The sequence below is a fragment of the Diadema antillarum genome, unplaced genomic scaffold (assembly GCF_040938485.1).
Source record: "Diadema antillarum isolate AM-2024a unplaced genomic scaffold, OU_Dant_1.0 seq00001186_RagTag, whole genome shotgun sequence".
In the NCBI taxonomy this organism is placed as follows: domain Eukaryota; kingdom Metazoa; phylum Echinodermata; class Echinoidea; order Diadematoida; family Diadematidae; genus Diadema; species Diadema antillarum.
Genome location: NW_027271985.1, coordinates 295,774 through 367,862, shown reverse-complemented (window position 1 = coordinate 367,862; position 72,089 = coordinate 295,774). Strand labels below are relative to the sequence as shown.

At 38.1% G+C, this 72,089-nt stretch overlaps 2 protein-coding genes across 2 annotated transcripts; one reads left to right on the top strand and one right to left on the bottom strand.

The window, feature by feature from the left end:
• The first annotated feature begins 21,310 nt into the window (after positions 1–21,310).
• LOC139744525 (uncharacterized) lies at positions 21,311–68,836 on the top strand. Its single transcript, XM_071654957.1, has 17 exons — positions 21,311–25,883; positions 47,315–47,398; positions 48,296–48,577; positions 52,004–52,165; positions 53,486–53,624; positions 54,708–54,813; positions 55,870–56,026; positions 57,244–57,318; positions 57,831–57,971; positions 58,501–58,713; positions 59,524–59,703; positions 62,168–62,434; positions 62,982–63,180; positions 64,721–64,872; positions 65,559–65,791; positions 67,049–67,258; positions 68,771–68,836. The coding sequence occupies exons 1-17, from the start codon at positions 21,311–21,313 to the stop codon at positions 68,834–68,836; spliced, it is 7,239 nt and encodes a 2,412-aa protein (XP_071511058.1).
• A 1,791-nt stretch (positions 68,837–70,627) lies between these two features.
• On the bottom strand, positions 70,628–71,782 carry LOC139744523 (craniofacial development protein 2-like). The gene has a single exon (XM_071654956.1). It carries the CDS (start codon positions 71,780–71,782, stop codon positions 70,628–70,630), a length of 1,155 nt encoding a protein of 384 aa, XP_071511057.1.
• Positions 71,783–72,089: the final 307 nt, after the last annotated feature.

Genomic DNA, 72,089 nt, shown 5'->3' with positions numbered 1-72,089 from the left:
GGGTATACGCACAGCACATCGATCCATATACTTTATCCATACACACAGCACATCCATACTTTATCCATGTCAAGCCAGAACTCCTTGGTCAACCAATCGCTGCTTTAATATTTTAGTGACAGGCCAAGTGGGCGGAGCTTGTTTGTGCGTGCCCGGCTGGCTGTATAAGTTTTGTTCAGTGGAGGTGGGATGGGCCTGGGAGAGTGTTTGTCTCAGGGTAGGTTGACAGAGATGGCTACCTACATTGTATGTTGCACCATAGACATAGCATATGCACATTGCCACATTAGCGCAGACATTCTCAGAACTACGTTTAACTACTAGTATTGATACAAATTCCATGTTCAATTTAGAACAAAATAAGAACATTATCTTCAAGAACAGACGAATTTGAATGCAAACACACACACGCACGCACACACACACACACACACACACACGTGCATGCAAATGTACTATAATACATGTACATAACTGTGAGTCGAAAAAAAAATCGACTCTCGCGAGAGTCGAATTTCACTTAAGTCGACGCATTTTTGCCAGTCCCGAGAGCTTCGACTCATGCGAGGTTTACTGTATATGCATTAATACAGGATATTACAGATCTACACAGTATGGCTTGAATTCACGAAGGTGGTACAATCTTGTCCATAGTTCAAACCATGGACAAAGATTGTACCACCTTCTTGAATTCGGGCCAAACGGTTTAACCATAACCATACAGTTGTTGTTTCAGATATTTGTGTTTGAAGATGTGTGTTATATGCATAATAAATTAACAGATTTTATTTACACGTGTATATGCTGTAAGGTCGCTATCTTTTCCCCTGTTCTCATTGGCGTAATTACCGCCTATCAACATATCTATGCGGCATATGTGTGTATGTGTGTGTGTGTGTGTGTGTGTGTGTGTGTGTGTGTGTGTGTTAAATGCGTTGGCATATATCTATTGTATGCTGACATTACCTAAAGATGGATTTTGTCCTTGATTTTTAAACAATTTCCTTTAAGTTAGATTGATCGGACATTGCAAGCAAATATACTGCTGTGATGTGCAATTAAATCAAGCTTAAATGACGTGAACGCGGTGAATAAAGTATGTGTATGAATGTCATAGATAGTCGATCATTGTTGTTTTGCTAGCCAGTATTTAGTTCAGATATCAGGCCAACCACAAACAGCAAGTTCTCAAAATCCAAGAGCGAACACCACAGCCATCTGAACTTTCGTTTTTCCCATTTATGTGCTCATTTGTCAAAAACTGAACTTTCACCTAGTTCTCTTTTATTATTCGCAGAGTGTCGTGCTATATCGTAACACAACGTGAGAGTGTCGTGCTATGTCGTAACAGCACGTGATGTCATACCCTTCCCATCTACTCATGACAGCACATTAATTCAATCAAGCTTTTATATCTCATGTATATCACAGATTCTAAACGACTGGTCCAAATTTCATGAAACTATCCCTGGTATTGTTTGGTTATTACTTTCTTCTTTACATCCATGGCACTAAAATCATGCATAATACAATGTGCGTGTGCGTTAAATCCCCTTTGATATGTTAGAAACGTTTTCAAGAAACGAAAGAAAATGAAATCAAAACGTCGAAATGTTCATTCTGTCGTTATTTTGTCACACCAATTAAGGCACATTTGTACATCAAGTCTTCTGATAAGAGAGCTGCTTGAGCGCTTGGGCGCTGTAGCGCAACATGCGTCCTTTCCTGTACCAATAGACTTTCCACATGAATTCCAAAATGTAAAACAAAGCGATATTTGGCTTCCCGTGGTTGTTTGCATAGTTACGCAATTGATTCTATACACTATATTTCAATGACTGTTCGTCATGGAAAGTCTTTTAGCTCTCAAAGTTTACTTTGCTCTGGCGAATTTCAAATTAATTAACGAATGAGACGCCAGTGAGTGGGGCGAAAATGCAATCATATTGCGCACAGTGTCTTTTGGTAACAAGTCACACATGTCTGAAAACAAACATCGCAGTGTACAGAACCATTACCAGATTACATGTACGGATTTTAAATCATTAACACAGTTTCTCTAAATAGACAGGAATCGAAAAGATGGGAGGATAATGGGATAGAAATGAGAGAGAGAGAGAGAGAGAGGGAAAGGGGGAAATAAGAAAGATAAACATATTAAGTGCTGAAATATAAATCACATTGAAAATATTACTATGAAATTTTAACATGAGATCTAGACGCATGTCTTAAGGTTTAAAGAGGATATAGGTGCATGTGTTTTATTAGTATGAATCGAAAAATTTCAGGTGTAATTATGCAGCCGGTCTATAAGGATGTGATCCCTTTATGCAGTATCTTTGATGGTTACAGTGTGATTGATGATTGCGTTATCAAGCTTCTTTTTATTTTCAAATTGACGAGAGTAGATAACGTAAAATCAAACCAAAATATAATGCTTAGTCGTTTTATCAAAATCGGGACTTAAAATTAATGTTATAAAGTCCATTGTTTACATTTTATTACAGAATAGTACATAATAGGTCCCATTCACGGAGGCATTATGAAAGGAGGCGATAACACATTAGTATGCATATGATATTATGGTAGCTGATTCAGCAACGATGAAAAAGCACTCCCCCCCCCCCCCCCCCAAAAAAAAAAAAAGGAATGTTTCAGTTTATTGTCCCAAACTTGCAAGAGCGAAAAATAAAGGATGTAAATTTTGAAAAACGAATGATATTTTAAGAGTATGAGTCAGATAAAGTTGCTGAGATTATACAGTATAGCAAGATCATAAAGCCATTAGTTGTTGCCGCTCTATTTCTTCTGTGCAGCTGATTTGATATGAGCGGACGGTCAGAATACATCACCTCGGAAATCTTTTACACGCATTTCGCATGGGGCATGTTTAAAGGAAAATATCAATAACTGGAAGGATATTGTTAATATTTGAAGGAAACTGTTGTCAATAACTGGAACAAGTATCGATCTGAGAGATCAGATTGCTCACATCTTTTTATACAAAATGTAGTATTTGAAATGTTACTCCCGACAATTTGCGGAAATGCCTCTTCTTCAATACATTTTCTGTTCGTGTCTTGTCGGGGATGTCTTTCAGTTTGTCTATTGGAGCCTCGTATTCAAACACTCATTTCTAAGTATTCCAGAGGTCTTCACTCTTCACTTTGTCATAAGACAAAAGGGTATACCATCAATACCTTGCTTACATTTCCCACGATCACGAGTACTACGTCCCTATTACTGGGATACATAATGGAATGAGTACTTTCTTTCTGTCACAGCTATATAAATGTTGACATAGCTTACGGGAAATGTGGACAAAAAAAGGGTCTAATTTCTTGGAATTTTTTTTTTAATAAAAGGTTTATCTTTTCATTATTTGTTCATTTTTATGCCTCTGCCACGAAGTGTCACCGGAGGGATTGTGTTTTCGAGGTGTCGGTCTGTCATCGATTTTGTGGACGGCATAACTTAAGATCTGATGCAGTATCCCAGTGGAACTTGGGCAATGCACGAAGCTGCACCTATCCTCGTGGCGCCCACGCTAAAGGCCAAAGGTCGTAAGGTCAAAGCCAGTGTATAAAGCTTTACTCTTTCCCCATATTTCTGCAGTGCCTGATGGTATTTTCATTAATAAAAAGTAGTGTATACATATACTACCTGATACATATTGTCAACGGGAAGGTTTAGGTCAAACGTCAAGTGAAAATACCGAAAGTTTACCTTTTTTCCCCCATAATATAATGTTGGAAATAGCTGAATATATCTTCATGAATCTAGAATACACATTATCTTTTTGACCTGACTATGATTCTCTTTGTAAGTGTTGGTCATGGAGTTAAAGGTCATGTTTGAATGCTAAAAATACACTTTTCTCCATACCTAAAATGACTGAATGTAGGCCTACCCTTAATCAAATTTGGCATATACATTGTAGATGCATGACGAAACAATGAGGGTATAGGGAACTATTTTGGCTATAGAATCAAAAGTCAGATGAAAAGGTTTAAGTTTCACTACTTTTTTAATATTTTGAGAATGGCTCGAAGTATTGTCATGGAAATTGGTGCATTATTACCAGATAATGATTTCCCCCAATCGTTTGAACCTGTTGGCTCACACCGACAAAATGTAATGTGGACTTATTGGGACAAACATGAAATATCAGCGGAATAATAAAATCGCCGTCGCGATATCACACGTTTGTTTAATTTATTTGAAAAATAATATTCAGAGGAACTCAGGGGTATTTCATCATAGGGGAAAGCTACGTAATATCAGACAGTAAGTCAATATTGATACAGCGTAATTGTACTGACAGTGAAAGACATTAATCGGGATGCATTTCACAACGCTTGAGCAAACATTGTAGATAGCAGCAATCTAGTTTTAACAAAATGTCAATTACATCGGCTTTCGCCCCAATTCACTGCTGTCTTCTGTAGTTAATGTCCTGTCCTTGAAAGAAATTGATCTCTACAAATGCCTGCACTGGCCCCTTGGATGCTTATTACGTGCGCTGTGCAAAAACAGGGGAAGTGAGACGAAACCTCCCTAATGACAGACATTACCCAATCACTCTCATTAATTCGCACAAAACTATTATGCTACTACACCGACACTACTGAGGTGACAGTTTGTACGATGTAACTAACCATGTATTACTCCCATTTCACACACACACACACACACACACACACACACACACACACACACACACACGTGCACACATTCGTGTGTATATATATCTATATATCTATATAATATACATACTCACATGTGTGCACGTGTGTGTATAAATGAATATATATTGTATAAACTCCTCAAAAAAAAGTTTGGAAATCTAAGTTTGATCAATCATTTCTCATTTTTCCTCAGAAATTATTTATCTGTGCTTAGTACCACACAAAGATTGTTTAATTCTCTTTAAAGTGATACCATACTTGTTATGATTATCGTATAAATGGAGGTGCAGTGCTTACAAGTATGAGATAAAGTCAGAATTTAAAAGCTGCAAATGGCCCAATTTTGACGTCCCCAATGGAGTTTCCTCATTATGAGTGAGTTCCCCATTGTTTCTTTGGTGTTCATTTTCTGTAACATCAGCGATTTTATGGAGTGAAACATATACGCGTTCAACCACACAAAGATTGTTTAATTCTCTGTAAAGTGATACCATACTTGTTATGATTATTGCATAAATGGAGGTGCAGTGCTTACAAGTATGAGGTAAAGTAAGAATTTAAAAGCTGCAAATGGCCCAATTTTTGACGTCCCCAATGGAGTTTCCTCATTATGAGTGAGTTCCCCATTGTTTCTTTGGTGTTCATTTTCTGTAACATTAGCATTTTTATGGAGTGAAACATATACGCGTTCAACCAAACGGATAAACAAACACACACTCACACGCATACACGAACGATCGTGACTCAAACCATTTTTTCTCACAGAACCTCGCCACATTAACCACAACAAAGACATATAAGAAGTGAACTGGCATGGTCTTAATTTTATTGGAGTTTCATCTTTATTTTGTCTTCATTGTGTCGTTATTTTGTCATTACTAGTCTTGCAAGATTATCTCGACAAACTTATTATTTTTTTTGTAATATTCTTTTATTTGAGTTTCATTCAATGTGAAATCCATATTAACAATAAAATTAATACGTCCATCAACAAAAAAAGAAAGCAGCTGTATTCTTCTTTCTTGTGCTGCTAAATCATTTTTCAAACAAACAGTACAATATATTTGATTCTTTTTACCAAATCATACCCTGTTTTTATAAAAGAAATGACATAAAAATCTGCATAATTCTCAGAAAAAGCTATTTTGATCAGCCTAATCAAGCCAATCCGAATGTGCCTTATCACTCACACACCGACTAAGAGATGTGTGCTACTCAATCACTTTTTCACTTAACTTCCATCTTTTTTTCTTTTTTTTTTTTGCAGAGCACACACTATATACATAAATATATCAGATAAAGTATAACTCTTAAAAGGGAAAAAAAATCTTGATCAACATGATCAGATTGCTCAATATCCACTTCATTACATAAATTCTCTTACACTCTCTTGAGAATACAGCAGTTCCTAAAACATATTTTAAAAAAAGCATTCTTTACTTAACCGAACAAAACTCATCATTTTTTTCTATCTAACCTATCAACCACCCCTCCCCCCCCCGTACAGCACAAAATAACCATATGTGTATATCATCAAAACAAATCATATTCCTGCCTGACCCCTTAACCATTATTCTACCATTGCCTAACTACATCTACCTAACCTTAACCATCCCCACTGCACCTATTTCCCCGCTAACCATTACTCTACTCTAACCTAACTACATCTACCTATGACCCTAACCATCCCCACCTATTTCCCCACTAACATACCCCCACCCCCGTAGCCTTCCCTCAACACACACACACACACCCATATATGCACTAGACACCAACCAAAACAACAACAACATACCCACCAGTGCGCACTCACAAACACCAACATTTGCACGCCAAGTCACACTGCATATTTGTGGTATCTTGGTTACCTGTTTCTTTGACAGTTAAACACACACCAAATTAAAACCGAAGCTAACTAAACATTTTACATGGGGAAAAAAAAAGTGACCACCATAATGCTGATTCATATACCGATTCCTAAACATTAAAACGGCTAAAACCTAAACTGACCATACATCTGACTCTATGAAAGTTTCAACTGCTCCCATTTTTGCAAATGAAAACCGAGCTTACCTGCTTTAACCGCAACGTTCTTTTCCTCCTCTATAAAATCCAAAACAAATTTCTTTATCTTTTCCCTCTTGGGTAACTTATTTTGTTCTCTTGACCGAAATATTACAATTTTCATCAAAATTATCAAGGTATTCACGCATTTGATTCTATTTGAACTACCTCGTAAACCTAAAAAGATATCTCTCCATTCTAATTCTTCTAACTCAACTAAATCATAAAACTCAATAAGAAACTGCCATATCGGCTTTACTTTCACACAATCAAAAAATATATGTGAATAAGTTTCCCTTTCCAATTGACAAAAAGAACAAAGATTATCATTCACAAAACCAAACTTAAACAAATGTTCCCTTGTATATATCACCCCGTGTAACAACTTAAACTGAAATTCCCTATGTTTACTAAGTAAAGTCGTGCTTCTAGGTCTAAGAAATAAATTTCTAATTTCCTTATCACTGCAATCATACTTCACTTCACCATATCTTATTTCCAGAGTATACAATTCTTGTAAAGCTGTAACAAAATACTCATACACTATTTTTGACTTAATATTTTGAAATTCTAATATCTTACCAAAAATCTTCACCTGTATATCATAATTTAATACATCAATTTGCTGAAACCTTACACTCCCTGTGGACTCTTTCCACTTTTCTGGAAAAACATTATAAATATCATTTATCTTAAATATACCATTTCCCATAATACCTAAATTTCGAAAATACCCAACGGGTTTAATAAAACCTCCTTGTAAAATATGATGTACATTATAAACACCCTTTTCATATAAATCACAATCAAAAATACTCTTCCCTTTTATACATACTTTTCTATTATTAAATATAACTGGATTCATCACTTCATCTTCAAAATTCCTACATTTATCCATTTCCTGCCATACCTTAACCATTTCTAAATATATACAAACACACACACGCGCACACACACATGCACATGATTATACTCACAGTTTACAGTATATACACATTATAGTGTTTCTTTTGTAATGTTTTAAAGCTGCACTTAAAGGGGAAATCCAGTCCAAGTATTAAGTTAATCTAATAAGAAAGAGTAGAATATTACAAGCTCAATGGTATAAATTTGATCGAAATCGGATGAAAAATAAGGAAGTAATGATATTTTGAAGTTACACTATTTATTTATTTATTTATTTTTTTTTTGGGGGGGAAACAGTTCTTGAAAAGTCAATGTGAATATGCAAATGGCAAAGTGAGCATGTCATTCCCTCACAACTTACCATGTTATACAGGTGTAGTTTAAACATAACACTTTGACATTTCCAGTTTTTCATTCAAACGCAAATTATACCAAAGGCTCAAATCCTTGTATATCTAACAGATCACTATTCTGAAGTTATCCATTCAGCAATAACATCATGATTCAGACTTCAATGACAGAAACATTGATTTTTGGTCAATTTCTTTTTCACAAGATCCATGGAAAATTGTGAGGGTATGACATGGTTAACTCAAACATTTGCATATTCATATCCACTCTATGAGACCTGTTTTGCAGAAATCAGCAAAACTTCAAAATATCATAACTTCCTTATTTTTCATCCGATTTCAGTCAAATTTTTACTTTTGAACTCGCAAGATTTATTTCTTTTTATTAGACTTACTTATCATTGGACTGGATTTCCTCCTTAAAGGACAAGTTCACCTTCATAGACATGTGGGTTGAGTGAATGCAGCAATTGTAGTTGAAAACATCAGTGAGAGTTTGAGCAAAATCGGACAATCCGTTAAAAAGTTATGAATTTTTGAAGTTTTTGTTCAGTCACGGCTGGATGAAAAGACTACTATAGCTTGTGATGTCACATGAGTACAACGATGTAAAGAAAGAATAAAGAAAATTCAACATATTTCCATTTTTCTCGCATAACAAATGAACACTCGACTTCTCTCTTTCAGAAGGCAGGGGGAATAATATTACCCTTAACATACATCAGTAGCAAGTCGAAGAACTGTGCACTTTATTCAAAAAGTAAAGTTTTGTGAAATTCTCTTTTTATTTTCCTTATATACAAAATTGTAGTTGCACGCATGTGACATCATACACTGTAGTAGTCTTCTCTTCCAGCAGTGACTGCGCAGATACTTAAAATATTCACAACTTTTGAACGGATTGTCCAATTTTCCTCAAACTTTTACTGATGTGTTCTACTAATATTGCTGCATTCTCTCAATCCTTATGTATATGAAGGTGGACTTGTCCTTTAAGTCAGATTGAGAGAGAAAGAGAGAAGAAAAAGAAAACAATAATCATCTACGAAACATACCATTCCAAGTTCCACCGTTATTGTGCGTTGACCTTATAGCATCACTACAAACATGATTATTTGATATAAAGACGTTAAATTTGAATATGGCCGTAAGCTGAAAATTATTCGAATCCTGCGTGATCTCCGGTTCATTCAAGAATTCACCAGCGTCGTATGAAGTACGTCCTCACTGTACATTTCGAGTGTTTATGACAATTTACTCAGTAACCCTTTCCATGCCGATGAGCTAAATGTGCACTTACTTCACACACTATACCTATGGACATGAAATAAACCTGGCACAAAGAGAAAAGAGAGTTAAACATTGGAACCAAATGAAAATAGCATTTACACATCATTTCTCAGATTGAAATGTACTTGTTCCCACGGGGTCACAGTAAAGAGAGCAACTGATAAAATACTTGAATCCAGGTACACATTCACATTCTATGCGTCCTTCAGTGGGGCAAAATCCTTTGTTCGGGAAGTCACGCTTGTACTAGACTTTTTGTGAATCTTCCATCGAAAACAATATATATATATACGGTATATATATATATATATATATATATATATATATATATATATATCTTTTGTTTGTGAAGTCACGCTTCTCCTCATTTTTTTTTCAATTAACGATTGTGTATTGATATCTTGTGTCAAAATGTCTGTGACAGGCAGCGATTAGCCTTGGCATCACAAAATGTGATTCTCACAAACTAGCGTATAGACTCGTCCAGTGAGTCATTTGGTTTATTCAAATATTCCTCCATCCAGTACCTACATTGAATAAGTCTTGATTATGCGCGACACTAACATTACTTGTTAGCTTTTTTTTTAATATTCAATTAGTTCGTGAAAAAAAAAAGTGTTTTGGAAGACCACTGCATGGCATCTATAATGAATCTTCTGCCAACCCAGTGACGCCTATCAGCTATAATAAGGGTCAATTACGTTAGATATGGGCCCCTGTGACACGATAAAAGGCCTCATAATTCGCAAAGCACGAACTTAGAATGTATGGAACAGACTGCATCCCGCATGGCAGTCAAACATTTCAAGATCTTTATGCAAAACTCTTGCTTCTTGAGAGCCCGTGTCGAAGGCATACTTTTGTGTGGATCCCAGACATGACTCATGTGAAAAAGGGCTCTGCAGGACGAGCTTGATGGGACATACACCCGGCTTCAAGAGTGCAGAATATCAATTGAAGAGAGTTCAAAACGACATAGTTCTTTGAACTAATTTCAATTATTTCTTCTGCTGTATCTTGTAGAATACATTTTGCTGATAACTGCTTCTGTGCCAAGGAAGAATTCATATGCATATCGGATGTAATACAAAAGGGATAAAACCTCTGATCTGTCTCGTTTTCATTGCATCTTTTAATTGGGCATGAAATAGCCGATTTGCAAACATTGATGATTGACAGAATTGTTTAGCAAGACACTGTGTGCTCCATCTTGGAGATACGTCCGTGAAGTAGATTGGTAATATTTGCTGCACAATCTCATTCCCTTTTCTCCCAATCGTGCAACAAGTGAAATTGGGATCAAGTACATTGTCAATAAAGTTTATTGGTATCTACTTACCTGTTCGTCTTGTGAAGTCTTCTGTCCAAAAACTAGAACATCTTTATGATAATGATTGAATACTCATAAAAGTAACATATGTATGTATTATATATATAATATATATATATATATGTGTGTGTGTGTGTGTGTGTGTGTGTGTGTGTGTGTGTGTGTGTGTGTGTGTAAACGTTCAAAAGAGACCAGATTAAAAAGACGATGTTGCCGAAATCGTTGCCCTTGAGATGTCTTTTGCGCATGTTCAGTTGTGTGTAGTAAAGCGCATTTCGGACGTTCGTAGCTTATTTCATACCTCCTGGAAAGGGATAGATTCATAAAGTCTGTGATATCACTCGAGGCATGAATAATTGTGGGTGAGGAGATTAGTGAAGCAAGGAGGTTTCATGCAGCTTGCTGTTGGCTGGCGACCAAGCAAAGTCATGCGACCAATAATTGTCGACACGCTCTCTCGACTCGAGTTAAGTCTGAACGCAGGAGCACAAAAGCGCCACCACGGCAACGCGTCTGTTGCCACTCGTTTCCATAGCACCAGGCATTCAACAAATTTTCACAGATTTCTCACGAGCTAAAGGGGGGGGGGGGAGCAGAGAAGAGGGAATCTGTATGTGTGTATGTGCGTTTGTGAGTGTGATTGTGTGTGAGAGAGGGAGAGAGGGACAGTTTATGAGAATTATTTGCATTTTATATAACCCGTGACTGTCAATGTGTGTGCCTATGATGGCTTCAAATATAAGCGCTTAAACACTTAGTCACCCAGTTCGCTTACAGTGTAAGATTTCACTAGTCGCTGTTGTAAGCCTGTATAACTTGCAGAATGGTTGAAAATTATCTAAACTAGCCGAACAAGAATGTGAGCAAAATGACAGTAAAAGTGAGATATTTAAAGATTACACTGCTGCTTCTCATTATATCAGTGTAAGAGTGTTGATATCACTGCATGTGTGTATACTCCAATTATCTTAAAGACAACTACAAGTATTTCGGTTTCTGTTTAGTATGGAAAGAAGAATTGTATACATTTCTACATGATGTCCTGATCACAGCAGAAACATAAGAGAATATTAAATGGGTTTGTCAAATACCGGTTAGTGATTGGCTAAACACAGTTACGTGATGGAGGCACATTTGTTATGTTCGCCCATAGGCAGAACATTTTTGTAATGTTCTCCCATGGGAGAAAACATTTTCACGTAACAGATGACAAACGATACCAAACGGTTGAACGATCATATTTTTCACCCAATCGATAGGATAAATTTGCCTATTCCAAGCAATGTGAAAAAGCAGATTTGACTAACATATATAATATAACAGATGAGGACTTTTGTTGTCCGGGAACATGTGCCAAACGTTCCACCCTCAGGGTTTGAAATGCTATTTCGGGAGGCTATAAGTCCCTCGACTAACCTCCCTCAATAGCATTTCAAACCCTTAGGATGGAACATTCGGTATGTTCCCTCCCCCGCCAGTCATCATCTATATATATTGTACTTTCGATAGGTCATGCCTTTCTCTTTATTGACACCTGGTATTTGTTATACAGTTTATGTCATTGTTATTGCATGTAGTCATGTATTATTCCATTTCTTTTTTTTCTCATAACTTAATCCTTTTCAATGGATATGAATGACTTAAATGACGTGACAAGAATAAGTATGGATCTGTTGTGTACGGTATGGTTAATTGAGTGATCTGCAGTGAAATATTGAATGAGATGATGAATAAATTTATGCTAGAATAAGATGAAGCAATACTTGTTCTCTGCTCTGAGCTGACCTATTTTTCTTTCACCTTTCCCTCTCTCCTTCTCTTTCTCTCTCTCCCTCTATCTCTCCATATCTTTGTTTGTCTCTCTGTCCGTCTGTCTCTCTCTCTCCCATTCTTTCTCTGTGCTGTTTTCAATATCATATCATAACACAATACATCCAGAGCGGTGAAAAATGCGAAGAGACAATTCTGATTTTAGGTGTTTTGTGTGGTTGTTTGGTTTGCAGGTCGGTCAGTTGGGTTTTTTGTCGGTATACTTACCCCCTAGACAGTTGCCCTGTTTTATTCTTCCGCGGGGTAAATTTCCGAAGCTCTCGACCCGGGAAAATTGATTGTGGGGGTCGTTTTGATTAGGTCGAGGGAAGGTATTGTCCAGCATGAAGCAAAAATACGCATATCATGGGGCTCCGAAAGGGGGTTCGGATTGTAGATATATGCTATTCACTGCCATTCATCAACGCAATTGTATATGTTAATGACAACCTTAGGAATTTACTCCCGTTGCTACAATTGAAATTATGCACTAGATGAAAAAGTTTCAGTGCATAGATAAGTCCTTCACGTATTTAAACGACGCACACTTCAACAGATTTTCTCCAAATCTGAATTACTCTAAAGATGTACACACAAGCACACGATGGCCTTGACATGAGATGGTGCTGATGTTTTTTTTTTCTCCCCGACATTACTGTTTTTCTATAAAATATGACCACTTATTAGTGAGTACATAATAATAGAATAACCAGAATGTAGCGAAATAACTTGCGCAACTCGGTACAAGTGGGCCCGTGTGAGCAGCAGCCACATTTTACTGGCAAAGGTTAAGAAAATCTCCTTCCCTCGACTTTTTTTTTTATTCGTCGTTCAAAGATGGAGAACTTTCTAAAATTAGTGCCTGCCTGACTACCATGAAATCTTCAAACAAGCATGGAAGATTTTCAAGATCTGGTATATTTCATGGAAGCAAAGCAACATTTGATAAGTTGCAATTGTAGCACAAAACACTCAATGGGGCCAGTATCAGTGCAGCTACGGTGCATATTGAACCAGTAGTAGTGATGCCTTGTTCCTTAAATAAAATAATTCATATTAACAAGGGATAACATTCCGCTGACAGAACTATAAGGAGGGGTTCTAAACGTGCGGTGTGCAACAATTAAACAGCAACACAACTTCACCATTATGGCGCAGCCTGTGTTTGTAGGTTTTTTGAGAATACAGTTTTCTAAACTTTCATGGACACAGTTCGTTCCACCGAAACGACACTGGGTTATTTCCCTACAGTAGACGTTCATTATGTTTCTTCCTGACCATCAGGACTTTGTGTCCATAGCAACAGATGAGTGTGCCATTGCAACCTCTCAGTAATAACCCCTCAATATCCACTCCGGATTAACATGCATGTGGAAGGTACTGACTAGTTCATGGAGCCAAATCATCGAAGAGGTGACATTGGATAGCATTTTCTCTTTGTTTAAACACTTTTCTTAAGAAATGTCAAATCCGATTATAGTAAGCATAATTCTCTCCTTTTTTTTAACTATACAAAACACCGCAATTTCATCGTGGTCTCCACGGAATGAAAAATGCGTTGTAAATGGAAAACAAATTTGATCAAGTTAAAGATTCACATTGATATCCTTGCCTAAATAGCGACTTACAGAGATTAAAAGAAAACAAAATTAAAATGCATGTGCAACAACATTGTGAAGCGATACTATAGCTGCTTAGTTATGTTGTTATGGAACGTAAGTCAGCTCGAAGATTCTAATTTTAGAGTATCCAGGATATATCCTTGAGATACTCAAGGAACCACCGATCTTGTTCAGATAGCCAGGACAAGAGTAGAGCTGGAATCAGAATGATGTTGTAATATTTGATGTGGATGTGAGGATGTGTTTGATGAGCATTAACATGACATCTTTTCTCTTCTCTTCTATTCCCCTGGGACGCACCTGCCGCAGGGAGGACAAACCGGTGCTCATTTCCGATGATCTCCATGGAGACGTAAATGGCGTATTAATTTTGTAGCGGCGCTCATTCTGTCCTCTCTCTCTCTCTCTCTCTCTCTCTCTATCGCTCTCTCCCTTCCTCGCTCCCTCCCTCCCTTACTTCTCGTGATTTACGGCTCTCACGTCAAAGACTATGAGCTTTTTGACATAAAAGTAGTGTATGCTTTTTCTCACCGTCAAATTTTTATGACATAGCATGATTTGTTGCAGCATTTTCGGCTAATAGCCGTGTTCCATTAATGATCTCATCTGGATATTTCTTTATGAACTTTACCGCCATCATGAATATTTTACCTGTGTGAAACACCGATGAAAGTTCGAGTCTGTGGAGTAAAAAGAATTAATTCTCCGGGTTTTTTTTTTTCTAAGGTGAAGGAAATGATCCCATGTCCAGTCAGGGGTTTTCGACATTACAGATTAAACAGAAAAGTTACCGTTTCCTCGACAATGAAAAATATCAGTGAGGCTAGTATGCTAGTCTGCTAGTATTTTTTTTTTTTTATTTGTCTACATTATTTGTTAGTGTGGGGTTTTTTTTCTAGGAAGGGGCATTTCGAGTCAAGAAAAATAATCCTATCTCAACTAGTCAAATATCAAATTCTAACCAAATCATCCTATACAATAAGGTATACCGCTCTGCATTCAATGCCTAACATGTAAGATTTGTTTTTTTTTTTTCTCTCTCTCTCTCTCTCTCTTTGCTCTTTGTTATACTTACTGAAAATGGTATGATGTTCCGGTTGATAAACTGTTTCGGTTGCCATCATTATCATTAACAGATTTCCCAACACAGTGGAACTGCCTTTTCTCTTAGATTTTATGAATATACCCTATTTCCGGCCGGTATGAGTTTGAAAAGAGAGACATAAACGTATTAGCCTTCAGCACTTCTAATGACTGGTATTTTCGGATATTACCGACTTCAGCAAAATTTTCACCTGCCTTATCATATGCCCATGGCGAGGTATTCATCATGAAACCTCACTGCTTCTATATATTGTTTCCAGCAGATGCTTACGCAGGCGCAGAAAATGTCAATCGATCAATGCCGAATAGGCGAGTCGAGGATCCCTGAACACTGGGTGACGTGAGGATCGTGCTTTGTTGCTTCGATTGCTTCCATCCGCGGCTCCGACGTAGAATCCTTCCGCGCTCATCTCGCTTGGAATTGTCAGCGGGAGCAGCCGCTTCCCATAGTTCGGCCTCAAGGAATATATACGTGAACGCATATATAATATGTATATGATATATTTTTTCTTTCTGGATTAGCGATTTTGAATCGGGACTTCACCTGGCTCCGGCCAAACGCGGGTAAGTTTATCACAATAATCAGTTTCCTCTGTGAATTTCTAAATCTACCTCGTGGCTGATTTGCTTTTTTGGTAAATGGGGAGAGAAGGTTCACTAGGTAAAAGAAGGCTCGTTTTCGTTTGGAAGACAATGTGATGCCTGAACATCAAGACGATTGGATTGGTGCTTAAATGTCTCGGGGTTTAATGTATTTGTTTTGTTTTGTTTTTCTTTTCTTTTCTTTTCTTTACTGCAGTGTCTGTCGTTACATACAATTGTAAATCCAAATTGGACCATTTTCTGAGCAGCTTCAGAATGAGTAACTCGCATCCTCACCAAGTTGTATTTTTTTAGCTTGCTACGAGTGAAGCGAAGTAGAGGATTATGAGTTTTTGATATCAATACAAAAATGTCTTTATGATATATCTTTATATCAAAAGCAATATCGATTCTGACATTCACACAAAGAAAAATAGTCGCATCCACACAAACACTATAAACTGGACAAGTAAATTCAGTTATACAAGATTGCGTCATCTTTGACATGTTTGACTTTAGCTTATGCTCAAAGATTTAAAAAATATCGTGTGTTTGGTCTGACATCTAGGAACCATGTCATCTGAATATCGAAATACACACACACATACACACACACACACACACACACATACACACTACCCCGTCTCTCTCTCTCTCTCTGTCTCTCCCTCTCCGTCTCTCTCTCTCTCTCTCTCTCTCTCTCTCTCTCTCTCTCACACACACACACACACACACACTCTCTCTCTCACACCCCCCACCTCTCTCTCTCTCTCTCTCTCATGGGCTAGAACCCAAAATATACAATATAAGTCCTGTTTTCGGTCTATGTTAAAGCAACCGAGTTCGCCTTTTCATCAAGTACATGTACCAGGTTATTATCACTCGGCTATACTCAAGTCTACAACACAACTAAAGATCTGATGCTGCTGACTTACCTTTTTATTTCTCTTTTTTCATGTAACGTTACAAACACCCAAATATCTGGTGAAAATTTATGTGCAAGTCAAAACAAATATTGCTTAGTAGGCAGTGAGATCTGCAAAGCATCACCTAATTTGCATATGGATGAGGTCATGACTTAGCTGTGTACCGATGACATTTTTGGGGATGGTAACTAGTAGTCTGAGGTCAATTTTTATTCAACGTTACCATTGAGATCCGTATGTGTGTTTTCAAACACACACATGCACACAGGCGGAGGATGAACGCAATTTCTGTTTGTAGACACAACGGAGAAAATATCCCATGTAACACTCCAAGAGGAAGTGGTTTGTTTGTTTGTTTGTTTGTTTGTTTGTTTGTTTTTTCGGGAGGAATACTGTCTTGTTAATCGTTGCTTCACAGAAGCCATGAAATGTACACTTGAAAATACCCATGTGAAGGGTTTGGACAGCTTTTTTTTTTCACCAGTTAGCAGTTAAAACCTGGTAGATTCTTCGTAAACACTTCTGTGCGTGTGTGTGTGTATGTGTGTGTGTGCGTGTGTTGGGGGCATTATACGCACCCGTCGGCATTCACTACGAGATGGGTCACATATTTTACGCATGAATATAATCGTAATAAAAATATAATCGCCTCTCTGCCCCCCCCCCCTCCCCCCCCCCCCCACACACACACACATTTCGTCAGGATCCCTTTTAGAAGTGAAACCATTATTTACGCAGCTTGCCTGTTGAGCTTGAGTGCTTTGAGGATGTCGGCAAGGTTTCTTTCAGTTCTACAGTTCGGTCGATACCAATTTTAAGTTTTTGTATAGTTGTGAAAGCTTTGGAACCCAAAGATGACGTGCGATTGATGTGAATCTCAAAGAAAGAAACAATCAGCATTGAACAGTATCGAATCCCATTCTACAAACGCACACATATACACACCCACGCGCTTATATGCTCAGATACACAGATAACCTTCACAAATAACTTGTCCACTCCATTTAAAAAGAAAAAAACCCTGATCAAATAGCTCACAATCGTCACAGAATGTGCAGAACTTGTGAATTTGATCAACTGTGCGTTCGAGTATGATTACCTTGACAACCAGAAAGCTTTATTCAAAGAAAAGGGTACTAAAGGCATACGTCCTATATGCTTTGGCACCATGGAATCGACTTCCACCAAATTACATCAAATAGAGGCTACTAAATAAATGGTAACGCAACAGCATTACACATATTACACTTTGATGAAATCAAAGCTGTCATTTAGGCGGTAATATAGAACAGCTCAAGACCTAATAGGCTACATCGCTATGTAAATCATTCCTCATCTATTTGACAGGTCTATTACAGATGCCTCAAAATACGCGCATAAAAATTGTTTTGGTAATTGTAGTAAGAGAGAGAGAGAGAGAGAGAGAGCGCCAAGAGAAGCAGATATGTCTCTTCTATTATAAGAAAAAAAAAAAAGTAATTTTGCCAGTAGAAGCGCAAGTATTTCTCAGTGGGGTACCATAGTCATTCGAACATATATTTTCTTCATAATTTCTTGTTGGCAACAGAGATTCAGGCATCTAGACTCTGCCTTTAATGCTGAATTTGCACAATGATTGCGCCATGCAGTCTCGCTCTGGAATCTAGAATCCAATGATTTACGTAATTCATTTTCGAAGTATAGTGACTAATAACTGCGCCCGAGAAGGCATACATCTTTAACAGTCTTTAAGCGCATAGTGTTAACAATGGAGAGGGGGGGGGGGGGGAGTTAAGGGGCAGGAAAGGGTAGCATATGCATATTTAACCCTATTAAGCCCAAGATATTTCGACCCCTCGCAGGCCCAAGGGGGGCACAATGTGCCCCCCCCCCCCCCTATATAGCTTTTTTATTATTTGATGTATCATCGTCATATTTGGCACGTGGGTAGAGTAACTCATACTCTACATGACCGTACATTTGAATTTTCACAAGGTCACCCATGGAGGGCGCTATTTACAAAAATATAAAGATATACGTGGAAAATATGCTAAAAACATGATTTTTTCGGTATAATTTCTTTATCCCCATTATATGTGTCTTATTATAGACCAATCATTTTCATATTTGCCACAAATGATAAGCAAAAGGAATTTTATTATTTGTTATGTTTGAAACTTCTCAAGGTCACCACATGGGGGCGCTATTCATATCAACATAGTGATACATTATGAGATCTGAGATGAAATGTTTGGGATGGGTACATGTATAGTTATGACATTTCATATTTGCATAATAGTGGAATTTTGAGATTGCAAATCGATGATATGATAAACTAGTGATATTAAAGACATACCTTGGGTGAAGGAATCAAAATAACTCAAAATATAAGGGCAAGCTGTAGAAAATATTATTATTTTCAATTATCTCTATTATATCTATTGTTTTATGCCTTTGTCACACAAAAACAAAGGAAATAATAAGAAAAACTTTCCAGAACCATAATAACTTCAAATTTTGCTTGAACTTCAACAAATTTCAGCCAAGAAACATCCATTTCATACACTGTAATGCTGTTAAATGAAATGGGAACAGAAAAAAAAATGCAAAATCTGATTGACATGGTTGTCAGTTTATGGTTGCCATGGCAACCAGCAACATTAAATATAGCTAAATTATATATCAAAATGTTTGCAATAAGATTTTAGGAAAAGTCACCAAATTTGGTTGAAATCGGATTAAGGATGAAGGAGTGGCAAACGAAAATCTGGTAGGGGGGCACAATGTATATAGAAATGTTTGTAAGTTTTGATGAACTTTCTTCACAAAATATACATGATGGACACACATGCAGTGCATGGGTCTGCAAAGGTAGCCTAGTAATGTACTGGAATTTACGGTGAGCCCCGAAAAAAAAAATCAATTCAAAATCAAACGGTCAATAAAAATGTACTAAATGTTACCTTCCACTTTCAATACTTTATGGGAGTTTCTAAAATGATGCTCTCTTCAACGTACCACTGTATCTATATACAACTCTTCATTTAAGGCATGCAAATGGGATTTCCTACCTTTAAGGTATCTTTCCAGATTCATACCTAATTAATCGATACATATTTTATAACGAAGGAAGGAAGTACTACTCTTCTCTCCATGTGTCCTGAATGCTACATAGATAAAATCAAAGGGACAAAACAATAATGACAAAATGATCGTCACGATAGGCATGGGAGAGTTTACCACGTCGGAATGCTGACAAAGCCTACTTTTGTTTTGCCGTTATTTTTATAATGACAACCACAATTAGATTAGCATTTACATACAGCGTCGGACCAATGCAACATCGGTCAATTCGTGGTGAAATTGCGTTGTAGTTGCTTCATATTGCTGTGTCTGCCGATGGGGGGGGGGGGGGGGGTGGGTGTCAATTCTTTGCTGTTTTCATGTCTGCCATGAACAGCATCGTTGGTCTGGATGAAGAGCAGGAGTGATGTCTAATTCGTATATCATTTCGACAAAATAGGAATTGAAACGAAATCATATTAATTATATGTACTGATCGCAGGGATGACACTCTTGTCAGAGACTATGAATACCAAATACGAGATGCGTAGCCATAAAGTTATTACGATATTTACTGTTAATCCATTCGTATTATTAGTTTTTGTTTTGAACTGAGAGGTGACGAAATATCAGTATAATAACGAATCAGTATCAAATTCATGTTCATGGTCAGATTATCTTACACTTTCAATAGTGATTTGTCGTGTATATGATATGTACTAAAAATGTTGATAGTCATCCGTTCATCTTTTGACGAAAATTATCATTTTGGCTTTTTAATATGTGACTATTTCATGACGAGTGCATTTCATTACAAAGTTTATTTTGTGTTGGAGTGTATTCTTGAATAGAATGATATCATTATCGATTTGCTATGTACTCGCCGGGGATTAGTGAAAAGCGTTTACCTAGTATTATTCATCGTGATGACAGTAGGTCAGTATTATGCGCTATATTAAACGATATCCAAAATGGCTTGATTTAACTTTGACAAACTCGGTAAAAAGTCTTCTGCTAAAGGCGAACGTCTTGGGTATAAGTGATTAAAACGTCGAAAATAGAACCCTGATACGATGCAGCGATAATATGGGTTGTAGTAAGTCTGAATTACCCAAGAAGTGTAATCCATAAAACAATCATGAATTGTCACATGCAAATGAAAAGGATATTTGATCCAACAATAATAATGAGAATGACTGTATCTAATTCCATTTTTGTTTTCGTCTTTCTACCGTATCAGAAGAATATTATACAATTTGAGTTACACTCAAAGACATATTTTTTTTGATAACATCTAGGCTGCGTATAATCATGGATGATTTTCTCCTTCGCGTTCGAAACTTTTTCTTCTTCCCTGCTGTCGAAATCGGCTGTGTCTCTTGCAAGTTGTTGTAATAGTTATTGTTGTTCATGCTGTTTTGTTTTTATCAATACACTGCTGGTTTATTGCCTGACATGGGTCATTATATTTCATTGCCTTACAGGGACATATTCGTCGCTATCTTCCATTCCTCTCTTCAACCCATGGGTCAACACTTAACATAAACCCAACGTGTCCATGTGAATTCAGACTTCCGATAAATCACTTCTCGCCGCAATGAAGTCATTTCTGGTTCAGCTGATTGTGACAGCTTTGCTCTGCGGAGTCGCCGTCGGAATCGACGAGTCTTACTGGAATGTTAAATGGACAACCGAGAAGCGGTTCGACCTAGAGTCAGCAGAAGACTTGTTATTTGCTTCTCCGGGAGTTATCGTACCGAACATCAGTGTCAGCGACATCCTCTCCGTGATCGGGTCGGCATGGAGGGCAAACGATATCGTCCAGGCCTTGGGGTATCTGTGTGTCGAAATGGGACCAAAAGTTAACTGGATGTCGGAAGGGCTTGTGCAGGAAATTTGCGACCCGATCCTTGAGGCGCTGCGCGATGGTTCCTACGAGCAAGTGCAAGATATATGCCTCGACACATGGTCCCTGCTTTCGACACTGATTGGAGAGGAAACGGAGTACGAGTACGTGCCGCTCTTCCACCACACTAGTAATTACTGGGTTATGAAGTCTCTGGTTCTTGGCTCAATGGGTTTGGAATACGTCAACAAATATGATATGTGTAGAGGCTTTGATGAGCTACTGTCAACTGGAACCGATGATTACAGCAGTGTGTTTGATCGTCTGCTCACCGTATTCGTCTACGATGTGCTGCAATCAAACAGGTATGAATGTTTCAACGACTGGAACGATGAGAGCTTTCAGGATGAACTGCTCGGGACAACTTTCACTTATCTAGGTAACTTTTGGAGCAACGACGAGTTCTGCAGCTATGCCCAAGAAGCATTCCGCAAAGCAGAGAATGAGAATGACCGAGTTGACCTCGAGGACATGGTGCAAGACCTGAAAAACGCAGTCTACGCCGTCATAGCCAACAAGAGCGAATGTCTGGCTTTAATGTCTCACATCGGCCAAGAATTGGATATCAGTGCCGTCAACATTTCAACATACGACACCAACCAAGAACTTTGTGGTGTTATCACCGACAGTTTTAATCTTCAACCCGATCTATCGCAGGCCATCAGCATGGTTTCTAATTACACCATTTACCTCTCTGACAGGGAATGGTTTGATGCTCGTGTCATGCTTGCGGGTGCACTCTTTGTCGAAGATGACGTCGTTGAGTCAGTGCGGCTCCTTTGCTATGCCATAGATTTATACGACCTGGACAAGAGCTACTGCGCAGTATTGCAAAATAGCTCGGACTTTTTCAGTCAGTGTAATGAAGATGATCAGTCTCTGATCACGTCTTCATATTACTCCGCAGTATTGGAAATTATAAACAATATTGCACATCCCAACGGACAGAGCCGTTGGTATACATGCTATGGGCTTGCGGGGTTACTCTTCGGTACAGAGTTTGACATGATATTCGACAGTGTTCTTTACATCTATCTGGCTGATTGGTTACAATCGTATGGCGACTACTGCGGAGGCGATGATGAAGGCAGCGGAGATTGGGGAGACACGCTTTTCTGGGGAACCTCAGATGACATTCTTAAAGCCGCTCTTGCTGTACTCGGAGATTTTAGAGATGTCAACGAACTCTGTGACAATGCGATGGATGCATCATCTCAGCTGAATTTCAGGGGCAGACATTACAAACTAGACAAAATCATAGATCAAATAATGCACGGCATCGAAGTCACTACAAATGATTACACAGAATGTGTGAATACTCTTTATCGTCTCGAGAACATCACTGGACTTTCGGCGCGTAATTATTCTGAAGCAGCCTCTAACGCAGCTTTGTGTAAAACTATCATTGGCCTATTTGGCAGCAGTTCCGAGATTTCAAAGTCCGATGTCCTTTCAATGTATGAAGAAAATATCTACGGAGATTTCCTCAACGATGAAGAATGGTTGACCAGGTTACTTGACACGGCGGGTGTACTATATAATCTTGAGAACCACGAAGCTATACAATTTCTGTGCGAGATATCAGAATCGACTGACGATGCTTTCTGCCGGTCTATCACGGACTCCAATGACTACGAAGACGAATGGACATTTCAATCCATGTGTGATGCTGGTTATTCCCCTGGACATGATATTGACTGGGAGGAGATATTTGCAATGGTCGGGGACACTTTTGATTTCAACTTTGATGATTCCAGGCAGACATGCTCACATCTCACTGACATGATATTTGACCCGACTGTCGCTCAGACGTACACGATACCCGAACTTATGAGCAGAGCTCTTGAATTGTTTGCCAGAATATCTGGCAAGTATTTGTGTAACCTCAGTCAATTCGACAACTCAACCCAGCTTGTTCCTCCATGCGAAACACCAGGTATCGAAGCCTGCTTCAATTGGACTTTGCGAGGTGATGGTTATTACTCAGAGTTAGGACATTCGGATGACCCAGTTGGATTCATCATTGGTACAATATTCTCCTTCCTCGGTGGCTACGAAAACGGCGATCATATTTGCCATCACATCAGCGTTGGGCTTGGCAACCAAACGCACATGGATGACTTGGTTGGCCGAATTCAAGAAAGCATTTATAACATCCTTGAAGAAGAGGCTTTTTGCTTGAGCTTGTTCGGAGTGATTGACGGTATGGTGGGAAGCGAGGTCAGCCAATACATCGGGTTCAACGACAGTTCCGATTTTTGTTCCACACTGGCCGATATCTATGAGCAAAACAGCGATTACTCTATAAGTCTCGATCAATTATTTGCTGTGATTGGACTTGAGGACACTTATAGTGATGGCAACGATGAGTTTGTAACAGAAGGATACGAGTACATGGTCACTGGAATCGCAGGATACACAGAAAATTATGATGAAGAGATTAACCCTGAGGCTATTAGAAATGCAACAATAGAAATGCTGAAATTTGCGGCGATGCTGATTAAGTCAGATCACGTTGGTGACGCCATAAACAAGACCTGCGGTATTTGGGAAGATTCGGATATCGATTTTGAGGAATTAGGAGTCATTGATGACATATGCCATGTTGTTAAAACGGGAGACGAATTGGCTGCATACATTGCCTGTACAGACGAGCTGGTTCCACTCCTTCAATATTTCGGTATCGTTGGCTACAACGGTTGGTCTTATGGTTTTGACTGGGAATGGCTCCTTGGCATGGTGGAAAATGTTTTACATGTCAACTTAAGCAGCTCCGGTGATACATGTTCTCACCTTACTGGCATCTTCTTTGACGAAGAAGTCGGTAAGGTCTACACTCTCAAATATTTTCTGGAACAAGGTGTGGATATTATGGCCAGAGTAGCAGGAAGGTATCTGTGCGATTTCAATCGCTTTGACAGCTCCACGCCGCTGGTGGCGCCTTGCGAAACACCAGGGGTGGCAGAATGCTTCAACTGGACCAACCGAGGACAAGAGTACTACTATTCAGGGTTACATGAAACAGCAGATCCGTCAGGTTTCATAATAGGAACAGTTTTCGCTTTCTTTGGTGGCTACGAGGATGGCGATCACATCTGTCATCACCTCTCCTTTGCACTGGATAACACCACGTACATGGATGATATGGTTCACCGGATATCCTCCAGCGTGTGGAACCTCGCGGAAGAGCAGAGATTCTGCGAAGGGTTTATGACTGTACTTGATAATATGATTGGCATCAATGTCAGCCGTGAAATAGGTTTTAATAGCAGCGCCCACTATTGTAAAGTTATCACATCGATTTATGATCTGGAAGGGAATTATACAGTCAATCTGGATCTAATCCTTTCCTTATATGAGAGTGAGGGAGAGAGCATGAGTTCCGAAGACATCATGGACGGCGTTGTAGAAATCATCAAAATCCAGACCAAATTACTCCACTCGGACAACATCGCGGATGCTGCGTACAAGATGTGCGAGATATGGGACGGCGCTGACATCGACTTCCCGATCGTTGATGAGATGTGTGAGACTCTGCTGTCTGGAGATGTTTCCAGAGCATATTCAGCCTGCGTCAATAATTTTTTCCCACTGATATCATCATCAGAAAGGGAGGACGAAGATCTCGCAATTGATTTGTCTGACGTACGAATTTGTCTCGGAAATGGGCGTGTCAGTTTAGAGAACTTCGCAAATGTTAACATTGAACCATATCTCTTTGACTCCATAGAAAAGCTTTATAATCTTACCAGCTTCGAGGAAGAGGACATCTGCAGAGCTATCACTGGTGTTGCCAATTCTGGGAAGAATATCCCCACTCTTATATCCGACTTTGCTGTCGAATTAATGCCCCATTTCTTGCCCTTGGGTGCCGAAATTTGCTCCTGCTGGGACGACATATTTAAAACACTCTTCAGCTACGTGGGTGAAGAATCTCCCTTTGGCATCAACGAGTTGGATGAGGTCGTCCTGATCGCGATGGACGCCATCGGGTACGACAACCTCGACGAGTTCTGCGATGAACTGCAGACCCTTGGTCAGGACGAGTTCTCGGAGTATGCAGCAGAATTCGCTCAGAAAATATTTCACTTCACGGAAGATCTGGACAAGTGCGCATGCCTGGCACGGGACGCGCTGGAATTCATTTCCCCTCTGGTGAATATCAGCATCAGTGAGATGAACTCCTATCTCCATGACTACCTTGGCTTTGAATCAACGGACGAATTGTGTGCCCAGGTTGTGATGTCATTCTCCGGGAAAGAAGGTAAATAAAACTTTACATATCCTTTTGCTAGTTTGTTGCTTGATATATTTATTCATTATAGAACTCAATAATTACATGGGTTGCAATGTGTTACTGCAATGGCTTTAATGTGGTTACATAGGCCTACATATAACCGATTTTTATATCTGCATTCGTTGTAGCATTTTAACAAAGGGTGAATAAAGTTACGTATGGCGAAAGTCTTTGTCTGTATACAAATATGGATACATTAACAAAAAGAAATCCATGTGTATTGTATCGAGAACATATAACTCCATGCGACAAACTCGAGATGTCTGATACATTTAGCACACACACACGCACGCATCCCCCCCCCCCCCACACGCAGTGAAATTACACTTGGTTGTTAGTGGTTTTTTTTAAAAGTACACCTGTATTTCAGTCAATATTCAGTACATGTCAGTAGCTTATGCGGCGTTCCCACTATCACGATTGGCTGAAATCAAGGTCCTAATCGTGAAATAATCTATCCGATAGTATCAGACCGTATCAAATTATTCGGCCAATCATGGCAATCGCGTTGGATCTTGGATACATGTAGTAACAAACAGCAGTGGACCTCATCTATACTCGTACGACATAATCGTGTTGATTGGGATCATTTTTTTAAAACTTCCATTCCGTTGTTTGTTTGTTTTTTCACAATCGCCCTGATTTTATTGAAGTGGTAGTCTTCATGTTTAGATTGTCGTTGCCGATTGATTAATTGTTTTATTTGTGAGGTATTTATCATCGTTTTTTCAATCATTCCGTGAGATTAATGTTGTACATTTCACATTTAACGCTGAAGACAGTAGTCTTCTCATCCAGCAGTGTGTTCGCAGAAACCTCAAAAAATCATATCTTTCGAACGGATTGTCCTATTTCCCTCAACTTTTACTAATGTGTTGTACAATAGGGTTTCCCGCCAAAATTTCATCAGATTTGCATTCGAATTCATGAAAAGGCGTTGAAATTCAAACGATTTGGGTTACTGCTCTACTCTCTCAGTTCATTCTAATTCTTTAAGTATCTTCAATTTCATTTCATGTCATGCCTTTTAATTTTTTTCGTTCAATTTAGAGAAATTCATTCAATTTAACAACCCATAGTGCATGTTGACATTCAACTTCGCGCCAGTTGGATAGACGTTGAAATTCATGCCAAATACCAGTTTCAATTTTATTTTTGAAGGAACACAACTTCGCACTTTAAACGTTCGAATTCAATCAACAAACTCAGCTTCTAAGGGCTTTTTTCACTGTCATACGATTGGATAATACAATTTCATTTTCATTTTAAAGTCTCACTTATCTTTATTGCACTGGACGTATTTCTTTCCTGTCCATCTTTCTGTTACTTTCAATATATCCCGAACAGTAAGGATGTTACATTTAGAAAATAACCATATCCCAGAATATCTTAGGGATCTCATACGTCCAGATCAATACTGACCCATTTTGATTCCATTCCTTATAGTTCCCCGTGTCCATTTCTAAGTTGCCGGAATGCATCAGCTGTAAATAGACCTATTTTACTAAATGGTTACATCGCCAGTTTTGCCGGTTGTCAAGGTCATGCTGCATCAACTACCGGCTGACCGGTATTCCTGCCCGTATTCAAGATGTTCACGCATCCTCTGTAATGAACATTATAGCAGCGGCTAAAATCGTGTATGAATAAAATGTAAATGTATGTGTTTGAAAGTTGGATTATGAGTTCACAGAAATCACATTTCAAGGTATTTTAAGTTTGCATATTCAAACAGATGAGTAACTGCAAGGAATAAAAGCAACATCGAAAAACACTGCCCATACTTTGTAGTTGTTTGCCTTATCGTAAATTTGATTTCCTTAACGTGCAACGGTGCTGATGCGAATTTAAATGCGTTCCACTTTCATTTTTAATTTGAATGGCCTTTTAACACTCTTTCGTGAGAAACTTAGGAAATCGCATGTTGATGAAATTTAATTAATGAACCTGTCACCTTTTTGAATGTCAATCTCGTTGATCATTCAAATTCACTCGAACTTTAATGACCGCTTCGTTAAATCGAATGGCAATCTGATCAAATCGGGCGGGAAAACCTATAATACTGCATTCACTTATTCCACGTAGATTTGAAGGTTACCTAGTCTTTTGATGAAGGGAGATACTTTTCTGTTGTGTATATCAATTATGTTGAACAGTTTTAAAACAATAAATCGAGCAAGACCAAACAAAGTTTGGAATACCATTCTCCGTACGTGATAGAGACATTTTGAAATAAAAAGGCATATTTTGTTACACTTATGCAAATATGAAATTAAACACATAAACAATGCTATCAATTCAGCAAAAAATATCTCATATTGAAGTTCGATAAAAAATATGTCATTATCCTTTAAGATTTGATGTGATCATATTTTGCACTTGTATTTTAGAGAATGGCGCAAACATTCGCCTTGTCAATGTCTTTTTTTTTCCTCTGGGGAAGAAAGAACAATGATTTCATCTAACTTTTATCTTTTTTTTTTGGGGGGGGGGGAGGGAATGTTTGTGAAGGGGTAAGCATGTCACAGCGTAAATTGTCAATTTCTGTCGGTTACTTTAGAGGAAGAACTATTTATTTTGAAGTTTTGGCTGCTCTGAGTGCTGTCCGCCTTCTTCCTCTCTAGTGATAATGTATATTTCGCAATACTGCAATTGTCAGAAACTGTAAACACTCGCCATCATCGACGCTTGTGGGCTGTTATCAAATCTACAAAAGTTAAGGAAACAATGAAGTCCATTGTCAGTCAGGCTATAGCATTTCCATACGAGTCCAATCGCAGCTCAAATTGTGGTCACTCTCGATCCCGATCATGAAAGATATCGTATCCTTTCTCAACAGAGCGCATCAGTAGGCGGTAGTCGTACTGGAGTGTGTCAGAACGCAGCTGCACGTAGCGCATCGGGGACCCGATCGTAAAAATCGTCTTAGATCGGTACTAATAATGCACTCAATTGGGACAATCCTGGTGGATCATCTTTGAACGGGAGACCAGAGCGTGAGAGATTGTATGGCTTAAAATAGACCAGTCATGACCATATCTCATCCAAACGTATACCAAATTGTACATGCCTGTGTCAACTCGCACCACCTTGTATCCAAACATGAAATTTGAAATGAGTTAAAAAAAAAAAAAAATTACGACCATTACGAATGGCCTGTCATGGCGTTCGTTAGGATTCGCACGACGATAGTGAGAACGCAGCGTTACGTGAGCTCCGACAGACGAAGTCGGCGTTTCCTTTGACGTAGAGGACTCCTTGTAACTTTGAAAAGTACATGTCCCAGTACTCTTGTACTTAAGAATTATAATTCGAGGTATACCGTTTATACCTGGAAGAAGTATGGATTCGAAAACAGAAAGTCGTAGATTGGAGTCCTGTTCTGTGTGTTCATACAAACACTACAGTGATGGGAATTGAGTATTAACTTTTTACTCTTATTTGTACTCTTTAAATTGACATTTATTCCAGTTTCACCTCATTTGCATAAAGATAGAAATGTTGAGATATAACATCCAATCACCATCTCACTCAATCCTTCACTTGTAAGAGATCTGCTCAAAACTACAAATTTCCGAGGGGAATGAATAATTTTGTTGTAAATGTTAACTGTATGTTTAATACCAACAATGTTTCTCTTCACCCAGCCAGAAACCATGCGTGCCAACAACGCAGAGGGTAACCAGAATTCTTTAGTAGAGCTTTGCAGGAAGTGAAAAGGTCTCCCCTTTAAAAGAAGACCATTATAGTTATGAATAATACTTATCTCTTGGAAATTTCTTTTTCATCAAGGAAAAGTAGATAGACTGCTGTTAGTGCGATTAGTCGTCTAGAACTAGTATACTTTCTTCATATATTTGCAGACCGAAAATGGTGCCACCTTTGAAATAGATTATTCAGATGAATGATAACAGTTTAATATTGCAATGATTCTAGTTAAAAAAGAAGGTTCATAGTTTAAAAAAAAGTACATGTATACCAAGTTTATGATATTGTCATTTTTCTCCATTCCTTTTCATATCAAATTTCTATATCTTTTTTTTCCACAGTTGATGTAAACAGTATTCAATGTCCACCTGGCAGCGAAGGTAAGTCATGGTCAAGTGTGACGTGTGCAGTGCTGCTAGAGTAAATTTTTTCCCCTTTCCTCTTTCTTTTCAAACTTAGATTATTTCTTCCATTGACATTGTTTGATCAACTTTTTTTCCCCCAATGCACATCATAAACCTATCTGTCTACGAAGCATGTTTGTTTGGATCAAAACGTCTTGTTTGTCTATCGTTTATGCCTAGCACATCATACCCGTATTAACACATTTCATTGTTGTTCTTGCTGTGTTACTGTTTACCTGTGATCATTACTATACATGCTCTCATATTTTTTGGTGATGCAGTGTTCGTGATATATTGTCAGTACCATAATCGTCTAACAACAACATATATGATCATAAACCAAAGCAATATAATCCCTTCTTCAAACCTAATCGTCTAACATTGCCACTCTATTCCATACGTGATTTGGGGCACTGTGTGTCATCAAGTGTCATCATTAGTTGATGTTGTTGTAGTTGTTTCATGATATTACCTTTTCCATTGTTTGTTTCTTTGTACATGTATGTTTGTTTGTTTATGTGTTTACCAATTTACAAAAGGTACAAAAACCAATGCATAAATCAAATACTTATCTCAAATGAAGATTACAAAATAGATTGATTGCTCATTTCCGATTCATCAGTACAATGATTCTGTTCTTCAAAATTGCGCTTAACCCGATTTGCGAATCGCATATTCTGCAAAGAAGGCACAACAGAACAAATCGAACTGACACAAACTCTGGTGGATATCAGCACGTCATCAGATCTGATAGCAACTATGGCTGAAGGTAAAACAGAGAGAACAATACTATCCATAAAATTTACTTAATCCACTCCTCCCATTTCGTACATACTCCCTATATGCCAAACTGAATCTTCGGCTCAGAAGCTCTAAGTTTTCTAGATTGGCTTGATTAAAGTCACATTACGCATTCGACGTTGTGAATGAGAATGCTGCAATACACGTGATATACGATATGACATGTGCATGTATAATCTACCGCTAGAATCTACAAGAACAACGTATGATATTTCATACTATGAGGGATCGTAATAGACGATTATGTACCATAAAGCTGCGTTCTAAGGCCTATACGATCTTTTACATTTCAAATGAGGTATATGTCGTTCCTTTATATCTAAAACCCGAACACTATAGAAATAATAGTAAGAACGATGAATCCATCTATACGGACACTCAAATAGCGCAACCCCTTATGGACCCTCCTCACACTTTCCCTCCAACTGATGAGTGATATCACAAAATTACCAAACGAATCGTCGATTCTCGTTCGTTACAGATATTTTTTTCTTTTCTTTTTTTTTTTGCAATCAAAGCCGCTAGAAATGGAAGGCAATGATAAAGATATGTAATATTTTTCATCGCAATTTCAAGAATAATTCTCGATATTTTACAAGTGAAAAGTTTTAGCTTTATCTTATGAAAGACTTATTTGATATTTTTGATAGTGCGTAACCCAATTTCCGATCGATTTCTTCAATTGGAAATCGCATATTTGCGTAGAATTTACATCAGAACAAATCTCAGAGACACAAACCCCGATGGGCAGCAGCAAGTCATCAGATCTGATAGCAAGTACGGCTGAAGGTAATTTAAAGAAAACAATACTATACATAACATCAACTTAATGTAATCCAGTTATTTCGTACAAACATATTAGGTCATGTTAAATTTTAGGTTCACATATTGTAAGTTGTCTAAATTGGTTTAATTTCATCGACATTACGAATTCCTCAAAAAGAATGAGAATGTTGCGAAATATCAAGTGATAAACGCTGTGCACTCACCGGCAGCACTTGATTACCTCGTTTCTGATTGGTCAGTGGGGGTCGGACTTCGTCTCCGTCGCTTAGCCCCGGATTATTTTTTCGTTCTGTTTACACTCGCTTGCTTGGCACCGCAATTGCGGTGCTAACCCTACTATTTTGCAGGGCCAGATAGTACGAGATTATCCGTGGGGCTTGCCCACTTTCGCAAAAACAAGTGTAAACAGAAAGTGGGCTAAGAAAAGTCCGGTACCAACGGTGGGGCTAAGGGGGGCTTAGCCCCATCCACCGTTCGTATGGGAGTAAGCAAAAATTTTCGAGTGTAAAAAGCCCTCTTGTAGGCACAACAGAACAAATTTCACAGACACAAACCCCAATTGGCAGCAGCACGTCATCAGATCTTATAGCAACTATACGACTGAAGATAAATTAAGAGAACAATACTATTTATAAACATTTGATTGATAAACACTACTCATTTCGCGCTCACCTCCTTCGCCATATTGAATGTTCGGCTGAGAAGCTGTAAGTTTTCTAGATTGGTTTGATATTAGTGACGTTACGCATTAGAGAGTGAGAATGAAAATGGTTCAAATACCAAATAAACAAAGCAAAAATCGCCTTACAAGACGAATATTCTAATCCATAACATTATCTACGTCATGATCTACCTTGAAGAACATGAAGATTAACGCATGATATTAAAATCAGTTAAGACTGTAAACAGACGGGAAATAATTTTTCCGCCCATCTTTTAAGAGACGTAATGTAAAACTTTATGAAGTCACTAAATCCTTTTGCGATCAATTTCTTCAATTGCACAATTAATGGCATATTCTGCTTTTAAGGCACAACAGAACAAATTGGACAGACACATACCCCGATGGGCAGCAGCACGTCATCAGATCTGATACCAACTACGACTGAAAGTATAGAGGAAAGAATACTATCTACCAAATTTACTTAGGTTACTTTTTCTTTTTCGTACACACTTCCTACGCCATGTTGAATCTTCGTCTCACAGCTTGAAGTTTTTCTGGATTGACTTGATTATAGTGATGTTACGAATTCGACATTGCTGCATAATACAAAAAGAAACGAAAAAATCGTCTGATAAAACGATAATTACACTCTTTGATAGTACCCATCGTTAGGATCTACATTACAGAGCGTTAAGTGTATCGTGTGACATGATAATCAATTATGGCTGTGAATATACAGGAGAAAAACTTTTTCGATCCATCTGATTTTTTGTTTCATTACAAAATAAATCGCATATTCTACGTAGAAGGCACAACAGAACAAATCAAACAGACACAAACCCCGATGGACAGCAGCACGTCATCAGATCTGATAGCAAGCACGGCTGAAGGTAAAATGGAAGGAACAATTCTATCCACAAAAAATTCTTAAATCACTTCATGTATTTCGTACATACTTTCTAAGCTGTGTTGAATCTTTGGCTTAGAACTTTACGTTTTCTAGATTTGATTGATTATCGTGTTATTACGCATTTGACATTTAGAAGGAGAATGCTGATGAAAATGTTAACTTATAAAGACCGTCTAAACAGACAATTATTCCACTTTTTAACATCATCCACCATAAGGATCTACCTTTAAGAACGTTCAGAATAACGCATGACATAATAAAGAGTGAAGAGTCTGAATAGACAGGCAAGTTCCACAAAGTTGCGTTCTATGAGGCCTATACGATCTTTGCATTTCTGAATCATTATAAATAAGAATTTTGATCTTCAACAGGGGGCAGACCATAAAATGTTGAAAACTACAATATAAATTATCAATATATTTGAACACGCGTGGATGTTTTACTTACCTTCGTGCGGTATCCTTCCATTTAAAAAGTTATTTCACAAAATCGGAAAAAGAATTCACTCTATTCTTCCTAATTTTAGATACACGTATATCCAATTGCAGCTGCGAAAAAAAAACCCAAAGAAAACGAAACAAAAAAAAAATGTATGATTCTTTTCAAGCACAACTTTGATAATATACCTTAATATATTAGAAATCACAGAAAAAAACGTTTTCCCCCCTTCTTCTTCTTCGACATTTTTTTTTTGCTATGTCTGAAAGGGACTTACTGTAATATCTTAATGAAACGCCATCAATAATTTTTTTTTTTCAATTACAAAATGAATCGCATATTCTACGTAGACTACACAACAGAACAAATCGAACAGACACAAACCACGATGGACAGCAGCACGTCATCAGATCTGATAGCAACAACGGCTGAAGGTAAAATAAGAGAACGATACTTTTCATAACAATTTGATAAATTTACACTAATCATTTCGTACACACCTCCTACTCCATGTTGAATTTTAGGCTGAGAACTTGTAAGTTTTCTAGATTGGCTCGATTAAAGTGACGTCACGCATTTGTCATTGAGGATGAGAATGCTGCAAAATACCGAATGAAACATAAAAATCGCCGTATAAAAGACAATATTCGACTATTCAACATTATCCATCGTTAGAAACTACCCTAACAAAGAACCTTAAGATTAACGTGACAAATTAATCACTAAAGACTGTGAATAGACAGGAAAAACCGTTTCGATCCATCTGATAAGAGACGTACTGTAAAATCTTTATGAAAGGCGCTTAACTCCTTTTGCGATCAATTTCTCCAACTACAAAATACATCGCATATTCTGCGTAGACCATACAACAGAACAAATCAAACGGACACAAACCCCGATGGGCAGCAGCACGTCATCAGATCTGATAGCAAGTACGGCTGAAGGTAAAATAAAGAGATACTATTCATAAAGGTTTGATAAATTTACACTTCTCATATCTTACACACCTTCTACTCAATGATACATTTTAGGCTGAGAACTTGTAAGTTTTCTAGATTGGCTTGATTATAGTGACGTAACGCATTTGTCACTGAGAATGAGAATGCTGCAAAATGTCGATTGAAACAAAAAAAAAATCGCCGTATAAGACAACTATTCGACTAACTAAAATTATCAATCTTTAGAAACTATCCTAACAAAGAACCTTAAGATAAACATGACAAAATTTATCACTAAAGAATGGGAATAGACAGGAAATAATTTTCGCTCCATATGATAAGAGACGAACTGTAAAATCTTTATGAAAGGCGCTTAACCCCTTTTGCGATCAATTTCTTAAATTACAAAAACACATCGCATATTCTGGGTAGACCATACAACAGAACAAATCGAATGGACACAAACCCCGATGGACAGCAGCACGTCATCAGATCTGATAGCAAGTACGGCTGAAGGTAAAATAAAGAGATACTATTCATAAAGGTTTGATAAATATACACTTCGCATTTCTTACACACCTTCTACTCAATGATAAATTTTAGGCTGAGAACTTGTAAGTTTTCTAGATTGGCTTGATTATAGTGACGTAACGCATATGTCATTGAGAATGAGAATGCTGCAAAATACCGATTGAAACAAAAAAAAAATCGCCGTATAAGACAACTATTCGACTAACTAAAATTATCAATCTTTAGAAACTATCCTAACAAAGAACCTTAAGATAAACATGACAAAATCTATCACAAAAGAATGGGAATAGACAGGAAATAATTTTCGCTCCATCTGATAAGGGACATACTGTAAAATCTTTATGAAAGGCGCTTAATCCCTTTTGCGATCAATTTCTTCAATTACAAAATAAATCGCATATTCTACGTAGACTACACAACAGAACAAAGCGAACAGACACAAACCACGATGGGCAGAAGCACCTCATCAGATCTGATAGCAACTACGACTCAAGGTAAAATGAAAGAAAACAATGTTATTCATAAAAAAATGTTATTCATTTACAATACTCATTTCGTACACGCCTCTTAAGCCATGTTGAATCTTCGGCAGAGAAGTTTTAAGTTTTCTTGATTAGCTTTATTATAGTAACGTTACGCACTTGACATTGAGAATGAGAATGCTGAATGAAAATATCAAATGAAAAAAATGCCGTATTATTAAAAGACAATTATTCCAAAATTTAACATTATTTACCATTTGGAACTATCCTAGAGAACGTTAAGATTAACGGATGACGTAATAACCAGTAAAAACTGTGAATACAGCAGGAAAGACTTTTTCGCTCCATCTGATAAGAGACGTACCGTAAAATCTTTATGAAAGGCGCTTAACCACTTTTACGATCAATTTCTTCAATTAAAAAATTAATCGCATATTCTGGGTAGACCACACAACAGAACAAATCAAACGGACACAAACCCCGATGGGCAGCAGCACGTCATCAGATCTGATAGCAACTACAGCTGAAGGTAAAATAAAGAGAACGAGACTATTTATAAGAAATTGATTTATTTACACTAGTCATTTCCTACACACCTCCTACGTCATGTTGAATCTTTGGCTGAGAAGTTGTAAGTTTTCCTGATTGGCTTGATTTTATTGACGGTAGGCATTTAACATTGAGAGGATAATGCTGTAAAACAGAAATTGAAACAAAAATCGCTTTCTTAATAAGACAGTTCCACTCTTGAACTCTATCCACCTTTAGGATCTACCCTCTAAGAGCATGAAAATTTACGTATGGCATAATTTGTAAAGACTGTGAGTAGAAAGGAAAGAATTTTCATCGCTCCATCAGATAAGGGACATACTGTAAAATCTTTATGAAACGTGCTTATACCCTTTTGCGATCGATTTCTTCAATTACAAAATATATCGCATATTCTGCGTAGACCACACAACAGAACAAAGCAAACAGACAGAAACCCCGATGGGCAGAAGCACCTCATCAGATCTGATAGCAACTACGAGTCAAGGTAAAATGAAAAAAAAAAAACAATTTTTATTCATTAAAAAAAAAATGTTATTAATTTACAATACTAATTTCCAACACACCTCCTACGTCGTGTTGAATCTTCGGCTGAGAAGTTGTCAGTTTTCCTGATTGGCTTGATTCTAGTGACGTTAGGCATTTAACATTGGGATGATAATGCTGTAAAATAGAAATTGAAACAAAAAATCGCTTTCTTAATAAGACAATTCCTCTCTTTAACACTATTAGTCCATGGGCCAAGACCCGAAAAATGGGTTGTTGGTACCATCTTAGGTGGCACAACCTTTTTGGTGTCAGTTTGTTTGTCGGGCATAGATATGCTTATCAAGCTATGATAGCATTTCCAAATGAGTAGCTTAGTCATAATAAATTAATTTCTAACCAATTTGGTCTCGTTTTTATATCCCTATACTTCTGAATCGAAACTAAACCGCTATACAAAGAAGAGCACTGCCTTCTGTATGTCCACAGGTGTTCTGTTGTAAACGCGGTGCGCTTAGTCTTTATTCAAGGCAGCGAAGGGAATATCCAAAGGGTTATGATGTCCACAGCTGTCACGCGGTGCGCTTAGTCTTTATCTAGACCAATATACCGTTATCATATCTAAATTTCCTCATAAAAGGGATTATCTATACTGTTTTTATACTAACCTATCAACAAATACATCAGTTTTAAACAAAAATCACCCTGTTCATTTACAATATCATTCATTATAATGTATCGTAGTGTACCGGTACATTGTTTTTGCATTATCTTATATTGTTGGAGGGAAATAAAGCGACATTGGCGTGGTATCAGCGTTTTCACCGTAGCGTTTTCGCCGGAAAATGATAAATAATTGAAAGATACGGTAAAATTCACGAGGAATTGTTTTTGTTGTTGTTGTTTTTAGATAAAAGGATATACACTGTATCATACGCTTTGGATATTCCCTTCGCCGTCTAGAATAAAGACTAAGTGCTGTAGACATCATAACCTTTGGATATTCCCTTCGCTGCCTTGAATAAAGACTAAGCGCACCGCGTTTACAATATAGAACACCTGTAAACATACCATAGAGCTGCATTTTATTGCTCTATGGAACATACAGAAGACAGTGCTCTTCTTTGTATAGCGGTTAGTTTCGATTCAGAAGTATAGGGATATAACAACGAGACTAAATTGGTTAAAAATTCATTTATGACTAAGCTACTCATTTGGAAATGCTATCATAGCTTGATAAGCATATACTATGCCCGACAAACAAAATGACACCAAAAAGGTTTTGCCACCTCAGATGGTACCAATATCTGGCCTGGCCCATGGACTATATCCACCGTTAGGATCTACCCTCTAAGAGCATTAGAATTTACGTATGGCATAATAATTAGTAAAGACTGTGAGTAGACAGGAAAGAATTTTTATCGCTCCATCACATAAGGGACATACTGTAAAATCTTTCTGAAAGACGGTTATACCATTTTGCGATCAATTTCTTCAATTACAAAATATATCGCATATTCTACGTAGACTACACAACAGAACAAAGCGAACAGACACAAACCCCGATGGGCAGAAGCACCTCATCAGATCTGATAGCAACTACGACTCAAGGTAAAATGAAAGAAAACAATTTTATTCAAAACAATTTTTATTAATTTACAATACTCATTTCGTATTCGCCTCACTTACGCCATGTTGAATCTTCGGCAGAGAAGTTGTAAGTTTTCTTTATTAGCTTGCTTATAGTAACGTTACGCACTTGACATTAAGAATGAGAATGCTGAATGAAAATATCAAATAAAAAAAAAAGATCGCCGTAAAAGACAATTATTACAATATTTAACGTTAGTCACCTTTAGGAACTGCCCTAGAGAACGTTAAGATTAACGGATGACGTAATAACCAGTAAAAACTGTGAATACAGAAAGAAAGACTTTTTCGCTCCATCTAATAAAAGACGTACCGTAAAATATTTATGAAAGGCGCTTTAGCACTTTTGCGATCAATTTCTTCAATTACAAAATAAATCGCATATTCTGCGTAGACCACACAACAGAACAAATCAAACGGACACAAACCCCGATGGGCAGAAGCACCTCATCAGATCTGATAGCAACTACGACTCAAGGTAAAATGAAAGAAAACAATTTCATTCATTAAAAAATGTGATTAATTTACAATATTCATTTCGTACACGCCTCTTACGCCATGTTGAATCGTCGGCAGAGAAGTTGTAAGTTTTCTTTATTAGCTTGATTACAGTAACGTTACGCACTTGACATTAAGAATGAGAATGCTGAATGAAAATATCAAATGAAAAACAAAAAAGATCGCCGTATAAGACAATCATTCCAATACTTAACATTATTCACCTTTAGGAACTACCTTAAAGAACGCTAAGATTAACAGATGACGTAATAATAAGTAAAAACTGTGAATAGGTAGGAAAGACTTTCGCTCCATCTGATAAGAGACGAACTGTAAATTCTTTATGAAAGGCGCTTAACCACTTTTGCGATGAATTTCTTCAATTACAAAATAAATCGCATGTTCTGGGTAGACCACACAACAGAACAAATCGAACAGACACAAACCACGATGGACAGCACCACGTCATCAGATCTGATAGCAACTACGGCTGAAGGTAAAATCAAAAGAACAATACTTTTCATTAGAATTTGAATAATTTACACTACTCATTACATGCACAACTCTTACGACATATAAAATCTTAGGCTGAGAAGTGGTAAGTTTCCTTGATTATCTTGATTATAGGAACGTTGAGCTGTTGTCATTGAGAATGAGAATGCTCCAAAATAACAAATGAAACAAAAAAAATCCTTACAAGACAAATCTTTCACTCTTAAAATTGCCCGTTAGATTGGTTCGATTCTAGTGACGTTAGGCATTAAAAATTGAGAATGAGAATGCTGCAAAATAAGAAATGAAACAATCATCTTATAAGACAATTTTTCCACTCGTTAACATTATTAATCATTAGAATCTACCTTAAAGAACGTTAAGATTAACGTATGACACAATAATCAGTAAAGACTGTGAAGATATATAATTTTTAATAATTTTTTCGCATTATCTGATAAGGAACGTACTGTAAAATCTTTATGAAAGACGCTTAACTGCTTTTGCGATCGATTTCTTCAATTACAAAATTAATCGCATATTCTACGTAGACTACACAACAGAACAAATCGAACAGACACAAACCACGATGGACAGCAGCACGTCATCAGATCTGATAGCAACTACGACTCAAGGTAAAATTACAAGAACAATACAATTCATAAGAATTTGATTAATTTACACTTCTCATTTCGTTCACAACTTTTACTCCACGTTCAATCTTTGGCTGAGAATTTGTAAGTGTTCTTGATTGGCCTGATTATAGTAACGTTATGCACTCGATATTGAGAATGAGACCGCTGCAAAATACCAAATAAAACCAAAAAATCGCCATATAAGACAATTATTCTACTTTTCAACCTTACCAACCGTTAGGAACTACCCTAAAGAACGTTAAGATCAATATGTTGTGACATAATAATCACTGAAGACTAATGTGAATAGACTGGACAGACTTTTTTCGCTCCGTCCGATAAGGGACGTACTGTAGAATCTTTATGAAAGGCGCTTAACCCCCTTTTGCGATCAATTTCTTCAACTACAAAATAAATCGCATATTCTGCGTGGAAGGCACAACAGAACAAATTAAACAGACACAAACCCCGATGGGCAGCAGCACGTCATCAGATCTGATTGAAACTACCGCTGAAGGTAAAATAGAGAGAACATTACTTACCACATTTAAATACTTTATTTCTCCACCTACTTTGTACACATACTCCGTTATGTTGAATCTCCTGCTCAGATGTTGTAAATTTTCTCGATTGACTTGACTATATTATGGCGACTTTCAGCATTGACTCAGAGAATGAGAGTAGGGCCTACTGCGAAATACCAAGTGAAAAATAAAACCCTTGTCTCATAGCCAGTTCATCCACTTTTTAATGGAATCCGCAATTAGGATCTGCATCAAATAATGTTAAGATTAACTTATGACATAAAAAAGTTCAGTAAAGACTGTGAATAGGCTGGAGAGATTCCCTTCGCTCCGTCTGATAAGTGACATACTGTAAAATTCGTTTAACCCTTTTTTTGCGCTCAATTTCTTCAATTACAAAATAAATCGTATATTCTGCGTTTAAGGCACAACAAAACAAATCGCACAGACACAAACCCCGATGGGCAGCAGCACGTCAGATCTGATAGCAACTACGGCTGAAGGTAAAATGAAGAGAACATTACTATCTACATGTATATACTTTATTTTCTCCACCTACTTTGTACACATACTCCGTTATATCGAATCTTTGGCTCAGATGTTGTAAATTTTCTCGATTGACTTGACTATATTATGGCGACATTCAGCATTGACTCAGAGAATGAGAGTACTGCGAAATACCAAGTGAAAAAAAAACCTTGTCTCATAGCCATTTCATCCACTTTTTAATGGAATCCGCAATTAGGATCTGCATCAAAGAACGTTAAGATTAACTTATGACATCAAGTTCAGTAAAGACTGTGAATAGGCTGGAAAGATTCCCTTTGCTCCGTCTGATAAGTGACATACTGTAAAATCTGTATGAAGTCGTTTTACCCCTTTTGCGGTCAATTTCTTCAATTACAAAATAAATCGTATATTCTGCGTTTAAGGCACAACAAAACAAATCGCACTGACACAAACACTGATGGGCAGCAGGACGTCATCAGATCCGATAGCAACTACGGCTGAAGGTAAACTAATAGAGAAAAGAATTCTATCAACAAAATTTACTTGATACTTTACCTATTTCTTACACACTTCCTACGCCCTTCGTCTCACAAGTTTAAGTTTTCTTGATTTCTTTAGTATCGACATTACGATTTCGACATTGAGAATGAAATTGCTGCTGAATATTGAATGAACCTTTAAAACAATTATTCCGCTCTTTAACATTACCCAACGTTAGGATCTACCGTAAAGAGCATTAAGATCAACGTATGACATAACGATACAGGTATACGTACCACAAAGTTACTTCCTAAGGCCTATGCGATCTTTTACATTTCAGATTCAGTTATAAATGAGTCTGTGTTGTGTATGTGTGTCGAACTTTTAAGCATTCGCAAATAATGATACATTATTTCATCAGTTAACAACTGAAAAACAAAGGGAAGTAATAAATATGATTTATCTATCAATACACTTATCAAAAGAACCCCACACCCAAAGAACCCCAAACCTATTTATTCACCTTCCTTCACTGTACGTTTGATTGGAGAGTTAGACCCAAAAAAAATCAGGGTAAATGATAAAAAAATATGTGCGATTTTTTTTTTCATCGAAACAGCAAGAATATTCCTTCTTATGTTAGATCAAGTAAGACTGGAAAAGTTTTAGTTTTCTCTGTCTGATAACTGATTAACTTTGAATTGTGCAAAAATGGTGCTTAACCCGTTCTGAGATATAATAATTCCATTGCAAAACGCAAATTCTTCATAGAAAGCACAACGAAACGAATCGAAGAAACTAAATCCCCGGTGGGAAGCAGTACGACATCAGATTTAATAGCAACTACGGCTGAAAGTAAAATAGAAAAATACTATTTACAAAATTTACTTAATTTACTCCACCAATTTCGTGCATACTCCATATGCCATTGTTATCAAACCGTTCGATCAGAAGGTTTTTTGATTTTTGATTTGTTTTTCTAGATTGGCTAAGCGACATACTGCATTCCACATTGCGAGAAACCAAACGAAAAAAAAAACACCCACAAAACTCGTGTCTTAAGGCATTTTTCCACATATTTATCTAATCCACGTCAAGTACCTACCTTAAAGAACGTTAACAATAACGTATGATATTTATTTAGTAAAGATTTTAAATGATACGTACCACAAAGCCTCGTCTCTAGGCCTATTTGCTATCATATGTTCAAACATTCACACGAATGAGACATTACTTATTTCATCCCCTCATAAGTGAAAATTAAACAAAATTACAAATGATCAATAATCTGCTATCAATAATAATTATACACACTAAAAACTACCCACCACAACCAACCCAACCCCTCATTATTCTCTCTCCTTCACTGTTCCTCTAATTGAACACATAGATCACAAAATCGGAAAACGAATTTACAATAGATGTTCTTGCTCATTTTAGATAATTGGAAGGAAAGCTGCTAAAAGTAGAGACGATGTTAAACAGATATGTGATGCACTTCATTGCAACTTGAAGAGTAGTGTTATATTAGAAGTGAGGTACGACTGGAAAAGTTTCAGTCTGATCTGTTTGATATTGGACATACTTTAAAAATAATGTTTAAAAATGGCGTTACAAGTTACAACTTCCATTTTCCACGTAGAAGGCACAACAGAACATTTGGAACAGACTCACACTCCGCGGGGCAGCAGCACGTCAAGAGATCTGGTAGCAACTACGGCAGACGGTAAAATGGGTAGAACAAGATTTATACCCACAAAAATAATCAAGTTTACACCATGCATTTTATATGCTGCCTACGTCAAATTGAATCTTCGGCTCGGAAGTTTTGATTTTTCGGCATTGGATTGATTACAGTGAGATAACCATATACTATAGAAGGATTTACTCAGTTGTTTCAAAATTCTGGTTATTCTCCCTTTGACACTGTTAAATAAATTATTACCTTTATTCTATTCAAGTACGTCATGCACTTACCTTGTTATGAAGTACATTTTGTTTAATATCTAACATGTAGGTTTTTGTTAACACATTCCGTTGTTGTTATTGTCGTTTACTGTTTACCTGTGGTCATTTTTATGTACTCTTATTTGTTGGTGATGTTACTTTTCGTAATATATTGTGGTATCATCTTCACTTAACAACAGCAGGAATGATCATGAAGGAAAACTATAAACTCCCATGTTTGCCACACTATTTCATACTTGATTGGAGCACTACGTGTCATCATTATTTGGATGTTGATGTTGCCATTGCTTGAAATTACCTTCTTCATGAATCGCATGTTTGTTTGGTTATTTGTTTAAGTTTTTTGTCACTATTTTACATTCAAAAATACTAGAACAACATATATATATATATATACTCCTAGATGGGTCATTTGGAAGACATTTCCATTTGTTTTATATGCAAATTTTAAAATACATGTTCAATGGCAATTTACGCAATGGAGACACGAACATTGTCTCCTTAATGACCAGTTGTCTCCCTAATGAAGACACTTCCCCCCAATATGTCTCCCTAAGGTGCCAACTAGGGATGTATAATATATATATATATATATATATATATATATATATATATACATATATATATATTTCTATAAAGTTTTACTTTGCTCTGTCTGATATCAAATGGAATTAGTTTAAGATGCTCCTAAACAGAGCGTAACCAATTTTGCGATCGAATTCTTCAATTGCAAATCACAAATTCTGCGTAGAAGTCACAACAGAACAAATCGAACGGACACAAACCCCTATGGGCAGCAGCACGTCGTCAGATCTGATAGCAACTACGGCTGAAGGTAAAATAGAGAGAAGAATAATATCCACAAAATTTGCTGAAGTTACTCCGTCCATTTCGTACACATTGCCATTTTGAACCTTTGGCCCAGAAGTTGTAATCTTATTTTTCTAGATTGGCTTAATTATAATGATATTACCCATTCGACATTGAAAATGGGTTTCCTGCAATAGAACAAATAAAATGCTCGCGGTTTACGACAATTCTTTCACCTGTTTAGTAATCCTTCGTAAAGATCTGCCTTACAGAACGTTCACAGATAATATATTGTACTTTGATACGGTGAAGAGTATAAGTAGACATGTATGTACCACAAAGCACCATCCTATGAGGCCTAAACGAGCTTTTACCTTTAAGTTTAATCATTTGCAATGATTCTGTTGTTTCATAAGGTCCAGGACATAAAGATTTTGAAAACTCTTATCATGCTAATATGAATAACTTGTTTATTTAGATATAAATATGCTCATATGATACATATCTGTACAAAAATGAAAATGAAAATAAGCAAACTTTGTATCAAGAAACACCCAATCAACTCAACCCATTATTAATTATTTCCCTTCGCTCTCACTCTAATTGAAGAGTTACGCCACATAGGCAGAACAAAGAAAAATTTATGAAAACATATGTTTGTTTTTTTTTCACTGCAATTTCAAGAAATCTCCTTGATATGTTCCAAGTGAGGTCTGACTGGAAATGTTTTATTTTGCCCTAACTTAAACTTTAAATGATCAACAATTCCGCGTAACCCATTTTGCGATCGAATTCTTAAATTGCAAATTGCATATTCTGCGTAGAAGTCACGACTGAACAAATCGAACAGACACACACTCCGATGGGCAGCAGCACCTCATCAGATCTGATAACAACTGCGGCTGAAGGTAAAATTGAGAGCACATTATTATCCACAAAAGCTCTGAATATTAATTTTCTTCATCAATATTCTACACACTTCTAAAAAGCCAAAAATCTTCGTCTCATATGTTTTTTTGTTTTTTTGTTTTTTTTAGATTTGCTTGATTATAGTGACATTATGCACTAGGCGCTGAGAATTTGATTGCTGCTATATACCAAATTAAAAACTCTCTTCATTAGACAATTATTCCACTTGTTTGTGTACATCACCGTAACCACCATGAGGATCTACTTTGAAGAATGTTAAGAATAACGTATGATATTTTCAAAAAGTGAAGAGTCTTAACGGACTAGTGCGTCCGACAAACCGCGTTCAAAAGCCCATACGATTTTTTTATTTCTCAGATTCCTTATTTATAACAATTCTGTTTTCCCATGGGGTCCCGTACTTACTAGTGCGGAAAGAGCAATATGAATTATTAATATTTTTTCTATAATCGAGTATTTGTAAAGATGATAGACATTTTATCCCCCTAATAAGGAAAAGCTGATAACAATGTAAAGGTAATGATAATTAATCTTTCAATGTAGATATTAACACAAATTCACAGCGAAAGAGTACAAATTCTTAGCATTCATTCTCCTTCACTTTCCCTCTAAGTAAAGAGTTGGATCCAAAAATCGCCAAACGAATTCACTTTATTCTGGTTAATTTGAGATATTTGCAACCGTAGCTTAAAATAATATAAAGAAACCTGATATTTTTCATCGCAATTTCAAGAACATTCCTTGTAATGTCGGAAATAATGTATGACTGGAATTTTTTTTTCGTTTGCTCTGTCTGATAATGGACTTCATATCAAATGCTCAAAAATGGCTCGTTACCCAATTTGCGATTGAATTCTTCAATTGCAAATCGCATATTCTGCGTAGAAGGCACAACAAAACAAATCGAACTGACACAAACCCCGATGGACAGCAGCACGTCATCAGATCTGATAGCAACTACGGCTTACGGTAAATTAGAGAAGACAATTTTACTATTAATAAAATTTACTTAATCTACTCTAAGCATTTCGTATGCCCATATGTCGTCTTAAATATTCGACTCAGAAGATTTGATATTTCTAGATTGGCTTGTATAGCGGCATTATCAGATTGAGTCTTAGTCTGTTATTTCGAAACTGATTATTTGTAACCCTGACATTGTTAAATTTACATTTTCTTTTTAAATATGTCATATACCTATACCCACCTGTGAAGCATTGTGGTTTAATAATCAAACATATAATCTTCTTTCTCTCCCGTTTATGCCAAACATGTAGACCGATGGTAACACATTTCGTTACTGTTGTTGCTGTAGTTACTGTTTACCTGAGTGTGATCATTTTTCATGCTGTGATATTCTTTGGTTGTGATAGCTCTTGTGTGTGTTATCATCTTCATCTAGCACCAGGGATGATCATTATTAAAGCAAAACAATAATCCCTTCCTTAAACCTAATAGTCTCATGTTGCCACACTACTTTACACGTCATTGGGGCGCTGGGTGTCATCTTTATTTTGATGTTGTGGTTGTTGCGTGATAGCACCTTCTCCATCCATTGCATGTTTGCCTGTTTGTTTATCTATCTATCCTCCATTTAACATTGAAAAGTATGAGAACAATATATCAATTATGCATTTATTATTAAAGAAAAATATCAAAATGAAAGGATTCCTGTCAGATTTCTTATGTTAGGATTCTGTTCTCCCATTGGGTCGAGTACATAAAATTGCGGAAAACTACAGTAAGAATGATTTTTATTCAAGCACACACACACACACTCACACATATGATACATATTTTATCCAATCATAACTAAAAACTTATATGATAAAATGACAATGGTTAATGTATTTAAAATTGCCTTTACCCAGACAATCAAACTCCTAATTATTCACTCCACTTCACTGTTCTCTCTACTTGAAATGTTATAGCACAGAATCACAAAACTAATTTACTCTTTAGCCTATTCTTATTAATTTCCGATATTTGTAATTAAAGCTGCTGAAAACAAAGAAAATGTCGCCAATGTATGCAGTAGTTTTTTTTTAAAGAATATTCCTTGTTATGTAGCAAGTGAGGTATGACTGGAAAAGTTTTTCAATTTGCTCTAGTTTTTAATGGACTTACTTTAAAATGTAAAAAAAAAAGCGCCTAACCCATTTTTCAATCGATTTCTTCAATTGCTAATTGCATATTCTACGTAGAAGGCACAACAGAACAGATGGAAGAGACACAAACCACGATTGGCAGCAGTACCACATCAGATCTGATAGCAACTACGGCTGAAGGTAAAATAGAGAAAACGATACTATCCATGAAATTCAATTAATTTACTCCATCCATTTCGTAAGCCATGTTCAATCTTCGTGTCTGAAGATAATTCTTCTACTTATTTATGTAATCCACCATAGGGATCTACTTTATAGAACGTCAAGGATAATGTATGATCAGCGAAACTGGCGATATAACCCTTTGGTGAAATTAGTCTATCTACAGCTGATCCGATTGCGGCAACTTAGGATAAGGACACGGGGAACTATACAAGGAATAGAATCAAAATGGATCAGTATCGATTTGGAAGTATAGGCTCCTAAGATATTCTGGGATATGGCTATTTCCCAAATGATACATCCATACTGTTAGGGATGAACTGAAAGTGACAGAAAGGTCGACAGGGAAAAAAAATACATCCAATACAATTAAGATAATCAAATGAGACTTTGAAATGAAAATGAAATTGTATCATCCAGTCGTATGACGGTGAAAAAAAGTCCCTTAGAATTTGTGTATGTTGATTGAATTCGAACGTTCAAAGTGCAATGTTGTGTTTCCATAAATGAAATTGAAACTGGTATTTGGCACGTAATTTGAGCGTCTATCCAGCTGACGCGAAATTGAATGCCAACTTTGAGCAGTTGAATTGAGTGAATTTCTCTCTAAATTTAATGAAATAAAATCTAGAAGGAATGTCACGAAATTAAATTGAATACTCAAAGAATTCGAATGAACGGTGAGAGTAGAGCAGTGATCAAAATCTCTTGAATTTGAACGCCTTTTCATTAATTCGAATGCAAATCTGATGAAATTGAGCGGGAAAACCTATAATATACATTGAAGAATCTGAACAGGTACGTTAGTGTACGACAAATCCGCGTCATTAGGCCTATACGATCTTTTACTGCCAGTCTGTTTCCTGATCACTGACTGCGATGGAGTGTGCGGAGGAGATGCCAAAAGGGACTGTGCCGGTGAATGTGGTGGAAACGCCGTGCGCGACTGCGCCTTTGTCTGTGAAGGTACGGCTTTCATCAACGAGTGCGAGTGGTGTGTCAACGGAACCACCGGCAGGGACAACAACTTCGGTATCGATAAGTGCGGCTACTGCTGGAATGAAGACGGGGTGGACATCGATTGTAACGGTGACTGCAACGGGACAGCTTTCCGTGATGCCTGTCAAACTTGCGTGGGTAAGCTAAAGTAAAGTCCGTTTTAAACTCCTGTACAGTGACGCCTGTACAGTGACAGGGCGATCGATAACGGGCCGTGAACGATCGCCCCGTCACTGTACAGGCATGCTAACCTGGAAACATTAAACTGCACAATACTTGAATATGAGACCATTCTGAAGCAAATAATTTTCACACAACAATAGATATTATAATGTACTCTTAAATGAATCCCACGAGGATTGGAACAATCATCCCCAGCATTCCCACTGATTCCCACTGATCAGTTAATAGCCATCCCCTTTAAAGGGTTTTAGAAAAAAAAAAAGTGGTTAGTGGCTGGTTTTGAAAGTGAATAATGCCTTGATTCCCCCCCCCCCCCCCCCAAAAAAAAAAAAAAAAAAAAGACAAACTAGATGTGAACTTCTATCCTGTCGGGTAGAATCGTTGCCATTCAACATTTTTTTTTTCCTCGACATGTCGTTCGCAATATGTCTTAAAGGAGATCTCCGGATGATTTTCAGACTTTTACATATAACATGAGCAACTATAAATTGGTTATATTGAGTAGTTAGTTTCAGAATTTGTAGTGATTGGGATGAGGAATAGGAGTGTTTTCAAAATTTATAACAAATCACAATGATCAAGGATGATGACATGGCAGTCTCACTACAAGAATGCATGAGTAGGGGCTCAAGGAAGCAGAACAAAAGAAGAGGGCATACATACAATGTAGCTTCTACACAGGTGAACGTGTTAAGCACATGGTATTGTGATGGAATTACATCGCTACATTTCTGAATATGTGAGGCTCCTATGTCATCAACTTTGTTCAGTGTAATTTGTTTTCGGGGTTTTTGAGTATTGATTTCTCTGCTCAAGGACCACACTAAGATCCACAATGGAGCTTTTGATTTATGTACTACAGGGTGTGAAATTATGAAAATTGTCTGGAATTCCCTTTTATTAACTCAGAGTGCTTGTAAAAAAAAATAAAAAAAAATCATAAAGCATCTCTGCTTTCGACAGTAAAGAGAACCAAGTGTGATGTCATACCTATTCATCACCATGGAAACTGGTTCTCGGCAACCTCACCTGGCCGCAGTGTTTATGCATGCACCTAGTTATAACCCCGGCTATAACAAAAGATCGTGACATCATCACTTTGCTACTCTATTCAGAATATAGGTTAAACGGGACAACATAATAATATTAGTCCATGGGCCAGGCCAGAGATTGGTACCACCTGGTGCCATTTGGTGCCATTTTGTTTGTCGGGCATAGATATGCTTGTCAAGCTATGATAGCATTTCCAAACGAGTAGCTTAGTCATAATAAATTATTTTTTTAACCAATTTAGTCTCGTTGTTATATCCCTTTACTTCTGAATCGAAACTAACCGCTATACAAAGCAGAACACTGTTTTCTGTATGTTCCATAGAGCTGTAAAATGCAGCTCTATGGTATGTTCACAGGTGTTCTGTTGTAAACGCGATGCGCTTAGTCTTTATTCAAGGCAGCGAAGGGAATATCCAAAGGTTATGATGTCCACAGCGCTTAGTCTTTATTCTAGACGGCGAAGAGAATATCCAAAGCTTATGATACAGTGTATATCCTTTTATCTAAAAACAACAACAACCAAAAAAGCAATTCCTCGTGAATTTTACCGTATTTTTAAACTATTTATTGTTTAAAACTGATTTATTTGTTGAGAGGGTAGTATAAAAACAGTATAGATAATCCCTTTTATGAGGAACTTTAGATATGATAACGGTACATTGGTCTAGATAAAGACTAAGCGCACCGCGTGACAGCTGTGGACATCATAACCCTTTGGATATTCCCCTCGCTGCCTTGAATAAAGACTAAGCGCATCACGTTTTAATACAACAGAACACCTGTGGACATACGGAAGACACTGCTCTTCTTTGTATAGCGGTTAGTTTCGATTCAGAAGTATAGGGATATAAAAACGAGACCAAATTGGTTAAAAAAATCATTTATTATGACTAAGCTATACTCATTTGGAAATGCTATCATAGCTTGATAAGCATATCTATGCCCGACAAACAAACTGACACCAAAAAGGTTTTACCACCTCAGGTGGTACCAACAACCCATTTTTCGGGTCTTGGCCCATGGACTAAATGTGTAGTACGGACAGATTCCTCAGATCACAATACAAGCGTTGCACTATATGACTCTGACCATGGATACATAATTGATGCTTTCAATATGGCAAAGACTGATCATTCTTACTGTGATGACGATTCGCATAGAAACCATGTCAGGAGAATTCTTCATTCCAGTAATCTTCATTCGTCAAGCACATCAGTCTTAAGTTTGACATGCGCTCCGTACACGCCAGTTTTGACAGCACAACATGCAGGCGTTAAAAGGCGAGGGACGATTCGCGGTGGAGGATTTTGTTCACGCCCAAACACAATTTTCAAAAAAGGAGAAAATCCATGGCACTGAAATAGCCATATAAAGGCCTAATATGAAACAAGTACACTTTCCCATTTAGGAAAAGTTGACGAATAGAGAGTATCATCTTATAACAATGTTTACACTATGGGTGCTCCCTTGTCAGATGTTGTGATGTCGCTCATCATTTCGGTTACCATATCCTATATCAGATGATGCGCGCTTTGATGACTTGTTTCTATTCATATCGTCAGTAACTCCCCCCACCCCCCCCCCCCAAAAAAAAGAAGTGTACAGTTTTATGTTTTTATCGTATGTATTTAGTTAACTGCAAGTTATAGATTACAACCTATATATTGCAGTTCACTCCATACATACGATAAATGAAGCATTGGTATCATAGGCCATATCGTGCCTATGAGAACGTCAATCACACACACACAGACACACACACACACACACACACAATTAAGAGGTGCAGTGAAATTCGGAACATCCTCCCTGATGCCTCCCACCCCCTCCATCTAATTTCCTTTCAGAATGTATTTCCCAGTCGTTACAGAATGGAACTAAAATCACGAAAAACAACGGAAATGTCGACTTGGTCAAAAAAAAAAAGAGGAGTTGTCGTCTATTTTGTATTCCTTACTTTATAAAAAGATCTCTCATGACGGAGTGGAAAAAATGTGAAGATCTGGATAGGTGCTTTCTTGCAGAGTTTCTTAATTTGCAATCCATGCATGCGATCCTTCGGATGCTGTTCAAGAGGTCTATTGCTATCACTATGGCTATATGGCAACGATATGTAACTTGAAAAGCGAAACCTATTGATATTTACATAATTTCAGGAAGCCCAGTCAAACATTCCATCAGCAGATTAGATAATTTCTATCTTTTGCAATATCTCTAACACCAAAGACAAATATCAGACAATGATTGATATTTGCTGTAATTAAAGTCTTATTGGAATGAATAATTGTTATAAAATCACGTAACGTCGATTTTCCGGCTTTTCTACAGGTGGCGCCACGGGGTTGGCGGTCAATGCGAGCGCCGACATGTTGGACTGTCGCGGGGTGTGCAACGGGATGTGGGTGGAAAACGACTGCGGTGAATGCGTAATGCCCGATGAGTTTGGTAACATCTTCTCTACAAAGGACTGCCATGGCGACTGTAATGGCTGTGAGTTTGAATCCGCTCCTGGCTGCAGGGGATAATATCATGCCAATATTGCTTTTAGTAAACTCGGCAATCAGAATTATTCTTATTGCGTCTTAACTCTCTTAGAGCTGTTCCTGCCTGTTTTGTTTCAACTGAAATTCTATAATGTTAAGATCTATTCCATGCGCAGTAATGAATATATCGTATGATTGACTTGATGGAAAATGTTTCTAAATCGCATTAATCATTTTTATCCGCTACTCCTTCTCAATGCCATCCAATCCTTGATCCTTTTTCTGATGTGTTATACTATAACTGTCAGAGGTTCAAAATCTTGAATCTGTCATTGTCTTTTGTTGCAACTGTATTTTTCATAATTCGCACATAGGGCCTCCTTGCCAATCATAATACCATGTGTAGACATGTGACTTGACGAGGGATTTATTGTTGAGGACAGTTCGTACTTTTATTTTCATTCCTCCTGTTTGGAGAACATATTGGAATGCGCTGCTTAGGAACTAGAATTATCCATTCGATTTTGTTGTTCTTCTTCTTGTAGCTGTTTTGTGGTACAGTATGATTAATATGTTGATCAGAATAGTACATTCGACTCTATATGATAGATACGACGCTCATCAGCGTTTGTTTCAGAAGCTACAATCCTGCATAAAAAAAGTATATTGTTCTATGGAAACGCATTCCACTTATATTACATTGAACATCACTGGACCTGCGTCTGTGCAGAGAGGGACGAGGAAATGAGATTTGAAATGACAGGGCTATTAAACAGCAGACCTATTTGACTTACCTCGCCACAATCGACATTTCAAATATAGCCTCTCTTTGATTATTGCGAAAAGCGAAATTAATTTCGCTCGTCCTCGATCTCGTTAACACAGTATCGTTCACATGGCAATGTCAATTGGTCCTTGGATGATCGGCCATTGTAGCGTAAATATCGAATTTTGAACGTGTCTCCTTCCCGTGTTTTCCTTCTTTCTCTCTTTCAATTCTCCTGCTCTTCATCACTTTCTTTGTTTCTTTTGGCTTTCTTTTTTCTGTCTTTCTTCTCTTTCCTTCTTCATTTCGTTCTGTCTTGTCCTTGTAATGACCCTTATTTTCCTTTCTTCTTCTCTATTTTTCGCTTTCTCGCCTCCTTATTTTTTTTTTGCTCTATGTCGTTTAATTTCAAATATTCATTCTTCTTTTTTTTCTGTGTTCCTTTCCTTCCTTATTTTCTTCTTCTCTGTATTTCTTTCTTTCTTTCTTTTTCCTTTTCTTACCTATACTTCGCTCCTTCCTTTTTTTTTCTTTCGTTCATTCCTTCATTCTTGCTGTCAGTTGCTGAGATCAATGAATGTGGATACTGCACTGGCGGAAATACTAGTCTCGACGCTACCACGGGTTTCTCCGATTGTGGGGTTTGCAATACATCATCCGAAGCGGATGTTTGCCTCGGGTGTGACGGAGTGGCATACAGGTCAGTTGGATGTTGGGGAGGGCAGATATTCTCTTTGGAGATAGGTTTTAATCAGTGTTGTAATATTGCTTCAAAAATATTAAAGGAATGGTGTAGTATTATTGATGTAGATGAGGATTGGCCTTATACCTTTTTGCGAGATACCAAAAAACAACTTATGAAATAGCACGGCGCATACTATTCTAAGAGGAATTCAAAGTTTTGGATGATAATCGGTTCTGGAATGGATGAGACGTCCAAAAACAAAGTAAAACAAAGCAATCATAATTAAAGGTGGATCCCACATTTTATCACGATCGCTCAATTTTTGATATCTCGGCCATTTCAAAAGCAATTACATGTTTCTTTCATATTTCATAGGAGCTTTTTCATTATCTCAACAAAGATATTAGAATCCTGAAGTTAGGTCTTAACCAGTAGGGCCTACTTTATAATCCTTTTAAACATATTTTCCATTTCCTCCCAAGAGGACATTCCCATAATACTGGACATCAACGCCATTGGGGCATAATCATTATAGTTTAATAGTCAAGGTCTCGAAATTCAGTTAAAATGTCTATAGAATTTGACCCTGGTCGCAGATTCACAAGACAATGAGAAAAGAGTTAAAGGCAGAAAATTTACTTTCATTGGTATTTGTTGGTATCGTATGATGCACCACATGCACCCAGCGATATGAAATAACACTTTTAGTTCGTCATTTTTTTTTTTCATATTTTCTAAATTAGCAAGACGCAAAAAGATCCGATTCGGCTCGATTTCGGTATTTTGTTTAACAAACCAAGGTTTTCGAAGCAAAAGCTATGCTATTTCTGCTTTGGGTAATAGAAATTATGTTTTATTCCTCGCTGTTCTATCATATTGCTTCAAAAGTTAAGTTCCGGTCAAACTCAAAACAATTCACGTTAAGTGTATACAAGTAAACCCGCATGTCAAGTAGCTTGCTTTTTATTTTGCGCAAATTATACAAGAAAGTTGCACATTTTAACATTTTATTTGAAGCACTTGTGCAAAAAGAAGATTATCATAGATAAGTCAAAATGACGTGTTATTACTCTGTTTGTTTTACTTTATTCTTTCCAGTGGTAAAGTTTTCGATGCCTGCTCAGTGTGTGATGGCAATGGGAACACATGTTTTACGGTTGACGAACTTTCCCCAACAATAATCCCGGCTTACACCAACTACCAGGTACACAATGACGTCTAATTCTATCATTATTGAATCATTCCTAAAGGTGTAAGAGATATTCCTATTTCTTGAGAATACTTATTTCGTTCACGATGAAAAGAACAGCACCTTTTCATGGACGTCAACCTCAAGAGTATGAAAAAAAGTAAGGGACACAAGTTAAACTAAAACACGAAACGAAACATGAGGCTATAAGAACATTATAAAGTAAGTTTTTTTCCTGTGCATGAAACAGTTGGGTTATAGGTTTGTCGCATTTGCATATCAAAAGGCAAATGGTGATTAACTTCTTTTAAGACTCCCATTGATATTAAAGACCAAAGCTTTGCTTGATGTTTTTTTAAGGTGATATTTTGTCAATTAGATTCTTGAGGAAATAAACAAAAATACCAAAAACAAATTTTTAATCATTTGTAAAAATAAATTATTATAGATTCTATACCATCAACATGATTTTTGTTGATAAATACTATCAATGGTTGTGGAGAATGGACTGTTTGATCTCAATCGATTTGATGAAGTCAACTTGAATATGAAATCATACTTCAAGCGGTATAGTTTTATACCCGTCCCATTACGTCTATTCCCCTGTTCCATGATTTATGTCGGTGCTTTACGAAAATGTTCCCCCCTATAACACATTAGAGAAATTGTTGTAAAGGAGAAATCAAGCTGATTTTCAGACTTTTGAACATTTTGCATTTGAACAACTGGATACATTGGTTATACTGAGTACAGAGTTTCAGAATTTATAATAATTAGATAATGAATAAGAATGTTTCCAAAATTTAGAACACATCTCAGTGAACAAGGATGATGACATAGTAGCTTCACCGCAAGAATGTATGAGTGCTACAGGGGCTTAAGGAAGCATAGGCCTTACAAAAGAAGAAAGCATGCATTCATTCTATGCAGGTGACCTTGTACACTGTATGTACAGTGAACATAATTGTCTGCGCATTCTTGATTAGAAAGATGATCTAGAAAAATGATATATGTCATACCACAATGCGGAATGATATGTATTATATAAAGCATGTCTCTTTCCTTACCAAGATCCGTCTCCGAGGCGCCGGTTTCCAGAATGCCATGACAGCCCGGTGTGTGTACTTCAATGCTTCGAACACAAACCAGCAAATCGGTGATGCTGTAGATATATCTGACCTCGATCAAGATACGATGTTCTTCAACTGCACTGCCAACCTCCCTGAAGGTGAGATCAAGGTCATACTCTCTACCCCCTCATCGCGGAAACACTGCGCCCTCTGGAGATATTTAAAAAAATCTGATCGCAGCACAAATTAATTCCATTCTTGTTTATTTGAGAAAATGGGAATTAAAGCTGCTTCAAAAGAATGGAAATAAAATCAAACTATGGAATATTTCCAATAAGAACTTCTAAAACATTCCTTCTTCCGTAAACGCGTAACGTACCACAGTCATTGTGCTACATTTCTGTGTCTGATGATGAGCTTTATAATACTTTAAATATGTCTTCAAGTGGCGCTTCGCCTTTTTTCCACCCAAATCTTCACTTTGCTAATCTTCTGTACTTTTTTGTGCCAGATGGGCCATTTCATCTAATGCCAATTGAGATCTTACTTTTCTTTTTAACAGTCAGACTGACAGTAATGATTGATTCAGTGTTTCATGATCAGCATCACCTCATTTTACTTCCTTACGAGCTACTCATGCTTTGCTAGCCTAAACATGGGATGTTAACCACTCCTGAGGAAACGAATTTCAGCATAGACAGATAAGTATGTCAGATGTACACAGCGAATCTTACTTGTTTCTTCAGGACTTCGTTATAATGAGGAAAAATGAAATATTCTGCATTACTACTCGTTTTCATCTCATCTTACAGTACTTTCATATTATCTAAAGGAAGATACATCAAAATAGACGAGAAACATGAATACACTCATGGAGCATACATACAAAATGGACAAACTGGTCAGTGATTCTAGATACCAAAGGATGGGCAAAGAAAATGAGTAATATTATAGGACTGACGTAAACGCAAGCTTGTTTGATTAAGAGGCCCTATCTAATCATTGTTGTTTTTTAGACTATTAAGATTGTTAGACAGACAACTAATAACCAAATTATTCACTGACAATCGATTCGTACATCAATGGGTCTACGCACAACACATACTAATCCTTGGTATTTTGACTGGAATTTGCCGATAAGCCATCTGGATATTATTCTCTTAATTAGGATGTCAAGAAAGTCAGTTGTCAATATTCTTATGAAGCAAGGCCGTTTCGCATTAAGAAACGGCTTCTAGAGTGTTATACCGTACGTCACCGCAACGATCTCTCGGTCACAGCGAAACTGATATTTTCTTGGTGATTTTTTTTTCTTTTTCTTAACGGTCATATGGAGTGAAGAGTGACTTTGCAAATATTTTCTGTCATTTTACAGGCGAGTTCTTCGTTCGCCTGAACATAGGCGACAATGTAACCACGGAGAGCTTCGTCACACTTTACGTTTATGAAGGTGAGTTAATAACACAGTTTTAAAATAACCCATAATTGCTATAATACCCTCGAGCTCCAAAGTCCAACAACCAGAATAACATGTTTGTTTTACGATTGACTTTACGAAACTAAAATGATAATAACAATAGTAATGATAATGAAAATAATAATGATAATAATAATAATAATGATAATAATAATAACAACAATAATAATAATGATAGCAATAATAATGATAAAAAGATAATGATGATCCTAATAAAAACGATTATAATCATGATATTCTGACCTACTCAGATATTTCTCTTTCATTCTGCTATATTCTGGGTTTTCCTTAAAAAAAAAAGGATATACATAGTAGTAAATGTAAACATCATTTCCGGACTTTATGTTTCTCCTTTCATGCATGAATTATGCTGATTAAGAACTCTATAGCGTTACGCAATTGTATGAGGAACCACTCCCAGCCTAGTCGGTTAAGACATTTCATTGGCATATCGATTTCCTGTACTCGTGCTGCAATGTCTCCAGAAATAACCATCACCAACATCAGCAACACTGACTTCGACATTGACCAGAGCATGGCATACATCTACGTCAATATGACGTCAACTAGCGGAGCGTTCACGACCTACAAAGATATTACCGTTCCAAAAGCCATCGTCTATACAGGTAGGTTCGTGTTATTTTCGTCAATGTATAGTCCAGCCTTTGTTTTTACAATTGAACGAAGTGATGAGAGAAGATAATCCACATTTGAACTCTTTTGATTATACATCTTATGTACACTACTTCATGTTTTGACTGTGTCCTTGCTCAGGTAAGTTTTTCTCCACTTCAATAGTTCGGAGGTTCTTGATTCAGTTCAGTGAGAACGCACGTCTGTAGTTGATCTGTCAAACTTTTATTTTCTGCGACATAATGCAGCCGATCATCTAAAAAAGATGAAAATTATAGTATCGTAATGACTAGGATTACAATGATAAAACTACGGGTAATGATGATAATGAAAGTGATAACGACAATAGATAATTAGTGATATACGTACTTTTGTAGTTATTTTCAAAATAATTACAACAACAATATACAGGAGTAAACTCAAAATATGACAGCGACATTTTTCAAAAAAGAAAAAATGACATCAATCCTTCTATTACGATATCGCCACAGGAACACTAACTGCGCCTATTCCAATTTCTAGGTACCGAGAGACTGTTGTTTGAGGGACAGTTTGGCGGAGAAAATGACGAGCTGCTGCTGTTTGTTGGCCCGATGGTTCAGTCCTCGACGCAAGTCACTGTCTACCCGTCCCTAAATGGAATCGACTACCTCAACACACCCGGTGGAGAGGGATTCACGCTGACGTATTATGCTACGTCACCAATCGTACAGAGCTTCAAGTTCTCACCGACAGGTAAAGACCGACTTTTCCTTTTCTTTGTATGTTACCACCATCAACGTTTTTTGTTTTGTTTTGTTTTTATTTGTTCCACTTGATAAACATGTTTGATGTTGTTGTTGTTGTTGCTCTTGTTGCATTTTTTCGGTACGCATTCTGTATCAGTTTGCCCTTGGAGCAAGAAGAGGGATTGTTTTTTCCTCATATCTGGCAGGAAAAAAAAACAACAACAACTCATGTCTAACTTCAGGCCCGATGTGTAGACCCTAGTTGTTTAAAACTATACAGTGTTTTTGTCGATCATACACGGTCTCCAACAGTAGAATCTCCTGAAATTCACAAGGGTCACACAGTTGTCATAAGAGAGAAGACATCATGTTCACGCAAGCCTCGATGAAACGTAAGAAATATCATGCCATAATTTGGTCAAGAGAAATATCGTGCCATATTGTCATCGCACACTAAATCGTTGGCGTTCTAAATCTGCTCTTTACAAAACTCCTGCTTAATATTGATGTAAAAATGGCTGTAACGACAATCCCTGTCAAATTGTGACAGCTACACGTGTGGAGATTTGTTCTGATAAACCAACTATTGTCTCTATAGCAATTAAAACTTGAGGCTAAAGTGTTCACTGTCTCAGAAGGCTGTGAAAATATTTCCAGTATCATAAATACGTTTCACCCAACCAAAGCGAAGAGATCTTTTAAAAAAGCTAATTTTACGGATGATTTCGGGAAAATTTATAACTGGATCGGGAATCCCACTCTTCGGGAATCTCTCTCTCTCTCTCTCTCTCTCTCTCTCTCTCTCTCTTCTCCACAGGTCATTTCCTCAAGCTCGTGTTTGACAGATTCATCAATAATGGCGCTGTTGAGTCTTGCGACTCGATCTTCACCAACACCACGAAGCTGGGATTAGATGCTCGTTGCATTGCCTTTCCCTACTCCCACACAATATACGTCATACCACGTGATGATGACAACTCGATATTGATAGTACCAGGTAGGCGGACACCTCACGACGAATACTGTACTGTCTATTTCTGAAGGCCAAGTAGGGGACGCAGTGGTCGTGTAAATTACATGTTATATGTTATATACGTAAACAACACACAATGTTCATCACAGATTTAGTCCAAACCTTTGAGTGTCTACAGACTCATTCAGTGACAAGCTGAAGTAAAGTATGCCCGACAAAATGACAATTCACTGACATTCCGTAATAAATAGTATGCTGTCCAGATATACCAGCCTTTGTCAAATGCTCTCTCACTGTAATATTAGGGAGCTTTAGATTTAGCGATGAGGACGTCGAGAGGGGAAAAAAAAAACCTGTTCTACGCACTAGCAAGACCGCTTATCAAAATCGATCTTGCGTCGTCTGGCTTTTCACCTCGGTTCGTAGTCACTTTAAATGGCGTCCGCTCTGACGCAGAGAGCTGCTTGATTGACGTACGGCATTAATTAGGGGCGCCGCTAACACTTAGGCTGCGTCTTCGCGAACTCTATTGCTACTGTGCAATACGACGCAGAGAAGAAAAAAGTCAACACACTCGTCACCCTTACGTCCACGTCGCAAAACTAAAGCTGCCTAATTGCAACGGAAACAAACACGACAAAGTTATTGTCAATATTCGTAATAGCATGATGAAACAGGGAAAGACTTCGGATGCATTTGTATTAGCGGATGAGAAGTTCTCTTCTCATAATAGAGTATTCAGGTAGTTACCCCGTTAAACTAGAAATGTCGCTACAGCGACTGGTTATACCCCCGCCAAACAACATTTCATAAGCTTTGGTCAAAACAACATTTCATAAGCTTTGGTCAAAAAACTGAGGAAGTAGCTAAATCCGCAAGATCTTTCCTTGATCTTCTGCCATTAATATGCCGTTACCATGGCAACGTACTTTCGGGTACTGTCGAAAAATGCGTCTTGCACATCTACAACCAAAGGCACACATCTGTACCAAGTTTCATGGAAATTGGGCAAAAACTGAGGAAGTAGTTTGCAACACAAAATTTTCCATCATTTTGGCTCATAATATGTGAGCTGTTACCATGGCAACATACTTTTTGTCACTGTCAAGAAATGTGTCATGCTGACCTATATCCTAAGACAAACATTCAATATGAATTCCATGAGAATTGGAAGAACACTGATGAAGCAGTTTTGCCATGAAGCATTTTGCCCTATATTTTACCAATAACATGCCGTTACCATGGCAACGCACTTTTTGCCACTGCGGAAATATGTGTCTTGCACATTAACATATTCAGATGAACATCTGTACCTAATTTCATAAAAATTGATCAAAAACTGTGGGAGGAGTTCGCGACGCAAGATTTGTACCCATTTTTGCCCATAATATGCCGTTACCATGGCAACGTACTTTTGGGTACTGTCAAAAAATACGTCTTGCACATCTACAACCCAAGGCACACATCTGTGCCAAGTTTTATGGGAATCGGTTGAAAACTGAGGAAGTAGTTCGCGACGCAAGATTTGCAACGGACCGACCTCCCGACCGACCGCCCGACCGACCGCCCGACCGACCGACCGACCGACCGACCGCCCGACCGCCCGACCGTCCGCTGATTCCTATATACCCCCTTCAAACTTCGTTTGGCGGGGGTATAATAATAACAGATTTTCATCATTAGACACGAAACTATTCAAGAAGTAGAATTGAAGACCTGAATATAAGAACGACCAAAGTCCAATTTTGGGCCAAATTCAGTTTGACATGGGAAATGTTGTAGCTTATGCATGGACTCATCTTGTGTATAAATGATAAAGCCTAATTACCCCGGGAAGTGCCTGAAATGAATGAGTTAAATCTTATATGAATGTAAGAATGAAGAACTTGGGTCATTCTTACATTCATAATATAGCGCCCTCTCTCGTCCTTCTCTATCATGTATATGATTCAAAGAATGACCCAAGTCCATATGATTCAAAGAACGACCCAAGTCCATGTGATTAAAAGAACGACCAAGTCCATCACAAAAAAAATGGCCTCTCCACAATTAATATAAATGTTAATTGTCATAATGATATATGTTCTAATTTGTATATACAATGTTGCCTTCCCATCACAGTTAAATAGAATATTATTGTACAAATAAAAAAGATATGAAGTTTTTTTTTATTTTTAAGTTTACTCGAAATGGTCTTCCATGGACTTGGGTCGTTCTTATATTCAGATACTCAATCGCTTCTCTGTAATAGAGGTAAAATATTACAGGATATAGTAGATATGACATTGCATTGTGGCAGACACATTGTAGCTTGTTTAAAAAATTTCGAAGTCATTTTTGCGTTCGTTGCTTTGCGAGAGCAGGTGTTAAAAATAAAGCCATCCATTTCATGATTTGAGGTAAAATAGACTTAATTGATGTTTAAAAAGTCAGACATGATTACTACTTGCTTTGATTGCAAGTCTATTTGGTGTCGTGATCTGCCCAGGTGACGTGTTGACTTTCAAGGAGAACGTTCTGAAACAGCGAAATGAAGATTACGCTCACTTTGCATCCGGGTCCATCACCGCCAAAGCACCAACGTCTCCCGTCGCCGTTTATGCCTACCTCACTGGTACCAAGACGCCTAGCGCCTGTGGTGACGTGCGGCTCAGCGCTCTGAAGTCCGCCGGCAGTGCTGGGCGAGATTTGGTCTACACGTGGAACGTCTCCAGCCAAGGATCGGTGTCCTCTACTGTTTCCGATGAACTCAATGGTGTGTTATCATTATTGTTTGTATGCTTGTTGTTTTGATCTGTCTCTCTCATTCCTTCTCATTTTTTTTGGCTTGCTTGCTTGTTTGTTGTTTTTTGTGTGAGATATACTCGCTCTAGTATGTCAACAGATACACGTCCTTCGATTCTGTTGTGCTTTTGCCAAGGTTTAAACATCTTTCATTATTTTGGCCACACTTTGAGCGGCAGTTTTGCAAAGGGTATCAGTCAGCTCACTACTGCATAACGTTATCATTATGCATGGAAAATTGTAAAGGTAAACAAGAATTGAAAAAGTTCTCAGCCAGGTTTCAATCCAGTTTTACAAGATGTTATGCCATAGTAATGTGAGGACTTATCCCGTAATAGAGATTCCAGTAAGACTGAACAAAATGAAATGTATCCCGCATTTTTTTTTTCATTTTTAGTTATAATGGTTATGATAACAATATAGTGATTGGACATCCAAATAACAAGAAAGAAAACATGCTTTGAGAAGAAAATGAATCAGGGGAAGTGTTTCATTTTCACTCTCGATTCTTGCAACAGCTGCGGACGGCTCGTATTTCACGATCTCGGCTTCCGATCTCGACGCCGAGGTGGCGTACAACTTCAGCGTGATCGTAGAGAACTTCCTGGGTGAGAGCGACACGGCCACCCTGCAGGTCGTCCGGTCGGCCGAAACTCTGCCCGACGTCGTCATCATCCCACAGAGGGTGGATACATCGCGAGCTCTCGTCTCAGAACCGTAAGTCAACCAGACGTTATTTTGATAATGACCTTCAGTTATCGTTGAACAGATTTTTCCTCTCTTCCTTCTCCTCCTCCTCCTCCTCCTTCTCCTCCTCCTCCTCCTCCTCCTTCTTCTCCTCCTTCTCCTTCTTCTCCTCCTCCTCCTTCTTCTCCTCCTTCTTCTCCTCCTTCCCTCCTCCTCTTTCATCACCATCTTCTTCTTCTTCTCCTTCTGCTCTTCTTCTTCTTCTTCTTCTTCTCCTTCTTCTGCTCTTCTTCTTCTGATCTTCTTCCTCCTTCTTCTTCTACTTCTTCTTCTACTTTTTCTTCTACTTCTTCTTCTTCTTCTTTTTCATTATCATCATTATCATCATTATCATCATCATCATCGTCATCATTATCATGTATGTATGTAGCCATTATATTTGACTATAATGGTTGGAAACAATGCTAATGAAATTGCAGAGAATTGATGTATTTGTAAAGAAGGTGTACAGATAATAAATCAGATCAAATCAAAATCAAATCATCTTCTCTTTTTCTGTATTCCCTTACTTTTCTTTCTTTTAAACTGTTGGGTTTGGAGATGACGAATGTTGCACTGCATGTTGATTATGTACTCTTGTATATCAGAAAGAGCAAAGGGCCATTTAAATTCCATAGGGTATACCACATCCAGTCTTTGCGTGACATTTACATTAACATCCGGAACGATTAGCAAAGTGCATACTCTGATATTCAGCGCGAGACCCGTTTATACACAGTGCTTGGTCATGGCCGGCGCAGCCGTGGGGGCCGTGAGGGCTTGGGCCCCCACACTTTTTGTGCACCATACAAAGGAATACATAAGGTGTCATCACTTTGGGCCCCCACACTTTTTCAACCCGGAAGTACTTAAGTGGCACTAAAATAGAAATAGATAGAGATCTTGAAGTATGGCGGCGGTAAGATTATGTTTTTCCTCTGAAGACCTTTTTTTTATATAACACCCGGAAATGGGAGGGGAGAGAATGAGCTGAGGAAACCCGGAAGTGGACGGGGAGAGATGAGCTGAGGACTTTTTTTTTTTTTTTTTTTTTCTTGCTTGTCAGCTCATGAAACCCGGAAGTGGGCCTCCACACTTTTGAAAACGCTGCGCCGGCCCTGTTGGTCTTCAAAAAGTGTCAAACGCCATGACGGAGTCCAGAGGATCGAGCTAAGTCCGTGACCACGCTCGGAGCTGGACTGCCTGTATGCAATGAATCCTTCATCTTCCATTCAAATGACAAATTAGCCACTTTTCTAATTCCCATAGCGTGTCAGTGGTGACTTGTATGAGATTGTGCACCTAATATGTGATGTCCTCGGTGGTTTTTGGTGCCTTGTAAATCTTGCAACGTTGTCCTACAAAACTCGTTCAGAAGGTGATGATGAAAACAAGAAATGTGGAGGGATAATAAAGAGCAGGTCCAAGATGTAAGAATCAATCTTCATATAAAAAGAGTGCTATTTTGAAGGAGTAATGTTTACAAACTCGATGACTGCAGTAAGCGGCTTTCATCTGTCCTTTATCGCAGATTTGCCCTGGTGGCTTCTGTAACCTTTCACGAAGCATGTGGGGGCGCTTCGCAAATAAGTTACGAGTGGAGTGTGGACGATTCTACCGTTGCTCTCAACCTGCGAACAAGAACGACGCCTTTTCTCTATGTGCCCGCAGGAAGCCTACCAGGTATCGTATATTTTTTTTTTTTTAGGAAACCATCCTTCGTGCAGTTCGTCGGTCGTTATTCCCACTAGAAAAAACAACCAACTAACCAACCAACCAACCAACCAACCAACCAACCAACCTAACAAACAAACAAACAAACAAAAAACGTATCGACTGCTAAGAATAGAATGACAGGCGTCCTGGCTTATCCATTACCGTTACAGCACAGATAGTGTGGTATCGCAAAACAATCATGTAGCAACCACTTGATAAACCCTATAGTTATGAATACGTCTAACGTGATATTGGTCGTTGTTGACAACTGCAAACTGTATTTGCTGAGAAGCTTAGTTGTCATCGTAATGTAATTTTAATTCAATTCCAAACTCGCTCTGCTGATAAGCAGAAGTGAGGGATAACCCTGTACGCGGAGCTCCTTGTTTTAATATTGATGACTACCCTTGTGACGACACAAGCTGTCTGCCTATAACAGACATGTGGCCACGGGACTGGCAGGTTGAAGTCCCTTGAGAAGGTCTAGGTTTAGAGGATGAAGTGCCTTGCATAAGTGTAAGTCACAACTAGTTGCTGCCAATTAAGAGATTCGAACCCGGGACCGTATATGATTGGTAGCCTCTTGTCTCATAACCACTGAGCCGCGCTGCAGCTCCGCATTACATCCCCATACTCACCTCTCCCTTGTCCAGGTGACTCTGAATTGACTTTTACCGTCACCGTCCAAGACGGCAGCGACCAGCCCAAAGTGACTACGCAGTCCGTGAAAATTACCACTGTCTACTCAGACCTCGTTGCTGTCATCGATCGCGGGGACGAGATCACAGTTGGCGTGGACAGTGGCGTGCTAGTTCTGGACGGATCAAAGTCGTACGACCCTGACAACCAGGACGAAGAGATGACCTACGTCTGGACATGCGCAAAGGTGAACTAGACCCCGGCACATCGTAGTTACCCAACTGGAAAGAACACAGTGTTCCACAGTGTGTTCACAGTGTGGTCACATAGTCAACTATGTGAAAATGCTCGAATTCAACAGTCAGGAGATGATTCCACACTGTGGTTTGGTTTTCACAGAGTGTTCACATGGTAATGTGTCAGACTAGCTGTGAATTCATGATTCACAATGTGTACACACTGTTGAAACACTCGAATTAACAGTGTGAAACACTGAGATTTCACACTGTGTTTCTCACACTGGAGGACACTGTGCTCTTTCCAGCACGGTAGTCAAAAAAAAACAACAACAACAACATAAAGCAAACAGAAAGTAGAGATGGTTCAGTCAAGTACTATATATTAATTCAATTTTATTATTGACTCGGAAGACTATGTGCATTTTATTTTTATTTCTACCTCTAAATATTCAAACAAGTTTGTCAACGAATTTGTTGGCGAGTGCTCAATAACACTATTATACAAGCGTAAGTACTGTCGGGTATTCCTCCTGGGTGTTTGATGCTGGTTATGGTTACTAGATTACAAAAGAAAAAATAGAAGAACAGTCGTTATTCCTATTTTCGTAAATTTAAAAGCATTTTCAGAAACTTGTCTGATCATGTCTCTTTAAAATTTTGTTCTAGTGTTAATTTGTGACATTTTGAAGGTATTGACAGTGTACGTATACAATCGATTTTCAGATAAACTTTAAATTCCTCTTGGAATGGCATGCTCAATACTATTTCATAAGTGCTTTCTTGGTATCTCCCCCCCCCCAAAAAAAAAAAAAAAAAAAAAAAAAAAAATATATATATATATATATATATGCCCAATCCTCAGTTTCTTGGTATCTAAAAAAAAAAATAAAAAAAAAAATATATATATATATGTATGCCCAATCCTCATCTCCAACAATACTATACCATCCCTTTAAGTTTGTGATCATTAAGCTAATGAAGGCTGTAGAGTTGATAGCTGAATATAAATAGATAAACAGTGTGCCTTGAGCTAGATCATTAGTTTATCAATATAACACCAATTTCAGATGAAGTATCAATACAGATAAGCTTCTACATAAATGAAACAGAAATGTTGGCTGTTCTAATACTCGCTAGATAGTTCAAATTGACAACTTTGATTGTTTAAACACGAGACTACTAACCTTACCGATTTGTTTTATTTAGATTTTCTAACGATGAGAAACTAGAGTTGATTATAGAAACATATTTAATCTACCCCCTAGTGGAATGGTGCATCGTACGAGACATGCCTATCGCGCGCCACGCGCCAGGTGTTCCCGGCACAAGAAGACACCGTGTCAAGCTCGCTAGCCTTCGATGCCAACAACTTCTACCCAGATAGTACCTACCAGTTCACCCTGGACATCGCCAAGGTTTCCCGTACTGCCTCCGCCAGCATCATCATCAACACCAAGTCAGGAAACCCGCCGAAGGTATTAGCTCAGAGAAGAATGTGTTATCATGTAACATAGAGCTAGTAGTCTGTTGCTTGTGTTTGGTTGGTTGAATAGTTGGAATCTTTCACCCCGGTCCCATTTTCCAGTGTAGAGGATAATTGTTCGATAGGGCGTTTACAGGAGGATTCGTTTAACCTGTAGGCGGAGAGGCGGTCGCGGTATATTTCAGTAAATTATCATTTTGTTCACTCAGGTGCCTTCAAGCAAACTGTACCAAATCGGCCTCAATACAGTTTTCTGCTTATTGCGAGTGGATTCTTTCTTTTTTTTTCACAAAAAAAAAAAAAATCATTCATAGAATCATTCAGGTACAAAATAAATGTCTCATACAAAACATAAAGACAAATGATCCGAATCTGATAGACAACTGAGAAACAACTAAATCATATGAATGCGATTACAATGATATTGGATACAAAACCTTTATCTCAGACATTCATCTACTTTCACTGCTTACTTGAAAATTGACAAAATTAGCTGAAATGCAACGATTTCTTTTTATTTCTTACAGAAAATATGCAGTATTTTGCATACAAATAACCCACGTTGGAGGTAACATTTTGGATTTTCTGTCTAACCAATTAAGTATGAAGGAACTTTTAGTAATTCGATTTTTTATTCTGTAACATAATTTCTTGTATTTTGATCAATAAACCTTTGGGTAGCGTCACATTCCCAAAACAGATGTGCAATTCTGTGGAGCTCGCACAAAACGTGGATTCTTCCCTTTCCGTAGTTTCCACAAACCTTAAAGCACCTCTCCTTGACAAGTAAATTCATTTCACATTTCATTTTGGATCATTTTTCGGCTAAAAGTGAAAAGTCAAACTTTTCAACAATTACGTGCTAAATTTTAGAAGATCTTTTTAAAAATCATTATTCTATCTACATTACTGGGGATCCCTGACGAGCATGTCACTTGATTTTGCCCCATTTTTCTCCCAAGCGTGGTTATGTTATAGAGTTAAAATCAAAAGCTACTCCTATTTTATATGGGTGCTCATTTTTAAATCAGATGTTGGGATCATACCAAAATTTTCGACTGAAAGTTTAAATTTGCCAATATTCGTCTGGTCCTTATGAGATTTGCGTGTTATGCCTATCCAGTGTAAAAAAAAACAAACAAACAAACAAAAATGACAAGAATTACATGTTTTGTAAGCTGAAATACAACAATTTTCGACTCGCTCGCTGAGCTCACTAGCCAAAATTTATCAAAAAAAAAAGATACGACAAAACGTGATGATGACGCATAAATATGAAAGATTTCGGCTCACTCGCGCGTACCTATTTAGAGTATTTTTCAAGTCCTCATTTTGTTGGTAAAAATCGTTATCTATCAGGCCGTCACTATAACTTGATTAGAATTGTAAGATATGATAAGCAAAAAATTACAAAAACTGTCAGGTCACACCCGTAGCAGTTCTGCCGTTGGGGCACTGAGATGTCCTTCTCCAGGCTTCCTTATCCTCCGCCATTCTCACACAGATTTCCACCGGTTTCTCCGCCCATCTCCTCACATCATCCACCCAATTCCTCTTTGGTCTTCCTTGAGCTCGTCGCCCATCCACCCGACCATGCATTATATGCGCTAGTGTGCCTGGCCGTCGAGTGACATGTCCGAACCATTACATCTTCCTTCTCTTCATTGTGTCCAGCAGTGGTTCATAATCCCCAACTTTCCCCCTGATCTCTTCCAGCACTGATGCATTGGTGCGGTGATCGTGCCAATGTATTCCGAGTAATCGACGGAAACATCTCATCTCGAAAGCGGCTATTTTCTTCTCTAGATTTTTGCTTAGCGTCCATGACTCGCATCCATATAGGGCTATCGAGGTCACCAGTGCCTTCATCAGCTCAATCTTTGTTTTCTCTCTCACCTCTCTGCTTCTCCAGACATGGTTCAACTTGGCCAACTGAGCAGTCGCTATGGCCATTCGAGTCTTTATTTCTGTTGTTGAAGTGGCCTCCTCATTCATCATGGCGCCCAAGTATTTGAATTGGTGGACTTCCTCTAGCGCATGCCCGTCCACCCATATCTCCTATGCTTCGTCATCTTGTTTATTCTGTTTTGAAGTCGTCATTATCTTACTTTTCTTGTGACTAATTTCCATGCCATATCGGCGGGCAGCAGTGTCTAGCCGCGTAGTCAGCTCTGCTAGCTCTTCCCTATTTCCAGCAACAAGGTCAATGTCATCAGCGAATCTCAAATCGCTGATTGGCCTTCCCGCGATTGCGACTGTGCCCTCAAAATCTTCGAGTGCTTCCATCATGATCTGTTCCAGAAAGAGGTTGAAGAGGGTTGGCGAGAGAATGCATCCCTGCCTGACAGCAACGTTGGTTTGGAACCATTCCAGAGTCCTACTGTCATACATCACTGCATTAGTGGCATTTTCATACAGCGACTCACAAAGTTGGATCAGTTTTGGACTAATGTTATGTTTCCGCATTGTGTACCATAGCGCCCTTCCTCCATACCCTGTCGAAGGCTTTCTTGAAGTCGACAAAGTTATGGTGTATTTCTTGCTGATGGTCTCTGAACTTTTCGCACAGAATGCGGCAGCTGCAGATCTGTTCCACAGTGCTCCTTCCAGCCCGGAAGCCAGCTTGCTCTTCTGCGAGTACAGCTTCTATCTGTGGTTTCATCCGGTTGGCCAAGATCTTCAGCAACACTTTACTGGGATGGCTGATCAAGCTTATTGTTCTGTAGTTGCTACACTTCTTCAGATCGCCTTTTTTCGGAAGTGGCACTATAAGTGATTGTGTCCACTGTTTGGGCCATTCTCCAGTTCTCCAGATCAGGTTGCACAGTTTATGCAGCATATCCACAGCTTCTTCTTTTAACAGCTCTGCGGGTATGTTATCTGCTCCCGGGGCTTTGCCACTCTTCAGTGATGCAACAGCACTGACGACCTCACTCCTCAAGATTTCGAGCTCTTCGTCTTCCACAATGCCCGGACCACCAGTCTCCAGCTCTCTGAGGACACTCTCATCCGTTTGGATTGGGTGGTTGTATAGTTGTTTGGCATATTCTGTCCAACGTTCTTGGATCCTGTTTTCATCTATCAGCAGTGACCCATTAGCAGCTTCTATGGCAGGTGTCTTGATGGCTGCTTTTCTGTGTATCTCCTTGATTGTGTCAAAGACCTTTTTGCTGTTGTTGTTTTCAAAAGCCTGCTGCATCTGTTGACACTTCTCCCTCAAGAAGTTATCTTTGGCGGTGCGAATCTCCTTCTTAACTTTTGCGATGGCTTTCTGGTATTTCACTTTGCTGTTCTCATCCTGAAATTTTGTCCCTTTCAGTTTCCTTCTCTCATCACATGCTTCCAGGATCTCCCTTGTCATTCAGGGTTGTTTCATGACCCGGCGTCTTCCCAGCACTTCTAGTGCTGTTTCATTTGTGACTTCAGTGAACTGATCCGCCATTTTTTGGACATCTTCGAGCTCCATGAGGGGGGCAAATCTATTGCTGATCTTCACAGCATATTCGTTCCTCTTCTTGGAGTCTGTCTTTAACAGGTCAAGATTGTACTTCACACGCACCGCTCTTTGCTTCTTTATCATCCTCAGCTTCACCTTCATTGTCATCATCACCAAATTGTGGTCGCTGCCTATGTCACATCCAGGGAAAGCTCTAGTCTTGTTTGGTCTGATGCAGGTTTTGCATTTAGTCTCCACCAAGATGTAATCTATCTGGTTCCTTGTTCTACCATCTGGGGATGTCCATGTGATTCTTCTTGAATTCTTGTGATCCCCAAGTGTGTTGGCCACCGTCAGATTATTCAATTTACAGAACTCTAGTAGCCTCTCACCTCTATCATTCGTCATTCCGTGAGCAAATTTTTCCACAGTACCGTGCCAGTCCTCATAGGAGTCAGTCCCTATCTTGGCATTCCAATCTCCTTGGATGATTTTTATGTCTTTCTTGGGGATTTTTCTGAGCGTGCTGCCCAGAGTATCGTAGAAAGCATCTATTTCTTCATCTTTGCAATCGGAGGTTGGTGCATAGACTTGAATAATGGCTACATTTCTGGGAGAGGCTGCGATTTGTATTCTAATCATTCGGCTTGAAATGGGCTCACATTCCACAACCGCTTTCACTGTGTTTTTGTGGACAAGGAATCCCACTCCTTCCTCATGTTTCTTCTCCTTTCCGCTAAACCAAACTTTGTGTCCTTCTGTGAGCATCTCGCCGCTTCCAGTCCACCTCATTTCAGCGATGCCCAGGACATTCCACTTATATTTGGTCATTTCATACTCCAGTTGCTCCAGTTTCCCATCTCCATTGAGAGTTCTGACGTTCCACGTCCCACATGTGAACTCCTCTTTCTGTAGCTTCAGCTTTGTTTCTTCACCAGTAGCATACTTTCCACCTCCACCCTGGCCCGTGCGAGGCGCGGTCGTTGGTATCCCGGGCCCCGACCGATCCGGTATTGATCTGTTTCTCAACTTCATCATCATCTCAGTGTTTCTCGAGCGGGGGATCCTGGTGGTGCTCATCTCCTCTCCAGGTGTGAATAGTCAGTGACTCGCATGGGTATGACCTTTGACAGGTTTTGTTTTTAGTCCTGCAGGGTGTCCACGCACCCTCCTCACCCGGTTACCTTGTACCCGAGTGGGGGGACCGGTTTAGTCGCCGGCAGTCCGACCCGCGGCAGGCTGTACTGGGTTACGTGGTACCAGTAGCAGGGTCACTGACTCGAGTGAGTGTGACGCCTGGCTTGACAATACAAAACTATATGTTTTGTATTAAGCTGAAATACAAAAATTTTCGGCTCGCTCGCTGCGCTCGCTCGCCGAAATTTAT

Coding starts and splice junctions, on each gene's coding strand:
- LOC139744523 (XM_071654956.1), bottom strand. CDS start 71,782: ATGAGCACCACCAGGATCCCCCGCTCGAGAAACACTGAGATGATGATG.
- LOC139744525 (XM_071654957.1), top strand. CDS start 21,311: ATGAAGTCATTTCTGGTTCAGCTGATTGTGACAGCTTTGCTCTGCGGA. Junction 54,814..55,869: donor CGGCTTACACCAACTACCAG/GTACACAATGAC, acceptor TTCCTTACCAAG/ATCCGTCTCCGAGGCGCCGG. Junction 57,972..58,500: donor AAAAGCCATCGTCTATACAG/GTAGGTTCGTGT, acceptor TCCAATTTCTAG/GTACCGAGAGACTGTTGTTT.